We start from the raw sequence: 72,089 nt of genomic DNA on the forward strand, positions 1-72,089 counted from the left end.
TTAACAAAAAGTGACCTATAGCCAGATAAAAAATATATAAAAACCATTATTAAAAAAAATTGGTCGAGAAATAAATTTAAAACCTATTAAGATTTATTTTACAAATTAAACTCTGACTCAAAATAGTATATAAGCTAAATATAATATTATTTATTGAATTTCGGACGATTTAAAGTTTTGCTTATTATTAAAATTATTAAAATTTTATATTGATGTTATTTTATATTGATATTCAAATTATCAAATAAACTATGAGTATTTAGTTTTTTCCAACTTTTTGTAGTCAAAAAAAAAATAATAGAATAAAGTATATTTTTCGTACATCATAAATTATATCCAAAGTACATATACTGAATATATAATTATTGAAGTTATAAAAAAACAACTATATAAAAAAAGTTTTATTATGTATAATATCAATAAAAGAAGTGTAGAGTATAAATTATTTTATAATTATAAACAAGACAATGATTAATATTCAAATTGTCAGAGAAAAAATAGTTTATTTCTTTAGAAGATTTCATTTTATTAGTGTCAATGGAAAAAATTATTTTTTATCTCATAATAATTTTTATTTTAATAATTTTAATTTAATAATTTTTATTTTTTTAGTTATTTTTTTCATTTATTTTAGTACAATCTGTCAAGTATGAATGACAATAAGTATTATTTGTTACGATTTAAACAAAGAAAATCGCGTATGCAGTAGGCCCAGTGACATATATACTTAAAATAAAAATGTGTGACCTACATATACGTCTTAGGTCGTCTCTAAGACTTTTCTCTAATAATAATTATTTTTTCAATAATTTTTCAATAATATTTTTCTCCTTAATGTATCTTCGTTATCGCCTTAAAATCGCAAGTTTTACGCAAAATTTTTTAATTTTTATAAAATATATAAAATTAATTTTATAAAAAATTTCAATTTAAGTCTTTTAATTGTTGATGAGTAGAATTCAGTTGTTGAACATTATAGGATTAATTTGATAACGTCTTCATACTCATCAAACTTTTATTAAAGTATATTTCAAGTCCTTAATTTTGATGCTTTAGACCCAAAATAGTTTCATCATGATAATCAAATTATGTAGTTATTAACCATATTCCTTTCGTGTATTAAGGTTGATTTGTCAACACATGAAAATGTGTCTTTAATCTAAAATCATATCTGAAAGCTATACTTAATATAGTGTTGAGAAAGAAACCAATCATTATTGCTCCAAAATATTTTTGGATTACAGCTAAAGTTCTAGCTTTGATGTAATTATTCTCTTTCACTAAAATATATATTTTTGACCTTAAATTTATATAAATAACGTACATATTGATCTATAAATATAATCTCCGATAGTAAACAAGTTACCTTTTATTTAGATTTTAGGTTCCCAATCTAAAAGTGGTATTTCATTTAATGGTGTTTCATTACATTCCTAAAACGAAGGCATAAATATAAAGTTAGTTACACACACATATGAAAAATTAAGTTAATCCCTGGATCCATTAAATATGATTTTTCTTAATTTTTTATGAAACAATCAGTATTCAAAAACTTGTGTAATGTTTGATAAATTTAAAATTTAACAAACATATTTAGAAATTTTTAAATAGTTGATGGAACTATTAGGAAAAATTATTGTCCTATATGTCACTGATAGACATATTATGTTAATATTGCAATGTCGCGTATTTTATCAGTAGTAACAAGAGCCTGTCTCCCATGTTACGTGAGACTAAAACCCGGTAACGGATTATTATGGCCAAATAAGAGAAGAAGAACTTCACTAAACTTCTTCAAAGTTGCTTCCTTTTTGTTTGGGGCTTGCTTAACTAAGTAAAGTCACACAACTTCATAATATTTCTGTCTGTGAAATATTGAATAAACTTTTAATATTTTAAAAATATTGTGGTTTGAACAATTGTGAAATAAATAAATACAAAAAAAATTAACTCTTCGTAACGTCCTTGATTCAATATATGTCTCTGCTATAGTAATAACCATTATAAAACAGTCTGACGGAATTAAGATTGGACAATCAAAATTGATATTTTCTGAAACAATAAAGATATTGAAATGTAATTTATTTTATATAGTACATAACATTTTGCTATAAAACCCCACACATTGAACTCTCAAACATAGTCACAAACATGTCAAGGTTTTCGATTTTTTTGAATATCTCAAAAATTGAATCTTAATTCTGCCACAACATCTGCCGATTAGAATTCATTATTTTAGAAAGAATTTCTTCTTATATATTCAAATAATTATCTTAATAATTAAGATAGTAATGAGATAGTTAATCAGAGTTATTTATAATTAATGTTATTAATAATATTAATTTGTTGAAAAAACCACAATAATATTTGGTATACATTGTAACAATATTAACCCAAGTGGAAAATAATTTCATTTCAGAATTTTATTTTATTATTAACAATAAAATTGTATCATATACATCAAACATTTAAAAGCACATCACATTCAATATAAATGTTTTAAATATTTAAAAAATTAAATTAAAATTAAATAAATATTTTAAATATTTATTATCTATTAATTTTAAAGAATATTAAAAATATCTTTAACTGAGGTAAAAGTTATAATAAAATTCCTTAAAACTATTAATCAGTTTAAAATTGCACATATAAGTACGTATATATAGTATGTATAAATATGTGCACGTATCAGAATTTCTTTATAATTCTATACAGAGAGATTCATCCATATATTAATTTAGATTCGTAGTTGCAGTCATTTGCTTTTGACAGATCTATTTTTACTGCCTATATGCAATATGTACTACACTATCTCCTAGCTATTTTGTTCTATAGTTTCTTTCATAGTTCCTTTCGTAGTTTGATTTACAAAATCATTAATAGCACAGTCAGTGACTCTCCGAATAATATATAAAATTTATCTAACAGCTTTACGAAATGAATAATTGATTTTTTCTATGACATCTATTCAAATTCGAAGGTATAACAAATTCTCTGGAAACCATCTCTAAGTATACAGTTAATTTTTATTCAAATTTCCCTCCAGAATATTGGGAGTTGATAACAAGAATGAATTTTAAGTGTCTACATTATATACGTAATACTTATCTTAAAATATATTGTATTCTGTATTTTAGTAAGCTTTTATATCTTCAAAAATGTATGTACTGTAATAGTTCAATTGATTCATTTTTCTTTATTCAAACATCATCGGAACCTTAAGCTCTCTAAGGAGCATATAGTCCTCTCTAAAACTTCTATCCATTTTCTTTGTTGACCGATTCAACTCTTCAATCAAGTACATATATTTTGTTAACATCACTTTAAATGGCATCCATCCATCTCTTTCTTACTATATTTCTACCATAATCTTAAGCTGTCTAAGGAGCATATGGCCTTCTTTAAATTGTCCACCCATTTTTTTTTGATCGAGTCCATGGTAATTATTCAATCACATACATATATTTTGGTAATTATATTTTATATTTTACGATGTCCATTCATCTCTCCCTTACTCTATTTCTACCAGAAGTAATATCTCATATTTGCTATGTCATTAGTATGGTCTTCCAGGTCCAAAGTGGAATTTGGTTTATATTAAATATAAATTTAGAAATACATATAAGTTATTATATCTATATTATATCTATGTCTAAATATATAGTTATTGTATTATTATTATTTTTGTCAACATATTAAAAACGAATCAGATTTTATGTAAGCATAGAATTTTTCGTTGTAGTCTGAAGTCACAGGACCAATCTGATGACTTCAATTTATTATTATTAAAACAAATTAGTTGTAATAAAATGTATGAAAAGAGTTATATCTTTATGTATTCAGAGGAAATATAAAAATAGAAAATATTTAAATTTGCACCTTATTTTTGTAAATATTTTGCTTTTTGTGCAGTTCTCCATTTTAATTAACATCAAATGGCGAGTCAATTAGCACACCTTCGGGTATTTCTGTAATACTAAAAACTTTTCCCTAAAATCTAACTAATACTAAAATAATAAAATTTATTATATGTGTTATATAAAAATAAAATTATTATTAATTTTAAATATTTTAGCTTGACTTGTATCACTTCAATCATTAACAATAAACGTGTTAAAATGCCACTTTTTTAAAAATAAGAAAACATTTTTAAATAGAGTCAATAATAATGGTTCGGCATTATTATATATAATCAGTATATAATAATATATATATATATATCATATATACTTAAAATGTATAAAAAATGGAGCTTGTAAATTAGGTTACAAAACCAAAGTGTGAAATCAAGTCTAATCAACCAATATTTTTTCCACCAAAAAACAGCTTCAAAGTCGTTTTCACCAATAATAATTGTTTTTCTTTCTTTCCTCTTTCCTATATCTAGCATGCCCTTCCCTAGTGTTACGAGCATTTATCAGGTGTTAACACGTAAGAAGCCAATCGAAGATTCTAGCGAATCTAAATTAGCCAAAGTACTTTCCGCTTTTGATTTAACTGCCCTTGGCATTGGTTCAACACTCGGCGTTGGTGTTTATGTGTTGGCTGGAGAGGTTTCCAAGCAATATGCGGGCCCTGCTGTGGTCGTAAGTTTCCTGATAGCTGCTATAGCTTCTATATTTGCCGGTTTGTGTTATGCTGAGTTTGGTGCACGTGTCCCTAAAGCTGGTTCCGCTTATATCTACAGTTATGTGACAATTGGCGAGTTCATTGCATTTATCATCGGCTGGAATTTGATACTTGAATATGCGATAGGTAAGTACGCCCAAAGTTTGTCTTGTCTTGCCATTAAGTTCGAAGACAAATGTCTGGTGGAATTTATTAAATATAATTAATTATTTGTAAATACTGAATATTTTTGTTTTTACTTATTCAATACTAGATTTTTTTCCAAATTTATATCAATTAAATACCATACATTTCGGTTATTGAGAAGTTGAAAGATCTATAAAACGATTCAATTAATTTCTATTAATAATCGAAAATTTGCAGCTTGTCGGTGATATTTGATTCAATTTTGACAAAACATTTTTGGAATTCAATTAATTGCAACTTTTCATGTTTCTTATTAGAATTGATAAATTATTTTCGTATATTTTGGGGAACTAATGACTTAATAACACGAAATTTATTTATGTTTAATATAGTATTTGTTATAAATTTTTTATTTTATACATTTTAAATATTTTATATAAATAACTACATATGGGAACACTTTAGGTTCCAAGTGGTTTTAAACTCTGAATTTTTCCATTATACGATAGTACAATGGACCAATAGACCTAAATGGATCGCCTTGGGGTTGCTAATATAACCTAACCTAACCTAACTATATACGAAATAATGCATAAGATTGGATAAAAGTTCAAGTAAACAAAAATAGAAAATTATAGATTTTCTATAATCCCTTATACTTTAGTTCCAAATTTATAAGAGCTATTAGTTCTTTCCATCATATTCATATAATTAACAAGTTAATTTTTTTGAACTCATCACATATTATATGCTTTGTAATCGAAGTAACTTGAGTCGTGGTATACAATTAATTTTCATTAAAGGTATAAAAAGGTATTGTATCAAAGTTGTCCGTACTCCATTTATGCAACATAGTTAAAGGAAAAAATAAATTTAACATTTAGAAATCAAAATCATTTAAGTTATAGCACAAGAACGTCCGTGAATATAAGAGAAATCACAAGAAAGCTATTAGATATAAACTTTATGCCTGGAGTCAAGAAATTGTATTTGTTGAGGCGGGTTATAAAAAGGTCGATGTACACTTTATTGTAATAGAATAAAAAATATTAAAAAAAAAAAAAAAGAATATTAAAACAAGGCAACCTTACGCCTCTTAACTGAAAAGAAATCAGAGTGAATAGTTCTAGTGTATTTCTACTATTATTTAAACCCCCAATAGCACTCACTAAGGAGCGCAAATGTCAGGCGCGACGCTAAAATAAAGTCATTTCCCTTCAGTTCGGAATAAGACCTTGTGCACACACATTATCTCAAATTGCAGAAAAGTAGGGTTATGAGAATGATGGCGGTGTAAATAAGGATGGAAGAGGCTTGAGATGTTAAAACTTAGTTCGTTACTCTACAATCCTTCGACCTTGCCAGAATGAAAGACTCCGCCAAGTAAAACTTTGCAAGAACCGTCGGTTTAACTCTTAAAGTTATTGCAAACCAAGTCCCCGCGCCACATCAAGGTATATGCTTTGTGAGGAGATATCTTTTGGATATCGTTTTTTTATTATTTTATTTTATTTGTAGTTAACAAAAAGTAAAATCCAAATATGAATTTGATGGTAAATAGTTCACCTTTATTTACGTGCAATATCTTTATCTCAGTATCTTAGTTTGGAAATATTTTTATCCAAACTGTGCTCAAGCTTAAGAAAGATTTCTTCTACTAAATGTATATTTCTTGTTCAACATTAGCTACATCAACATTTTTTTTTACCCAACTACCGAACTGATTGGCAATAGTACAGTATTCCTTAAATGACTAAATATTAAAAAAGTGTGTGCAAAAAATGTATTTATCCTAAGAGGCCCACTCAATAAATAATATATAATTAATTTTAGGAATTTTAAAAAATGTATATACTATAGACCACATTTAATGATATTATTTTTTGGAAATATAAACAGGTCCCTTTAAAAACACACTGAATATTTGTTTGTTCCACACTACGGTTATGGTTGAGAAACACTTCAATAGCCTAAATTATATTATATTTAAATATATGTATACAATAATATTTAAAAATATATACAAACACTTTAAATAATTAATATATTTCTTTCTTGTAGGCTCCGCCAGTGTTGTAAAAGGCTTAAGCACATATTTGGACTCATTGTGCGGCTATGCCATGCGTGACTTTTTGGGTGCACACTTGCCAATCAATGTTGATGGACTTGGAGATTATCCTGATATATTTGCATTCGGCGTCACTTTACTATTTTCATGGGCCATTGCCTTTGGTGCCAAGGAATCAACACGTGTCAATAATGTATTCACAATGTTAAATTTGGGTGTTGTACTCTTTGTCATTGTGGCAGGTCTATTTAAAGGTAAACAGCTTTACTTTCATCCTAAAAATTTGACTTTTAAAATAATTTTTTTTATTTTTTATATTATAGTTTCTACTACAAATTGGTCACTACCAAAGGAAAAAGTTCCTGAAGGATATGGTGAAGGTGGTTTTATGCCTTATGGCGTCTCTGGTATTATTAAAGGTGCCGCCGTTTGTTTTTATGGCTTCATTGGTTTCGATTGTATTGCCACTGCCGGTGAAGAGGCTAAGAATCCAAAAAAATCCATTCCATTCGCTGTGATAACTTCGCTAGCCATGATTTTTCTTGCCTACTTCGGTGTCTCTACAGTATTAACCATGATGTTGCCATACTATGAACAAGATGAAAGTGCACCACTGCCACATGTGTTTCGCATTTATGGCTGGGTCGCTGCTGAGTATATTGTGTCCATTGGTGCTATGTTCGGTTTATGTGCTAGTTTAATGGGTGCCATGTTTCCTTTACCTCGAATTGTTTTTGCCATGGCAAATGATGGTTTGTTATTTAAGTTTATGGGTGAAATAAGTCCAAAGTATAAGACACCCTTCAATGGTACATTGTTAACTGGTTTCTTGACTGGCGTCTTGGCTGCTATTTTCAACTTGAGTCAGTTGGTGAATATGATGTCTATTGGTACTTTGTTGGCGTACTCTATGGTAGCGAGCTGTGTATTGATATTACGCTATGAATGTGATGAGCGTCGTGATTTGAAGCAACTAGGAAATGGGCGCACCTTGAATGACTACAACGAGACGAATTGTGCACTCTGGCGACAACTCTTCAATACAAGTAATTCGATGGTGCCCACTAAAGCTAGTTCTCGTATTGTTACTGTGATGACTACTTTGTATTGTAAGTTCATTATATTTTATATTATGCTATATGTTGAGATACATTTTTAAAACAATTTCTTTTTCAAATTTCAGCTGTGTGGTGCGTGCTATTTTCACAAGTCGTCACCATTTACGAAGAAGATTTTATACATAAACTTTTGATTGCTGTCTCAGCTGTGCCTCTTGTACTAATGCTTTACATAATAGCCAGGCAACCTGTCTCTGGCAGCCAGTTATCTTTTAAGGTACCATTCGTACCATGGTTACCTGGCATTTCTATTCTTATTAATATTTACTTGATGGTCAAGCTAGATCAGCTGACATGGATGCGTTTCGGTATTTGGATTGTGATAGGTAAAACACTTGAACTTTTTATAAAATTAATTAAATAACGATATACATTTTTTTTATTAGGCCTGGCAATATTCTTCAGCTACGGTATACGCAATAGTCGTTTGCGTCAACAGGACGCACGTAGTTCGGTAGTCACATTGCATGAAAGCAGTGAGCTGAGCTCGCTGAACGATGACAAATACTGCACTGAAACGCCTCTCATGTGTGTGCAAAACTCAAGTTAAATAAGCCCAGTCAATTAATAGGTTTCTTGGAAGAAAATTCAGTTCCCAGGAACCTTACAGGCAGATTTGATATATAGTTCAGAAGATTTTTTTGATACTTTTAATAGATGAAGTGCTAACGTCTTATGATATTAAAGGTCAAGGTTGATATGGAAACTATATTTTGTAGAATTATTGTTTCTAATGCATTAGTTATATTAATTATTAGACGTTTAAATTTTAAAAAAAAAATTTGCTTTCAAAACTAATAAGAGTAAGAATAAAACAGCTACTTACTGCTGTTCTTCTCTCCTAGTGGAGCATAAGACCTCAGCTTTTGGTTAAGGACAGTTTAATATATCCAAACCAGACTAGCACTATATCTATGACCCTTTTTTAGTTTCATTGCTGAAATATGTAATTTCTTTCATCTTCGAACTTTAGTATCATAAGAAACTGACGCAATGTCTATAACATCCAGTAACATATATCATAGAAAGTCATAACTAAAATGTATCAAAAATAAACCTTGACTGATTTTTTTTCCAAGACTTACAATTGATTGTACTTAATTTACTGGGCTTCATTTTTGAGGATATTTCCGGAATTAGTTTCTACAAGAAATCATAGATTGATAATTAGATATTTCAAGCAAGATTATAATGCTTGCGCACTGCTCTCTTTAAAGTATACAAATGATATCGAATGTATTATTTTAATTTTAGTAATAATTTTAATCAATTCAACTCATTGTTTTCATTTATAATTTTTTTTTAAAATTTCATTGTCATTTTGATAAAATATTTATTAATTTAGATATTATTTAATTGCATTGATCTGTTAAACAGTGATTTAAATTGCTTCGCATTTTAGAACCAAAAAATATCTTTATTTTTGTATTTAAGTATTTTATTACAAATAAAAATAAAAGACATTACTATAGTAAACAAGTATTTTTAATAAATTTATATATATTAAATTTCAATAAATTATTACGTTTTCAAAACAAACTTATTACGTCATAAGTGAAGTACAGACTTATTAGAGAATTGTGAGAGCTATCGTCTGCTGCATCGCCTTACCTGACTATAGAGTCAGATTTAAATAAAATCGTGAAAACAAATACGGAAGTAATATACATTATCTTTCACTTTTATAGGGTGCTTATCTTATGTAGTTTCTGCAAAAAAAACTCGAACATATGCATATCAGCTCTTTACCTTCTTCTTTATCAGATATATCATCTTGTTAAAAACTAAAACTAAAAGTTTGAACACTTTCTTTTTTGCTGAATGTTTTTTATTGATTGCAAGAAGTGGTGGGATGAATCCTCAGTTCTATTTTTCCAAAATATAGACTATAAATGTGATTAACACCACATAATAAATTTCTTCTAATAATACATTAGGTTTAAACTACCACTAGCAAAATATCATCATCATCATTGAAAAAAAAGTAGTGGAAAATTATACAAAAATGTTATACACAAATTATACATTTTATTATAATAGAATATAAAAAATTAAAATATTTTTAATGAAACACAATAAATACGAAAACAACGCCAACATTCATACAAATATCAATTTTGTAGTTCAGTTCAAATAATTGGAAAAAAAACGCACACAATTTAGACTGACTTTGCACCTTCATGGACGTCTGCTAAATCTGTATCTATCTCCACTTTCTGCAGCTAAGCTAATTAATGATGGAAGTCACTCATCACTTGTGAAACATCCAAATCTACCTAATCTACCAAAAGACAAGATCCTGCCAACTTATTAACAATGAACATTCCTCAAGACTGATTGCAGTTCTTTAAGGTATATAAGAATCCATCCATTATTGTAGCTACAGAAACTTGAACAATCACACAATTTCTATATAACTGCCCACTTTAAACTGGTAAAAGTATTTTTGAGGGAATTTTCTTGACAGGTTATAGTTTATCTACAGTGGGATCATGCGAGAAATTATGGATTTGCCATTAGAAACTATAATCGGTTAGTTGATTGCAGTCATAACCGTTAACTTAATTCACGCTAAAGAGCTCAAGTGAACTCAAATATAAATGGTATTTTTTAGAGATTCTATATATATCAGTTAGCAACACTCTTTTAGGTGGAAATACTAAAATGGTCCTCATTTTATAGATATAAGCATTTTCTTATATGTGTATTCATAAGTGCAATATATTAATTAATTGTGAGTAATTCGAAAACACCATTACAATTTGAGCATTTAAAGATACTAATATAAATATTTGATATCTTTGTTTAAAAATTATACAAATAAATTTGTTGTGATTTTCTATATTTAAACACTAAATTAATAAATTTGATTGCAACTGTTAGTTCATATAAATTTTAATCGCTATAATTTTAAATCTGATTTATTTTCATGTTAGGTCTATAAGCTTTCTAGATAGATATGAGATTTGTAATTAAACTTTCTATTATTAAATCTAACAATATTTACAGCAGTGGACAGGATATAGTTCATAAGTTTTAAACGATAATAAATCGCCAATATCCTTCTTATTGCGCTTTCTGGACTCAACATGTAATTATAATAAATAGGGAGTGTCAAGAAGTTTAAATGTTACATAAAAATAATAAATTAAATTTAATAAATAATAATATAAACTAATTATTTATATTAAAATAAAATATTATTGTTTATATTATGTAAGAGCATAATTGGTTTTCTTTAATTCTCGAGCATATCTTAAAAGAATTCAAATTGTCACAAATTTCGTTGTCACAAAAATTAGTTTCAAATATTTTACACAAAATTCATAGCATATTTTTAGGAATGCGAAATTAATTTTGTTAAAGAATGTAAAAAAAAAATATTAAAAATGTTTTTTGTTAAATTAAACAAGGCAATGATATATGATAGACAATAATATTAAAATACTCACCTTCTGTTTTTTGTTTTATGTAGTATAACAATATATAAATTAGTTAAAATTGCTACAGGCTGGAGTACCACAGGGGTCGCCGTTATCTCCACTGCTCTATAGCCTGTTCACTGCAGACATACCAAAACTCGAGCCTTCTATGCTATGGCTCTATGCTGACGACACTTGTATTGTGTACTCAGACAAAATAGCCTGCAATGTCTCCAACACCATACAGAGTCACATTGACGTGCTTGTTCAGTATTTTAAAAAGTGGAAAATAAAATTGAACGCAGAAAAGACTCGGGCAATTTTCATTACCAGGAAGCGCCGCCAAGCACCCAGAAAATTAAAAGTAGAAAAACAAGAAATAGAATGGGTCGATATTTTCAAATACTTAGGCATAACCTTTGATAACAAGCACTCCTGGAAAGCACATTTCAAGTCCAAACGAGCTCAAGCTGCCCGAATATTACACTCCCTTCACCCGCTTATCAGCAGCAAAAAGCTCAACATAAAGAATAGAGTTAGCATATTTAAGCAGATTATTAAACCAGGACTACTCTATGGCAGTATTGCGTTTTGCCAAGCGCCAAACTCAACTTTAAAAATTCTTCAAAGAGGGCAAAATATTGCCTTTAGAAAACTGGTTAACGCCCCATGATACGTAAGAGGAGCGCATATCCACAGAGATCTGAGAGTCGATTCAGTCGAAAAATACATTAAAGATCGTGCTCTGAAACTGTTCAATATAATTGACAGTCACAATAATCCAACACTCAGCATCCTAAAAATACAGCGAAATTTGATAAACACAGGCAGATACAAAGACATCAGATCCATCATGTTATAAAGCCCTGTATTCAGTTATTCTTAGTGTGACTTAAAACTGTCCACAGTTAAAATAGAGTAAAGGTGCTGATTCACCAACTCAGACATCTGAATATCAATCAATTTTATATATTGGTTGCACTGTCATTTACGTGATTGTTATATATAACGTACTACGATGCTTAATTTGTGTTTCTTAAGCGCATCAGCAACATTTCTATTAATATATTTAGGGATTATTTATTTGGGTCAGTTGGTTAAGGTGCGTTGACTGTGAGCTTCCAATTTGGCAGGGTACGAGTTCAATTCCTGGTACCTGCAGTTTCAAAAAAAAATTATTTACGAATAATTTAGTACAAGAATTATTTCCAAGACTACTGATGATGGGTATTTGGCAATACTCAAACAGCTGCATGGTTAGCCAAAAATACAATTATTTAAAATAATATAATAATGAATTTTTGTTGGCTAAATAATAGGTCAGAAAAAATCTCTGTAATTTGTGACAAAACCCAAATATTATAGGAATTCAAAATCAACAAATTTAAATGTTACAAAAGCGCTGGGGAAGATTTTACAAATGATGTGAGGCTTGAATGTTTTGAAAGAATACATTAGATTGTGGTCCCAAATAAAAAAATTACCACTAGAAAGGCTGATGAAGAAATAGGAATATCATATAGCTATTGCTAAGCGACTTTTGTGGTTAATATGGACAAAAATTTGATGAAAGCAAAATTTGTTCCATAAAAACGGAATATCGTATTGCTTATGCAACAATTCCTAATGAAACACAATATTACATTAATGCCACAATCACCTATTTAAATAATATTATTTAAAAATATATATAACATGGTGATTATTTGTCTTATTGGTATATTGCTATATCTGCTATATCAAGATAAACGACATCCAATTTTTTTCTAATTCGTAAACATAAAACAGTCTGTGTCCAAGGAGTTTTCTTCGCGTTTACATTCTGGTATCGCATGTCGTATCTTAATCCAGGTTTTCGCTGCATTACAACGTTTGCCTCAGTGTATGGTTCTTCAAACTCTACAGCAAAAACGAATTTCTTTCAACTATTTGTGATTGATGCAAATTTCTTAATACCTCGAATCATGTTGTTTGGTATATTGTCCAATCTAATCACTCCACTGATTCACTGCAGCATGCATATATCTTCCATATAAAGTTCGTTTAATTATTGTAATATTTCGTATTTGTACAGAACTTCAAGGACTCATATTTGTTTTTACTATCCACGTTTTATTCATTGTGTAATATATCGTTCCTTTTATCATCTTGAGTGATGAGGGAATTTAAGTATTTAATGCTTTCTATCACTTAAAGAAGTTCATTCTCTGTTTTTAAATGATTATAACAATAATAATTAAATATTATAAGTGTATTTAATATTATAATATTATTAAATACATAATAGAAAAAATAATAATATTAAAGTAAATTTGCTTTCATCATAATTTAGATTACTTCTGATGGTAAAAATATAAAAATCGTTTTATTCATGACAATTAAACATATTAAAATTATTTGTGCAAAAAACAGACTTTCTATTTAAATATAAAAAAATGTTGTAAACATAAATTGAGTTCGGAGTAAAATCGTCATTTCCTATCAGTTCTAGAAGAATCGGTTGAAGTAGAAAAAATCCAATTGCAGTAAAATGTAAAAACTTCTAATCAGTCAAGCATAGTTGCTTTGCAACTTTTACATATTATCTTATTATGAATCGACGAGATTAGATTCTTTAGATCTTATCAAAAAAATCACCGCTGAAGGCAGTTTTTGTTATAATTTGCTAACAAAACCTGTAGTATTGCAATTAAATTGGATGATACGAATTAAATCAACATTTTAAATTTTCTAAGGTTAATAAATATTTTTAACGCTTAAGTTAAAACTACAATCATAATTTTAAATAATCATTTATAACGTACTTTAGTAATAAACCGGAAGAATTTCTGTACGAATAAAAACCTTGTTGAAGAATATTTAACTTAAACCTTGTGGACTCCCCCACATTATTGGTATTTGGAACACATCATATGGCTTTTATATCAATGATATCATTTGACATTAGCTAAATTAGTTTTGATGTTCTATTTGGGCTTAATTATTATTACGTAGGAAATACAAAGCTGCGCTACTCAGGTGATCTATTATGTCTATACTAGTTAGTTTAACCGATCCCCAAACTATTACCCCACCTAAACGTAGGGTTCTTTTTGTTTTATATGTAATGTGACGTAACAAATATACTCCCAATGTAAAAAAGTCAGTTTCTATTAAGATATTGGAATAGACTTTGCCTTCTAAACAAGAGGATAGTACCCGAACCAACAGTCTACTTTCAGACCTTCAACAAGACTTGTAATACCCTCTACCTTCCGTGCTTTGAGTCTGTTTGACACTATCTTATATGCGATGATGAAATTCGAAGCATATCTTTGGGTTTTATAGTACAATGTGTTATGAGTTGGGTTCAATCAAAAATCGTTAGGCTCCTCTTTAAGCAACGACGTCAGACCTTTCGTTGTTTATCTGAACTTCCTGCCCCGAAACCCTTGACAAAATAACGCGTGCGGTTTGACCCAATTCTTTGAGAAGCGATGAAAAGTTGCGCAGTATACCCGGAGAAATTTTAACAAAATTAAAAGTTAGTAAAATCACTTGACCTTCAAAATATTATAGTCTTTGTTTTCAGACATTCGCGAGCATTGGTTTCAATGGCAAATAACTCAGCTTAGAATACAATTGTATAATTACTCATTGAGTAATTGAAGATCTTAGTACGCCTTCCTTAGCATTCTTAAGTTTTGATACATCTGTGTACTAAACTTACAAGGTTATCGATTTACAGCCCAATTATTTTTTATTCGGGATCTTACTAAAAATTAATTTTTGTAGGATATGATTAGAATCTTAATGAATGGCCATTTAAGCTTAAATATTAGCCCGATTTAGTACAATAGGATTGGAGCTTGTTAATTCATAGACTAGACATTAACATACGAGCAACGCCGAAAGGTACCGAGTACTTCATTAGGTAAAGCGGAACCAACCTGACAATTATATAAACTTGGCTAAGTCCCTAATATTGCATGATGACAGCTCGATCTGTCGGTGAAAAAAGGGGCTCTGAAGATTTTCCATTTTCTCGTAGCTAAAGATGGGCACTGACACATGAGATAAAGCACAGTTTCCTTCTGATTCTCAGAACCACAACCACGACAAAAGTCATAAAAGATAGACCCAGTTTCATAATATGTCTTAATATGCAGCGACCCGACAGCGGCGATGCCGTAGTGAAGAGCAAATTACGCCTTATTCGAAGTAGCTGACTGGCACATTTTTTCCAGTTTAGACCAAGTCAACCTAGAGATCTGACAGCAGGACTCTTGTAACCAATTTTGCTTGGCTATGCTCAGATATTTTTGTTTAATCGCCAATTTATATGTTGCATATAGGACACCAATATCTGAGAAGTAAATTTCGGGAAGCAGAGTATCTGCATTGGCAATCTCGACCGCTCTACAATTACAGGAGATATCCCTAGCTCCAGGAACATATGTAAGTTGAGCACTGACACGACTAGCTAACTCACTGAGAGAAGTCCGGCATTCTCGAATTATTATTTTTCCCTATTTGATTATTGGTCTTATTAATATTGGTACAGACTGTGCTTGGGGATGCTAATAATTATTTGTAACAATATTCACTTACATATAAAATTAATTTATTTAGGAAATTTAAAAGGAAACCCAGTTTACACAATATTAAGTATTGCAAAGTGATTACCTTGTTTAGTAAATACAATCAGTGTATATCTATATATCCCGATTTTGAAAAGATATTTTCAAATATTGAACTAAATACCTTAAACTATCAAGAAAATTATAAAATTTGATTATAAAGTTTTCATAAATTTATGTAACACTCATTAGCTCATCAAAAACTGAGCGATGCACTACGGCATACGGCATTGATAAGAGCAGTAAAACAGAAAAGATATGGGATATCTTATCGCATCTTTGGTTGCAACTTAAGCAGGCAATTTTGAATAATTGTGATTTCCAAAAGATTACGTACATGAAACAATTCAGAGAGTGAGAGAGGATTGAGAACACACGGCTAATCATTCTAACAAAAATAAAATAATTGTATAATTAAGTTAGCTGAAATATAAAAGTATTATTTGTATACAAGCAAATACTCGTACAAAGCAAATAATACCTTATATTATTTAAGCGAAACAAAGTATCTCAGGCAATAAGCAAATCGAGTTGAAAAAATACAGACAAAAAAAAATGAAGTGGAGAAACTTTTTGTTTATTTTACTTGGTAATTGAAGCAATTTTGTTTCAATTTAATTCACAGGTAGTCGTGCTCTGTAACTCGTACCGCATAGATCGGGAAGTTGAGAGTAATATATGGTATATCTACCTGTAGCACAGCTGAGGCGTCGCTGCTGTTACGTTATAACAATTCAAAACCTATTCAAGCAAAAATAGTAAACAAACAGCAAATATACAATTGTATCTATAAGTACACAGATAAGCCGCGAATACAAATGAAATTATAATTGAAAAATTCCTAGAACACAAACAACAAACGGCTAAGATTGCGTTCTTATCACATCTAAACGCTGGATTTATTTGTTAAAAAAAAAAATTGGAAAATAGGCAAATCAATATAGAAATTGCCAATTCAATCTAACTTTTAATTTCGTAATAAAAATAAAAATAATATATAATTAAATGTGTGATTCATTCCGCTTTTGACAAGTTCGCGTTCTAGTGAAAGTGAAAAAGTTTATTTGAAAACACAAAAAAAAAATTCAAATCAATAAAATAAATTGCAATTTTCACATGAATTAAATTGTAACTAAAATTTATTGATTTTTTGTTTTTTTTTTACATTTGAAATAAAATAAAAAATTACATATGCATAAAATTAATAACAAATAATCGCAGTTCGAATATTAAAATATTTCATGCAAATCGCATGCTTCATTTCTACTGCAAATATTGTATTTCAAAAATACCGGCTTCAACTTATACGAATGAATAAAATAATTATTCTAAAACACGAATACTAAAAATAAAATATAATTATTAAATACATATTAACAATGTTTATTGAAGAGTGAGAAATAATAAAGCATTCTTACTGGTTTTAACGTAGCGTTCTGCTTTTTAGGAAATTTACATTAAAAGATAAAAAGCGTTAAGCTCCCCGAAAAAAACATTCGTGTAAGTATTTATTTAATTAAGACAGTTGTTAATTTTTATTTAATATTTAAGTACACTGACTACACACGATAATACCACTTCGTATCAAATTTTTAACGCCTGTTTTTCACTTGCTTACGACAAAAGATAAAATCAAATCTATCTTATCTCATTTAAAGAAGTACAAGTACAATCACTTAAAAGAATCGAAACAAATGCAATGACTACAAAATATTTTTAACTAACTTTAATATTAAAAATTAATTGTTTTATTTTTATTCTAAGTAATACAAATTTTATTTAGTTTATTAGATAACACAATAATAACAGTCTATCCTAATTCCCTCTCTAACATGACTTGTAAGATAAAACAGTAACTGCAAGAGCAGAAAATTACTGACGGATAAAACAAGCCTGCCACATACCATAGTACTCTGACCAAAAAATGTTGTAGAATAGACACTCTCTTAAGCTTAATAAGGAAACCTGAGAAACCTTGCTGAAAATCCTAAAACTGACACTTCCAAATCAGCAAATTAGAAAAATGACTACAAACTTGTAATGCCCCTTTCCGACTCTCTCTCTTTCTCTCTCTCTTTCTCTATTAAAAAAGTTAAGTCGTTAAAATATTTTAGTGATCGACACTAGAAGTCATCACATGCACGCAGAGGCACTTAGTGATTAACATCCCAAGTCATCAGAAGTACACAGGAAAACTTTCAGCAGTCATCATAAACAGATCAAGGCAGCTAAGTATAAAGGAAACTGCATCAACAATTTTTTTTTCTTATACCTATCTATACACTGCTATATTAGTTTATATAAATACTTATATCAAACTATATACATATATATAAATTTCCCAACCAAACCTCACATAAACGTGAATACGTTTATGTACTGCCAACTAAATCTCAGAGGCGTGAATACGTTTATGTCCCTTTTTTCATAGGCGTGAATACGTTTATATTTCTTCTCTCATAGGCGTAAATACGTTTATATTCCTTCCCTCATAGGCGTGAATACGTTTATTTTCCTTTTTTTTTTAAATCGTGAATAAATATATTTTACCCCGCTAAGTAGTAGTAGTGAAAAATCATATTATACAACATTGTTAGACTTAAGAAATACAACTGATAAATAAACATTTAAAAATTAATATTTAAACACTAAAATTTATTGTCACGACCCAGGACAAACCAGTGAATTCACCCCAGGAAAAGAACGAGCAAAACTGGTCGTTACAATTGGATTACAGACCTAGGCCACTATCAATACAAAAAGACTGTTATAGTTTCCATTGGAACCATTCTGTTTGGATAGAGAGCATTGAGAAGACGAAATAAATCCTCCAATTACTAAAGACCCTTTCCGACTCTTCCATTGAAAAAGTTAAGTCGTTAAAATATTTCAACTTTATAAGGTTGTAGGTTGTAGAGGTCACTGTCAACCTAATAAGACTGTTATAGTTTCTATTGGAAACATTCGGGTTTGTTAAAAAGCATTGAAAAGGTGAGATAAATCCTCCAATGCTATCAGTTTAGCAACGCTTCAGTGCTGAACTCACCGTGAGTTTATTTCAGACCTAGTAACTTTTACGTTAGATTATAATAGTACTAACATGTGTGTAAAAAATATATATAAAAAATTAAGAATGTGTTCAATTTTAACAATCGTTAAATATAAAAAGAAGTAAATAATAAAAACTTATTATTTATGGCAACTAGTTTCTTGAGTTAAATTTTTAGCAATTTTATTATATTATATACAAATATATGTGTATATAATAATAATATATATATCTAATATATGTATAAACATTTATTATATTATTAAATACAGTCCTATGAAGCAAGTGATTTATTCTATCAAAAGTTTTCGATCGCTTCAACTTTTTAAGCGAGTGTCTGGGTCTGGGTGTCTGGGTTTAACAGGTGTGGAAGCTTCGTCATTGGTGTCGGTTCCATATGTGATTCAGAGAACCTTTTTTTCTTCTTTGACTCGGAATTTTGAGATTCCTATATATGTCAGTTAATTTCAAATTGTTGTATTATATTTCTGCTAGTCTTACTATTGCATGTCCAGATCGGAACACCGTAGCACTAAGTAGGTTTGAGAAGTTGTTTAAAGACGAATAGCTTGTTATATTGGAATAAAGATAATTAACTGCATATAAGCCAGCATATATTTTGATACTTCATATCTAACTATTATATAAAGATAATTGTCTTTATTATTTTTAATTATTTGAATTTTTGGCTGACCACACCGCTGTTTCGAGTATTACCAAATACCCAACATTAGTGCATTTAGAATTATTTCTTATATTTAATTATTTGTAAATAATTTTTTGAGACTGCAAGTTCCAAGAGTTAAACTTGTGCCCTACCAAATTTGAAGCTCAGAGTCAGTGTTCATTAGCCAACTAACCCAAAGCCGTACTTGACTTTGATGTTCGCACTTCGAATTTTTGTTTATTTGCTGTGGAAGTTCATTAACAAATTCACTTGCCGTTTTATATAAGAATGAAATCACACACCAGTTGTAAAATAATTGCATTAATTAATTATATTTTTATTTTTAATTGTTAAATTTCAATACTATGAATTTATTACTTTTTCTTGAGTATAGAACCTAATCTAGAAATGTAATAAGGAGAAAAACATGCTAATGTTACTCTACGATTTGCTCAAATGAAATTAGAAAGGTGTATGAATATTTCTATTTATATTTTATTCCATATTATTTTTATATTAAATTGATTTCAAATGTTCGTTTTGACAAAAGAAACTAAATTCTTAATATAAACTATTGATTTCAATAGAGAAGTTTTTATCAAACAGTAATGAAATTGCAACAAAAATTCATTTTTATGTAAGTAAATAAGTATTTAAATTTAATTTTTGTTGATTTAATTAATTTCTTCAAAAATAATAGTTATTAGGTAAGTTACGTATTTTCAAGAAATATAAAGAAATGTATTTATTTATGAAGTGAATTCCTTGGTCTAAGAAATGAATTAAGCCCCATGAGGCGAAAAAGTGAATTTTTAATAGTACCAACATACAGCAACCCTAAAACAACTTTACTTTCTAGTTCATTAAATGTTTATTCATTTAATGTGTAATATATTTTTTAATATAGTGGATTGACCTTAATAGTCTGTCATTGCTTTATATATATAATATTTCCTGAACATTTTGCAATTCTTTCCATTATTTGCCGATTAACATTATTATCAATGAATCGTCAATATGGCTAAGTCATCAGCTTAATACTATATATGGTGACAAATTCCTGAAGGTTTTCAAAATTTTTTCCTTTATTTGCTGATTAACATTATTATCAGAGATCGTATGGCTAAACCAACAAATTAATACTATATATACTAATAAAATGTCTATAATGCTGTTTTAGTATTAGTTTTATCAACATTTTCATAAAGTGTTTTTATTGTAAAATACCGTCAGTTAACATAATATGTTTTTCAGTTATATTATTATTCAACAAAATTTTATTATTTTTATTATTTAATTGAATTTTTGGCTGACCATACAGCTATTTCGAGTATTGGCATCAGTGGTGTTAGAATTATTTCTTATATTTAATAAATCGTAAATATTTTCTTGAAAGTGAGAGTACCAAGAATTAAACTCATGCCCTGTTAAACTTAAAGCTCAGAGTCAGTGCTCATTATCCAACTAACCAAAGTAAGTACTTGACTTGTATGTATATAGTTATATATATATATATATATACTCTATTCAGTCTTTCATGCGAAATTTTAGTATTTTGACTAATATTTTGGACTAAGAGCTTTCTATCATTTGAGGCATTTAAGGGTCTTTAGATATTTATATTATTTAATTAATGGAAAATTTTAGTATTGACTAATATTCATAATGAACAACTTGTAAGTCGTTTTTCGTTTTTTTTTTTGGACCACCAAAGGCTTGATTTTAGCAGGGATATCATGTAGTAACAAAACACTCCATACACTCTTACACATATTTCCTCTTTTAAGTGAAATTTTAGTATTTTAATTAATAATCACAATACTTATAATACATATAGATATTATAGGTATTCAAAAGTTTTTTTGTCGTTTTGGTCTAAGGACTTATCTTCACCATTTATATCTTTAAATTAGAACGTATACTGTACACTTTAACATAAACTAGTATGTGAAGTAGTATGTAGTATGTGAAGTTTTAATATATTAATTAATATTCATAATGGACCACCTTACGTTTTTTTTTCGTTGTTTTGGACTAAGGACTCAACTTCACCATTTATAATATTGAGTTTGTTTCGTAACTCTGTATAACTCTCTGTATAACGCTCTGTATAACTTATAGAATTAAATTCAAAAATAGTATTAATAATCCAATGAGATCAATATTATTTATTCGTTTGTGGTTAAACCACTCTGAATACCGGAAAGAGCTTTTGTTGTATTTTTCACCAAAACAAATTGATTCATCATACGCTTGGTTGAGCACTTTTCGCCATGATATGGAAACGATTTCCAACGAGAAGAGAGAAATATTTTATTGATGTTACTTGAGTAAATAATACTCTCTATTAAAATTGATATCATTATTAGATTTATTCAATACTATGCACCCCTACACTATTGCACTCCACATATCAATATAGAAAACGTTTATGGTAGTGCTCCCCCATGTGTGCGATATAGAAAAGTCGGTTACGTTACGTTTTTCCTATCTCTGCTCAATTTGTTTTGAACTGGATTGTTGTTGTTGTTGTTGTTGGCGGTGGTGTTTTCTTGTTTTCGCTTATTTTTACTGCCGCGGGTGTTGCTACTAACAGCTGCATTTGCCGCTGTTATCTGTATCTCAGAGATACTCTATTGTCTTGCAAGATGTATAATGTATAACACGCTCTTTAATTGTTTTTGTTGTCTTACTTTTTATTTGTTATTATTATTTTTTTTTTTTGTTTTGTTTTTGTATTATTCTTAATTGCAAATAAGTTAAATTTAAAAATTTTTATCAATTTCTTTATTTCATTTCATTTTGTTAACGTTTGCTCTTCTTTTGGAATTTGATACCGCCAAACGAGTCGAGAACGTTGTACGCTGCGGTTCGGCATAAATCTTCCAAGTTTATTGAATTGAATCAAGTAGCAAAGATTGAAAGTGCTAAGCAGAGTTAATTTATTTATGCATAAATGCAAAATACTTCAAATAGCTAATAAAAGTGCTCTTAACTCTCTTAACTGAATATGTGAATGAACGAGTTCCAAGCAAAATTTTAATTAATAAATAAAAAAAACTGTTTGAGAAAACAGCAAAATTATTATTGAAAATTATTTGAAATTATTACATCAGTAGAGTTTATTGCAATACTTGGTAAGTCCTTACCTCTAAAAAATAATTTTCGCAAATATTTATATTTTATTTGTAGGATTCGCATTATATTGAAATAATTTTATATAAAGTAATTCTGTCTTTTTACTACGTAAGTCCGAAATGTGCACGCAAGTTTATTAAATTTCGTATGTACACATTTTGGCAAAAATATTTGGTAACTTGATTTTAATAATTTTTTTATCAAGGCAAACAAACAGCTGTGGTATCTGCTAAATATAAACAACAAAAAAATCTGGTATCAGCAAATAAAACTCACATTTTCGTGATAAAACGAATTTGTAACTCTTCAGAAAGCAAATGTTTGGCAACTAACTTAATTACCACTTCTGATAAACGAATAGAGCAATAATATATAATAATTATAAATTCATAATTTAATACTTTAATTAAGATACTTTAAAATTTTTCTAATCAGAATTCGCAAAGCAATTTCCATACTTATTCCGTTTTTTTTATTATTTACTACTTTTATCACTAACATCTGCATTTGAAATGAATCAACAACACAATTCGTTATCAAAATTTAAATAAAAGTAACTAAAAATAAAAATAAGGAAAATTGCAATTGAAATTAACAAATTAAGAAAGGAAATACTTGATGAGCATAAAAGAAGCGAATTCTTATCTTTCATTAAAAAATGAAAATGAAAATTGAAAACATTTTCTGTGTTAATTATCAAAAACGGAATTTTATTCTTATAGAAAAGAAGTATTAAGGAAAGCAATAATAAAAATAATAATACATATTATATATAATATAAATAAAAATAAAGAAGTTAATGTATTTGCTTTGATTACGTAGCAGTGGTCTGGCAATTTTAGTGATTCTAACTTATTCTAAAGTTCTACTAAATTCTTCTAAAGTTCTACCAACTTCTTCTAAAGTTCAACTGACTTCTTCTAAAGTTCTACTGACTTCTTCTAAAGTTCTACTAACTTCACCTAAAGTCCTCCTAACCTCTTCTTAGAAGTTTTGCTAACTTCTCCTAAAACCACCTTTTAGTCTATGCTATACCTTCTGCTCAAAAAGTACTCGGATTTTGTAAATAAAATACACAAATTTACAGGAAAAAGTCGCACGGATCCAGATCTGTCAAATATGGTGCCTCAGCGATGACAGTGGTGCCGTATTTCGTCAAAAAATCGCGTACTACAAGAATTTTCCATTGTAAAAATCGCTAAATGCACTTGCGGTAGTCTAACATTAAGAGCTGCTGTAAACAAACTTATTGACAGATGGCGCAAATTTGTACTATATGTCAAGAAAGGGTGTACCAACATAACAAAAAAAGAAATTTGAAAAAGGTCTATTTCTTAAAGAGTAGTTAACAAACAACAAAATCTGGATACTTTTTGAGCAAAAGGTACATTAAAGCCATCTGAATTCTAGTTCCAGTCCATACATTTTATTTTTATAAACAACTGACAACTACGCAGGAACTAACAAACGTTCGCTTGGTTAGTTATAAAAAAACTGACAAAAATAATTTTATATAAAATTGAACGTTATAAAGTCACTAACTAACTTTAGTTAGTCCCTCTTAATATACGAAAATCACATTATTTTGTGTATATAGTTATAAACAGAATAATAAACGTACCTACGATATTTCTGATCCGTATTCATATTTTACTGTTAGTTATAATTTGGCTTTTTTATAAATATAAATCAGTGAAAACAATTATCCTACTCTGTTCATTAAAACTTTGCAATATCAAATAATTTTCAAATTCTCATAGCTTCAATCTTATTTGGTTACATTTAAAAATGTAAATATTTTAGGCAGCAAAAAGTTTTTGATTTAAATAAATATATTTTGAAATATGTTTTATTTCCAAAAATATTTATTTTGCTCCAAATGCAATAAATTTTTATCTCATACAGTTATAAATATGAAAAGAGGCAGAGAATTTCAATATTTTAAATGTTTTTGAATGAAAGAGATATAACCCTTCACCTAGCTCCTGACTTTAAAAAAACATTAAGAGCCTAACCAAATAAACTTTTGATAGTCGTTTCTATAAAGCACAATTTGAGGCGGGGCTGGGCATTAGAGGGTTAAAATATCACTTAGTAAGCATATTTAAAAAAGTAACGACTGGACGTACGCCATTTATCAGAACAACTCATACGTAGTGATAACAACTCGCTTCGCTTCAGTACGACTTATGGAGATTCAATTCCATGATGGGATAAACCAGATTATTTGGGATGACAACGTTATGGGCTCAGTGCAATCGGCTCAAGTGCATAACCTTAAAAGTCCTTATCTTTATCAGATGTGAGTGTTTTCATTGATTCTAAACATGTTTCATACCCGCGACGTTATCAATTTGATAAAATCACAAGTATTTCGTGATTTGTTTTTTGTTAAGTGATAGGATCCCAAATGATTACATTCAACAGCCAAATGCAACAGCTAAATTCTCTAAATTCATTTTTGTTTTGAGCAGGTGTTCCTCGTAGACGTCGCTTCCATAATATATATATATATGTCTGGAATTAACATTCCCATAACGGGACCGATTCTGGTTATGTTATACGTGACATTTATTAAGTTATATGACCCCAAATATTTAGATTTAAGTTGACAGTAACAACTAAATTGTATACTTTTTACCATCCCGACATTACTGACATTATATTAAAGAACTGGTCTTTGACTCCCGTCTTGTATTTTAAGAGTTAAGTGCTTAGCTGACAAAGTTTTTTTGCATTCCACTTTTGACTGCTTCATAATTTTATCTCCAAAATGTATTTTACATCATATATTATCTTTTTTCTTACTTTAATCCCTACTACTAGTTCCTGTGGTGTAGTCGATTCTAGAAAATAAACTACTTATATGCTTATGCTATTTAACTGGATCATTTAATTTTTAAAAAGCTCCTCGGATAATGCACTTCTGTCATTATATTTAATACATAGAATGGAATGCCGACAACCTGATGCTTTACAAAAGCACTAAATCAAGGTAATATTAGAAGTACATAAATTCAATAATTTTTTAAAGAAGGAGTTTAATTACATTTAGCTATTAATATATTAAGTAGCTTATATTCTCATATTCCATTATAAAAAAAAATCTATCGAAGAAGAATATTCAATTGAAAATGCTTTTAATATATAGAAATTATTGACACACTCATTTACTTATATACTAGTAGTTATCGCATTAAATTTTTTTCTAATTTAATATATATCCCCAATACAATTCGTACTTAAATCTATTCGGAAGTTACACTTGTACGAAATTAATTTGTTTGAAAAATATGGTAATTTTTGGAAATAATATTTTTTCTTTCTAGATTTTTGTTTTCCTTTTATATTTTTTTTATTATCCAGTATCATTTTATCTTCAGAATTTATTATGCATTAGTTTTCTATAATCAAACTATCGACGACTTTTTTCCAGGAAAAGGCACTAATTAAATGTATGAGTAATATTGAATGCGACTACTAGTGTAAACTTATTCATAATGCTTCTATTTCATAAAAAAAATCCCAATTTATTAATTTATTCTATTTATTAAGTTTACTTTAAAATATGTAAATCATCACTTACACCTTTGTAATTAATTCTGGATTGAAATTGTATTACAAAATAACACGATAAAAAATTTTCCCATAACTTTTAGGATAATCCATTATATTTGACTTTTGAAATGGTTTAATATCAAATTAAATTTAATTAAATTCATATATAAGAAATAAAACAATTTTTTTAAGTAGAAAACTACGAACAGTCATAAATTGCAACAACAAAAATTTTATTTTTAATTAATTAAATTTTTGGACTGACCACATGACTGATTGAAGTATTGCCGAAACCCCACTATCTACATCGAAATAGTTCATTTTGATTTATTAGTCAATATATAATTTAATGAATTGCAAGTGCCAGGCTTATGGTTGTCAATATAGTTTAATATAATATTTATTAATATTTGTATTTTATATATATATATTATTTAATATTAATACACATATTTGATTAAATAATAAACAAAAATATTTTCAAAACGAAAAAAGTGAGAACAGCTAAAGTAAGTCATCATATATAACACATAACATGCATATATTATATGGATCACGTATCTATTTTAAATATGCCTGACGACTAAAATAATTCTATAATCGTAATCGATCGTTCCCCAAAATTTATTTATAAGTGTTAACCTAAATATACGAATTGAATTAAAAATTATTCTATTAAAAATGCTTGCTAGTACAAATTTTTGTGATAAAATCAGTTTTCTTCATTCTTATATCTATATTTAATCAAATAATTCTTACAAATTAATGAAAAAAATTTTTTGACTTCTTCATCAAGGCGGGATATTATAATAATTATGTTCCAATCATTAAATTATAAAATCCGTAATTCTTTAAATCTGTTTCTATCTGATGATAAACTATCATTATCACTCTAGTTAATTTTATTCTTCTCAGTTTCTTTTTCCAACGAATTTTTCCTTACGTGCACTGAATGTCCTTTTTTACGAGATCCCTTAGGGTTTCACTTAAAAGCTTACTGATGTCATGCATGGTTTTATTAGCGTACAACTGATCCAATTCTATTTTGTATTTATAAGTGCTCAGAGTCCATCATTAAATGTATATAGTTTACGACTATCTTATTTTTAGTACATGTCTTAAGCATTAACTTATAAATACTTGCATGAGTTGTAGAAGGCATAGGGCAGTATTTCATTTTTCGCATCCGGATACAATGTTAAAGTAAAATTTTCTCATTTTGGGAAGGCTTGATAAAATTGAGGAGTTCATTATTATTGTCCAGATGTTTGCTAAAATTTTTTAATTATATTTTTGTTGCCTTCGGTATACCCACAAATGGTCGAAATGATCCATACTATGTAATTGAAATTTTGGACACACTTTATAGTTGTTGAGTTTACAAGGAATGGACAGCCCAACAAATTATATACGATTTATAAACTAATTAAATAAAAATTCGAATATTTTCTAAGATTACTGATGATAAGTACTTGACAATACTCGAAACAACGTTGTATGGTCAAATACATTTATTAAAATTTTTGTTGTTGTTTCTTCATTACAGTTCGAACCCTTCTAACTTACAAATAATTTCTTTTCGTTATAAGACGCATCGTATTCGATATTAAAAGTTAAATTTTCATTATATTTATACTATGTAAGAGATATCTAACTCATTTTTATGAAATTAGTAACTTTAGAGAACGTAGACAATATTTTTTCAAATTTATATTACTTTTAAGCATATTAAATACAAGGATGAGAAAATTTTAGGATCTCATCAATTTTTAATCTTCATCACCTCAACAGTATATAACGACTATGATTCAATGATTTTATTATAAGTATAATTAGAAGTAAATTAAAATTTTATTAAACAAATATTTGAATCTATTTAAATTTATTATATTTACAATATACTTTATTTGAACATTTGGATTTCAATTGCAATTTTTGGAAATTAGAAATTCTATTATTCAAACTCACATGTTTTAGTCACATGTACTGAGTTCTTATCTGGCGCCACCGATGCCCTAATAAACTATGTTTGTATTTCGAAGCGTGAAGCAACTTAACTGTATAATTATGTCCAATCACCATTTTGCATATAAATGTATTGCATCTATTTTTAGTTGAAATTATATGGACTTTGACATAAATAATACTTAATGATGCTAGAAAGATTGCAGTATAAAAATCCATGAAAAAGCCAAGCAATGCAAAAGACAATGACCGCTTAACACTTAAAGAATAGTCCACGAGCAAATAAATATGTTGCAACAACAATCAACCAACAACATTGTCGCATTTTATGGCAACATTCAAAAAAACATTAAAGTATTTTTAATATATATTTAATGTTTTTTAATTGAATAAGAATTTATACAATTGATTCAAGTAAATGAGTGCAATAATAAAAAAATGCGTCTTGAACTGTATCGGATCGATTGATAAGAATATTTTAAGACGACACAATAACGCTCTTGGCATGATTCTTGTAAATAGTTTTAAATCTATATTTATATTATATAGAATGTATATATGACAATCAGTCTAACTTAGTTGAAACCAGTTTTATATATTAATTAAGTCAATTTATTTTCCTTAAACTTATGTATACTCGTACTATTTGAAAGTTATAGCACTTCATGCCGGAACCTACTTTATACTTTAAAAATAGATGAATAAATTCCGCTTTATCAGATAATAATAAAATAATAAAATATTTTTGCATTATAATTATTCTATTTTTATAAATTCATTTAATATATTATTTTATTTCATAATGCATCGTAATTTATTTATTATATTCATAAAATTATGAAACATTAAATTTATATGATTTTTCAACTTTGATCAACCATTGAAGAAAAAAAATTCGAATATTCTATTTAAAATCCCAAAGAAATTATTTTAATAATTCTGAATTCCTTATTCAATAATGGAAGCTTAAAAAGAAAGATTTAATGATCATAGTACCCATAATTATTTAACAAGACCGAACATTGCAAGGTCTTTAAAAGTTTATTTTTCTATTTATTTTTCTGTTCCCTATATGCGGTAAAATTTTTTTTCTATACATATACAGAAACACTATGATAGAAATTTATATAGAAAAGTAAATGAAGTAAATGAATTGTACCTAACCTTGCTCTACGAATCCATTAAAGTGTTCCTATTATACCTATTTTTCTATAATATTTTGTTTATTAAACTGTTCGTATTAAAACAATCATTAGTAAATAAGGAAGTCCATTACGTTAAAGATAATAAAGATGAATTTTAACAATGTATATATATATGTATCTATGTATAAATATATATCTAAATGCATAAAAATGTATCTATATATAAATATATCTATTTAAACCAACTGCACATTTATTTATTCATTTTTATCTTTTTCAACGTTTTACTTTATTAGCGATGCAACGAAATAATTGAAGTTCATATAAGTAGTTAAATATTTCGATTTCCAAAAAAAATTATTTAGATGTACAGACAATTTTACAACAAAAAAAACATAATATTTTTAGAACAGTAGTGAACTACAACAACAAAAATTCATTTTATATTATTTTAGTTGAATTTTTGGCTGACCATACAGATGTTTCGAGTATTGCCAAATGCCCATAACATCAGTGGTCCTGAAAATAATTCTTATATTTAATTATTCGTAAATAATTTTTTGACATTGCAAGTACCAGCAATCGAACTCGCGTCCTACCAAATTTTTAAACTCTCAATTTCTTTGATTCAACAAAAACGGACTCTACTATTAAGGAATGGGGAATATTATGTATATATATAATATATATATTATATATATATATATATATATATATTATATATATTATATATATATATTATATATTATATTATTATATATTATATATATATATATATTATGTAAACGTATTTTTTTCTTATGTATACACATCTATCTATTGACATTATCATAGTTTTATATGAGTACAGTATACCCCATTAATATATAGGTTAGGCTAGGTTAGTTTATAACGCCGATCCAAAACGATTACTAAATAAATCAAAAATAAAATATGTTATATTTATTTTTATTAACATTAACTAGTTTTATAAGCTATCTAATAAGTGAACTGATAAATAGATATAGAATAAATAAATAGCACAACATAAGAAAAATAATAAACAGTAAAGAACGTATACATAATTAAACATAAGTATGTATATAATCTATGTATGTATATAATATATTAATATATACATATTAATAAAACCTGCTATCATATAATCAGGGTATATTCAGGATATTTTGTTAATAGATAGAGACTATTAACGATAACTGTCTCATTTCTTAATTTGTATGGACGAGGGTTAACATTTGAATGGGTTTAATAATATTTTTTTTTGATGGACTTTCAACTCTCGATGCGGGTCAATGTAGTTATGTACTATTTAGCTTTATAGTTTTTTCAAATAATTTTTAATATCAATATTTGTTACAGTTTCGTTTTGTTAACAGTTCCCCAAGTCTTTGTTCTTTACTTCCATTCCGTATTCTCCATCCTACAATCTTTATTTACAGAATATTACTTCATATTCATATTACTTTCGTATAATAAAGACCATAGACTCTGAATCTAGCAAAGAACATAATAGGTATATTGACCAATAATTAGAGTACAAGTAAATTTTTGAGGTTTTATTAAAAAAAAAATAAGATAATTAATAATTCGGTCAGAAAGACAATTACTAGAAAGCAGTGCGTGATGGAAAACAAGAAAAAAAATATTGCAATGTCTTAAATTATATACGATAAATAAGTCAAAAAAAAGAAATTTACTAATATTTTGAATAAAATTAATTTATCCAAAAAATTATTGATAATTTTTATGAAGAAATCAGCTTTAAGACCTTATTAATTCCAAACTAATTTATTAGCAAGAACATGGGAGTCACTAATTGAACTGGAGCTCCAAGACTAGAGCATTACATTTTATTAATCTTAATTTTTTCTCCAGACCTCCAGTCATTAATTGAACTCAACAAACTGGAGCTCTGTCACCATTATAAGCCTATAGATTAATGGTGTTTCTAGGAGTTAATTACCACTGAGTCGGGGTATTATCGATGGTGCTTGGGTTTTAATTAAATATAGGTTCGTTGTGCTTGCTTGGAACATTGATTTTCAAATATAAGTTGCAACAGTGAACAATATACCAGCAATACCCTGAATGCATGGTTTTATAGCCATATAAAATTCTATGAGCCCATGAGTTAAGTTCAATTACTTACAAGAGATCTAAATACAAAATTAAACTTAATAAAATATGTGTATAAAGTAGACAAAAAGCTTACGTGATATTTATAGTAGGTCGATTATCTACAGAGTTATAATTCCTTATATAGTTGAACGATTCGTATGAAATGGTTATGTGTGTAATGATAAAAAACTAATCTCAAAAAAATATACAGGTTAAATTTTTCGTTTTCATGAGTTATTGATTAATAATGAATTGAACGTTGTTCTCAGGAATTTGAACTTTTTCATGATGCCATATGGAATTTTCTCTATAAAAATTTGCAATTTAGTTAGCATAACATAAACCATTACTAGCTGGATATAAAAATACTTTCAAACCATAATAATTGTTAGTTATCCGTGGTCTAGTGGTGTTCTTTGTAGAATAAAATACTCGTAGGATTCTAGTTAGCGTCAGTGGAGTGTACAAAATTGCAAAACACATCCTGAGAGTTTAACTGGCACTAAAGCATAAATGAAAGAAATAACTACCCAGACTTCTTTTATGAAGAATATGAGATCACGAAATACATCTTATAAGTTTCACTATCATTAAAACATTTGAAAGCAATACATAGGCAGGCATCTTATATCGATTAAGAATATAATAATCGGTAAAGTATATTCAATACTACAATTTGTTGATTAGAGAATCGGACTGAGTGAAATATATAGTGAATCGACGAGTATGACATAATAGATCTTTAGATCTGAAGTTCTTAAATGTTAATTCTCAAAACATTTCCAACATCAATAAAAAATAAATTAAATTTTATTGTCTTCATTTTAGAAAAAAGTTTGCATTCTAATTATCTCCAGACAAACTACTTCTGGTAAGCAAAGTTCAGTATGCCTCAAATCTAGTTGTCATGCATTCTCGAGCTGTACATACTCGACATAATCTCAGGTATGCCTGTGCCGAAATTTAATATACTGACTAATCGAAGCGTTGTTCGCAAACTTTGACAAGGCCGAGCCGATAAGAGCGATCGCTAATTATTTTCAGCACTTTTACGAGTTTATTGCACTTTTATCTATGCAGGCACAAAATTTGTTGTCTTTTTCAACTTCGCATTTCTGTGATTTTTTTCATAATTCTTACTCTAAATAATTAAGGTTGCATTAGGTTAATCACTTGGAATATTTGGTGCAATTATTAGATTAGCACGAAACATAAACATTGTAATTTATGACATAAAAGTGAGATTTGAGCAACGCCAAAACTTGAGATTTGCCTTTGTCTTTTAGTGAAATTTGATGGAATTAGAAATTATTGCGAAATAATTTCATTAGTGTTCGCAGTCACAAGTAGACAACACGTTAATTCTAAGTGACAAAATATCAACCAAAATACAAATTAGAAAATAAATTCGGGATTTTATGGTACATGCAAATACAAGTTGAATGATCTTTTGCAGAATTTTAATAAAATAATTTATTATAAATCAAAACTTATAAAAAAGTGAGAATTTGATATAATAAATATTCATTTTAAAATTATTTATAGAAATTTTTAGTATTTATAATAATAAGAATGTAAAATTTTTTTTTTCTTTATAGATATTTTTCAAGCATATGCAATAAAAAGCATAAACTAAGTACAAATTTTTATTATAAATAAAAGCAAAAAGTGAAGAAAATGCCACAACAGCCTTCATACTGGAAAGTCCTTACCCGCCGGAAAGTATTATCTAATGAGGGAGTGGAGAGCGATACTAAACTGAATAGAGTTTTGGGTTTATATGATCTGACAGCACTTGGAGTTGGCTCCACATTGGGAGCGGGTGTTTATGTTTTGGCTGGACAAATAGCAAAAGAACAAGCTGGACCATCGGTAATGATTTCATTTGCAATAGCCGCATTAGCCTCACTTTTGGCAGGTTCGTTTCAAACACATATAACTACAATTATTTAATATTTTGATTTATATTATTTCAAGAATTATAATTATAATTTATTTAATAATTTTTGAATCTCTTCAAAGGTGTTTGCTATGCGGAATTTGGTGCCCGCGTCCCAAAAGCAGGTTCCGCTTATATTTATAGTTATGTTTGCATTGGAGAATTTGCTGCTTTCGTTATTGGTTGGAATCTTATGCTGGAATATATTATTGGTACGGCAGCAGTTTGTCGAGGCATAAGTTTATATCTAGACACACTGATAAGTGATACACTAAAAACTACATTTGCTGAAATAGCGCCAATGCATGTGAGCTTCTTCGGCAGCTATTTTGACTTCTTCGCATTTGGATTGGTTGTAGTTTTTGGCGGTAAGATTATAAAAACTTGATTAAAACGTTATTAGAGACTGTATCAGTAATTTTTTTTAAATGTGAAAGACATTTTGAATTGTATATGGATAATATAGTATATAATCCATATTTGCAAAATGCAAAAAATAAGTACATATAAAAGCGATTGAATTGATGAAAAAATTATATTGCAGAACATAAGTAAAGGGACGAAAGAAAGTCATTTTAAACTTTTTTAATATTAGTATAAATAGTTAAAAAAAAATTAGTGAAAACTTCTCTAAATTCTGTTAACTATGCGGCGTTTCGCCCAAAGAAAGTATTCATTTGTATGAATATTTTATCCAAAATAAGCACCAAAATTGAATTAGTAGGAGTTTAAATTAATTTAAAATGACTTACTTAACATTGAATATTTTTATTTATATAAAACGGATCGAGATTTAATAATAAGGTTATAAAGCATTAAGAGCAATAGCACTTATTCGAATTTTTATTTTTTATAATGTCTTCCATTCAGTAATTCTTGCTATTACTGAATTCTGACATCCGATAATCGAAGGACGAAAAAGGACCCAAGTAGTTTCGTGGTCTACTTCGACGAATCCTTTAATTCAATGGGGCCACTTATTGGACAGTGCGCTGTCCCAACGTCCCACCATGTATATATGTATATATATAATTCTAGCTATTTAAGACAATTGCATAGCCGTAGTCCCATATTTACACTGACAACCCTGTAGCTATCAAGAATCTAAACCTAATCACTAAAAAATAAAGTCTTTAATAGTTACAAATCCCTAAATTTTATGATTCAGAAAATTATATATGGCACAGAACGATATAGAAAAGAACAGCTGTATTTGCTTCTCAAATTCTTCCAGAAAAATATATTGCCTGTCTTTTAGCAATCTGTAATCTATTTCTTAACATATATATAAAATGAGAATAGTTGCATAGAGGAGTAATATGTTTATAAACAACGCTAATTGTCCAAAATAAATCATAAAGAAAAACACTAACATTTCTTTCAATCAAAAAATATATATATATATATATAATTGTTCCGAAAGTTATCACCTGACACGCTTTTGAAGCTTAAGGATGTATGTTTTATTCAATAAATATCTCAGACCGCCGCTTCTGAGAATGAAGAAGAAAACATCACATATTAAAAAGTCGATTTTGTTTTTCTAAGAATTTTAACTTTTATTTCGAGCATTATTTTTAATATATTTCTATAAATATTTCGGCAAATATACTTTTGCCTTCATCAGGAGAGTTCCGAATATTCACATAATCACACATTGTATTTTTATCATTTTTTAAGATATCACAGGCCTATTTATTTTTTGTTTATCAAGATTACTACTATTAACATCCATTCAACAAGAAATGAAATTTTTTAGGGACCTCCCCATGGATCATGTGGTATAACAACGGACCAATTGACTTAAGAGTTTTGGTTTCCAATTAACGAGACTTGACAGTCTCTAGTTACCTATCGACTAGTTGCTAGTTGCTTATGCTGTGTGTTTTATCAGGGAAATAGAAAACCAGGTCCATTGAAGGAAAATTCTTACAACGAAAATACTTTAGAAGTTATAACTGTCATTATACTTCTAACTGCTATTAAAAATAGTAATAATTTATTTACTAAAAAAAATTAATTAAATTAATTTAATTCAATAAAACTTCTATTTTTCAGTGGCACTTGCGTTTGGTGTGGAGACCTCGGCGATAGCAAATAATTTTTGCACCTGCTTAAATATTTCAATTTTACTTTTCGTGATTATAGCAGGTTCCATCAAAGGTAATGATACATATTTAAGTCCCAGTCTTACGTAGCATAAAAATTTATCAAATAATATCAAACTAGATGAACATACAATTTAAAGTATACATTACACAAAACAAAGTGTTCATACTTTTTAAAAAAACTCACACATTATATTATTATATATATCACTTATAATATAACATGTTTTTGTATTTTTATAGCTGACTTTTCCAATTGGAGTATCGACATTGCCAATGTAAATGTCACAGACACTAATCTTGGCACTGGCGGTTACTTTCCGTTTGGAATTTCTGGTACCTTAAAAGGCGCTGCTACTTGTTTCTTCGGTTTTGTGGGTTTTGATTGTATTGCAACTACAGGCGAAGAAGTACGAAATCCTCGTAAAAATATACCTCGATCCATTCTACTATCATTACTCATCATTTTTCTCTGTTATTTCGGTGTTTCGACGGTCTTAACATTAATGGTACCATACTACTTACAAGATGCCAATGCACCACTACCATATGCTTTCAAAAATGTCGGTTGGACTTTTGCTATGTGGATAGTTTCAATTGGTGGTCTGATAGGACTTTTAGCAAGTCTTTTTGGGGCCTTATTTCCTTTACCTCGTGTTATGTATTCAATGGCCGAAGATGGTTTGCTATTTAGATTTTTGGGTAAAGTAAGTCCACGTTATCGAGTGCCGGTAGTTGGCTCTATTTTCGCAGCCATGATAACAGGTAAAAATAAAGGAATTATTGATTTTAACGTTACTATTATTTATTCAATATTTAATATATTTTTAGCACTAATTGCTGGATTATTTGATTTGGCACAATTGGTAAATTTGCTCTCAATTGGCACTCTGTTAGCTTACAGTGTAGTGGCGATATCAATAACTATTTTAAGGTGATTTTTTTTATTTTAAAAAGAAATTTAAATAATTGTGATAAAATGAAATTGCACATAACATTGCATCATATAATAATGCTATTATCATAATCATATGATAATGCTTCTAAGAACAAAAGTTCTCATAAGAAAGTAGAAACAAAATATGTGAAAAAGTCAGCTATGGGTGTACAAAGTTTGAAACCGTACAGACTTTAAAATTTATTCAACAAAAGATTTCAAAATGTTCAAGGCTTCCAGTAGGAAAGGGCATTGCCACCATAGTAGATACTTAGTACCAACAGCTAACCCTAACCGTACAACGTTTTGTATATTGATCAGACTATCTCTCTTTTAGAAGTTCAGATGAGAATAGGTGACCCTGATGTGGTATTATCGTCGTCTCACAAATCAAAGTAGGTCATTTAAAAAAAATATAATGAGTAATGTAATCATTTAATAATGTAATTATTTTCTTGAAAGTAGAAACAGCAATCTATTAAACAATCTATTATCTTAACTCCATTGTTAGCCAGTTAATACAGCTTGAGATTACCCATCAGGTAATATGTCATAGTCATAGCTCTGTTTTATTTAAGAAGATATATGAATACATAGTTTAATTTTGTTGTAACAGGAAAAAATTTATTTTATATGAATATGAATGTAGTCAACTAAATTGTTTCTATAGTTTTTCCTGTTTCTTGAATATTATCTCGGTTTATAGCAATACTGTAATATTATATATATATAATGTAAGAATATATAAATAGTTGAAGAAACACAAAAGTTATCCACAGAAGTACTTGAATTCAATCTCGGCGCATATAGCCCATAAATCAAATATTTTTACGATTTTATATATCGTCTCTGTTTGAACTATTACTATGAACATATCTTAATATCTTGTATCTTAATTTCAGTAGCATCACAACAAATAAGTATCTGCTTTGAAAAAATATTTTTAATTTTTTTTTAACAGGTACATGGACAACTCTGACGAATCTGATAGAGAAAATGGAAACCAACCATCTTCGGAAAGTACTCTATTAACATCCACCGGAAATAGGATAACTTTTAAGGCCGTAATGATACAATCATTCAATTTCAAGCGAGTACAAATACCGAATGAAATTTCTACACGTATCGTGGGCACTTTGATGACACTTTTCTGTAAGTTCAACCTCAAAGTCAGTAATATTATAAAAGTTCTTAAAAAAATTATTTAATGATAATAATAAATAATAAACAGATCCTTTGTAGTCCATTGACAAACATGAATCCAAGTACTAAATTCATTGTACATAATCAAAACTCTCATTGACATTGTCAAATTTTTTTGTTGAAGCTGGTGTCCGATCAAAAAACGTAGAGCTATTCTAAATAATAACAGAATGAAATTTGATTTTATCTAGCAATGATAAAAATTGATTTCAGAAAGAAGATACCACTTTTCTTTATTCAAAAGTTAACACTAAGAGTAATCAATCAATCAATCAATCCAGTACGTTCCCAGGGGAACATTGGGCCATAACGCACTTTTTCCAACTGTCACGATTTTTTGCCACGGTTTTAATTTCTCCAAAGGTTTTTCCGCTTGCTTGGATTTCTTTCTCCAGTGTTCGCTTCCACGTTTGCTTGGGCCTACCAACTAAGAGTAATGGTTAATTGAAAACAAATACATAGAAACAACATCTGCTGATTTTATTACGAAATCTCTCATTTCCACTTATCTGCTATTCAGATAATATATATACTTACCATTAAGTTGGAAAAACTGATTTCTTTAACTTATGAACCCATAAAATATTAAATCTTTCGATGACATTACTGTCTAAAAGGCCTCAGTTTATAGTTACTTATTTTAGTAACATTAGTACGGATTAGTAACGGATTCAACTTAGACCTGTTTACTCATTGGTTTTATATATTTTGATTAATTTTATATATTTTTAGGTCTGCTTTCTCTTGGCATTGGACTGATTCTTATGCAAGCGTATGATGCACTGGAAAGCAGTGAGCTATGGGCCGTCATGCTCCTATCTATACTTGTTATTTTAACAACTATGGTCTTAATTGCGATTTGCTCTCAACCTAGAGAGGCTTATACACGTTTCTTCAGAGTGCCATTTGTGCCGATAGTGCCGGCTATTAGTATTTTCATTAATATTTATCTTATGCTGCAGTTGGATACAATGACTTGGATACGCTTTGGTATCTGGATGATTATAGGTAAGCTAGCACATTTTTTACTAATAATAATATTAGTAATTGCATGCACATTAGTTAATTGGTTGTAAAATTTGTTCAAGTATCTGTTCCAATAAAAAGAAGTTTCATCTGCATCCGAACTAACTTCACACGTAATTACTAATAAAAAATTTTAACATTAGGTATACCAATGTTTATTGCATGTTGGTGCATGTATGATATAAAGAATCCAATGAAACGTAATCCAAAGCGTATAGAATTTCTAAAAGACCTCAAAGCAACTGCAGATGATAAAAATCCTAGAAATCATAAAACAAATGGCAAACATATAGTTGAAGCCAACAAAGGAATGGCAAAAACTGCAAACAATGGTAAAGAGACACCAAGTGATGCCCCAAACGGTACGACAATGAACATCCAAAATGAGCATTCTGTCAAAAGTTTAGATGAGATTATGAATTTGAGTGAAGTTGGTGATGATTTGATTGAAAAAAGACATCCCAATGGGAAAGTATTTTATATTGAAGACACAAAGAGTAACACTTCTACTGCTACACTGGAAAACGATGACGAACGAAAAAAAAATGGTAGCACTGATACCACAGACGATGAAAAGTCAGTTATTGCTATGTTAGATGATGTATTAAAGGCGGAAGATGAAAGCCCACAGGTGGACGCAGTACCATATTTTAGTCGCAAATTGAGTGTGGACTCAGAAATGATGCCAAGTGTTATTGAAACTACCACCGTTGCAACGGTGCATAGTAGTAGCGATTCTTCAGAAAAAGACATCGATGAAATGCCAGAAGTGGACAATGAAATAGAGAACCGAAATCGCCTTAATTCAAATTTTGAGTTATATGCTGAAAGCCAAATAGTGGCACAAAAATTAGTAGACGAAATATTAAATAGCGATGAACTCTGGCAAACATTGTTGGAACGTAGAAAGTTACAAGTACAACAGGAAATAGAAAAATCACCCGAAATAAATGAAACCGTTAATAATGTATTAAGTGTTATAGAAAATGACAATAAATTAAAAGACGCTGAACCTGTTGAAGCAGTCAGTATGAGACGCACAAACTCAGTTGATTCACTACTATCAACAAATTCAGTGGAAGATCCATTGCGTTCGGAAAAGTTTAAAAATAAATTAAGTAGATTAATTATGAAACCACCACCCATTGCCACAAACAAATCAAACAAAGAAGAAGAAACAGGGAGCACAAATCTTAAAGATGTTGCGACTCAGGAACCCAAGCTGAAACAGTCCAAAAGCGAAGCTGATATTAAGAAACTAATATTAAAAGCAATTGAAGGAACTGGAATGAGTTTAGATGATGACACAAATAATACTATGAACCAAAAAAATAATGACATACCAAAACCACCAAAGTTTGATCCAGTACTTTATAAAACTATAAATAGTCTGAGTATGAATAAAGAACGACCGAGTCTTGATAAATTATTAAAAACCGATGAAGAACCAAAACTGAAACGTTTCACATCCCAGCAACCACAATCAGTTGAACCGCAAGTGCCATTTAAGCAAAAATTAGAAGCTATACTAAGACGTGGTCCTTCTAATCGCTTACAAAAACCTCCAGAAGTAATTTTAAGAAGACCCAAATCTATTGGTCCTACAGAGGACCTACCAACTAATACTTTTAACGTTCCTGAAACTCAAACAAAAAGCATTGCAACAAAATCTGAAACTAGTCTCAACACAGATAACCTAACTCCTTTGGAGACAATTAATCACATAAAAAATACACTCAAGCCTATCAAAAATGGTAGTGTCCAGTTATAGTATTTACTGATACTGTAGTTTTTAATTGGTAACTAATATTTATTATGTATTATAAAAATTATATGTTTTAAGTATTATAGTATATGCAGATCGTAGTAGTTGTACAAAAAAATTAATTATTAATAAATAAACTTTTAGAAGTGCTTCCAAATTTAAAGTAATTCACATTCATCTGGATAACCTTTCATTATTTTTGATTAATTTGAACGCTTAAAAAAAATTGTAGAATTGAAATATATATAGAGTGTTTCTGTTTAAAGTATATTTGGTGTAGTAGGTGTTTCGTTGAGTAAAAAATTTAAAAAAATTTGAAAAATAATAAGAAATTCAAGGCATCAAAAAAACCTTACCCGAAGTTACCATTCATTCCTAATTTTTTAATATCTCTCAAACGGTTAATGCTTATAGTTTCCTACAAGAGCTAAGTTTGAGTTCAAACATATTTTTGTTTTTAAATAGACTTTAATGCATATAATTTAGTGGTTCGAACTGTATTTTTTCTTGTTTTTAAATTACAATTGATTAAGTGAATAAACGATTTTAAAAATTATCGAATGTTTTTTGTCGGAATATTAAGTTCGACTAAGCTTAAATGTTTTGCAATTCGACAAATATTAATAATAGACCCTTCTTCTTCAAATATTTTTGGTCTTTTGAGCAAGACACACCATCCGAAATTTTTTGAGTAAATTTTTTTTCTAAGTAAAGTTTTAAGAATTATTCAATTTCCAAATATGATTTTTTTATTGCTTTATCTCAAGAACTTTATCATGACTAATAAACTTTAAAACGAAACACCCTATATATATCTACTGCGAAGAGAATAATGCATGCTTAATATGAATTTTATTAGTCATTAAGAATAAATTCACAATATGTATTAATGCAAAATTCGGTACGAGCATTAATGATTAAAGAATATAGAAAAGTAGATTAAGTTTGATATCAAATAAGACATAAAATTAATAATTTGCATGAATTTTTATGAATTTTATAATTATATGGAAACGACATTCAAATTTTGTACTTAGAATACAGTTTAATCATATATATATCATATTTATATATATTAAAAACTTTAAATAATACATTCTGAAAAAAGATTAGAAGAATTATGGATTTAGTCAACGAAACCCCAGAAAGAATTTTTGGATTTTGCTTCAGTATCTTAAACGAATTTAAGGCTTTAACCCATAATGAAGTCAAAATGAGTACCACTGAATAAAAATGAAAACTATAATGTTTGGTTAATTGTGTTTATTATATATATAGACTTAAGTCCGTTCCCACTGTGGAAACCGACTTAGGTTAAGTTAAGATTATAGGATAACCGGCTTAGGATAGACTTGCTTATATGAAACAATATGATCTTAACTTTTTTCTGATATTTTTATCAGTTAAAGAGGTTTCGAAATGGAACTATTTATGTTTTCGATAATCTCTAGGCTTACACACATAGTAGGACTTGTAAATTAATATTTAAAAAAAAATTAAACAAAATTAATTCATCCAAAGATTATTATTATAAATTGATTGGGTTGACATATGAAATACCTATCGTAAAACGAAACTTAAGATGAACTTAATGTTCAACAAATTTTTTGTTATATCATGATATATAACAGGAATGCAATGATTTATTCAGCTTCTTTATACAGACTTAATGCTAAATTGTACTCATTTTGGACCAAATTAGTTAGAGGATCACCAACTTTTGTAATAGGGATTTTGAAAAAATCACTAACGAGATTCTTAACAGCTAAAAATTACAGGTACTTCTTTTTACAGAATGTATTTATATCCACAAAATATATTATCCCAGTGTAGTTTTGAATATATAAAATATATTTAAAAATTAATTATTAAATATTATTTTTAAATATTTTAAAAATTCACAAATGCGTTAAAAACATAACAGCATGAAGCTTATGGAATTTTAAAAATGAATATAATTTATTTTAAAATATTTTCTTAAACTTCAGGACTTTCAATATACTTTTTCTATGGACTACCGAATAGCTTGCGAGAATTAAGAAGACAGCGCGTGGGCTGGCAAAAATTAAAATATAGTGATTATTTTTAATTATACATTTTATCATTAATTATAATAATCATTGATCAAGAAATATTTTTTTGATCATTTCATATAGAAATAAATTAAGATATTTTTATGAAACTGAAATTTATAAATAATAATGTAAATAAATCACAAATAATAAAAATTATAAAAAAAACTTAATGAATTTCATTTCAAAATCAATAACAAAAAATTGTACATATTAAATAATACATATATGCCATCTTTAACTTTTGATTACCTAAGCCTGAACAGTTTATAATACTATCATTCAAACGGTTTTATTTCGAGCAGAAGTAAGATACATATATAACCTACCATTGCACCAACGAAATTAAAATTAATATATTAAGCGTATTCAGATTTTATCGCCGTAATACTATACATATATAGTATTTAAAGTAAAACGAGGGACACAAACTTCCATAATATCTACGAAGTTCAAATTTATATATCAAGCATATTCAGACTTTATCGCCGTAGTACCAATATAAGATTTGCTCTAATAAGAAGGACATAGACTACCATTACAGTCATTAGACTAAAATTGAGGAATTCATTTTATTCAAAATTCATCACTGTAGTAGTATATATACATATATATCTTATGAACACAAGTATTATTTATAAACTGATTTAAAGTGACTTTTATTAAAATACATATTTTCTTTCTATTTAAAATAGAAAGATGATAATAAGATAAAATAATCAGAATAAAGGACAATAAGATGGTAAGACTATGTTTATAAGAATCATTAGGCCGCGTATAATAAAACATCGAGACTTTAGAATTTTTTTATTCTACAAAAAAGCTCCAATCAGGTTTTTTAGAATATAATGAACAAGTTGGATTATGTACTATTATACAATTAAATTCTGTTTGTAACTTTTTAAAAGTCCTTTATTAAAAAAGAAAACAGAACTTTCATAGTAATAAACAAACTAATATGATATACAAATATTTTTTTATTAAAATAGCATGAAGAGGAAAGGAGGATGAGGGATAGATCCTTCTTTGATTATATAATCTAAAGATAATAAACTACAAAAATACAGCTTAAGCATATATTATTATCTGAAATATACACATATTTTCAAATATATCTCCCCGTGATACAATCCTGGTAATGCCACTGTGTTTGAAGAAGTGCTCTGTAGCCATACTACTGATAAGGTATTCCAAATATTTCCCAATAGTACAACAATTTGTAATATATTTTACAACGATTTTTTTATTTTTTTCTAAACATAGTATATCTTTAAATATCTGTGAATATATGTTGTGAGAAAAAGTAAAGAACCCTAGCCATTAATCTGAGAGTCTTTGACTAAATCAATGCAGTTGAATTGTTATAAGTATTCCGTACTTGTACTACATTGAAATTGTACAGGATTTAATAACAGACTTATATATTGAAATTTGTCTTGACAAATTTTATAACTCTTTTATATTATTAAAAAAAATTTGATTTATTTTATATAATTAAAAATATTATTAATAAAAATTCTGAAAATGCTAAATTCCTATTTCATAAATATATAAAATTTTGATTTGTTGAACTTATCTCTGTTAATTGATTTTATCTTTAAGTTATTTCATTATATCTGTTTTATATTATCTAGAGTGAAACAGAATATCTTTTAAATTGCAACTATGTTTAAGACAGATATTAACAGGAGTACACCTAATATTAAATATATACACTTCAATGTTGCTTTTCTAAAGAATCATACAATATTTTTTGGTTGCAATGAATTTCGCTAAAATATTTATATTGATTCATATTCTATTGAATCCTATATCTTATTGATTCATATATAAATATATGTGTTATATATATATAAACATATACATTTATTTTCAAATCTATCTTCATGTAGTCAAGTAATTGATACAAAAGTATAATTATGAGAAAGCTGAATTTTGGGACAAATCTTCATCATTTATTAACTTAATCCTTCATTATCCTTAATTCTAATGTAAGTTCATTTATCCTTATTTACTTATTACTATTAACCTAAAGTAAAATTTATCACTAAAAAGTACTTAATTCAAAAATAATTTAATTAATTGTCGTAATGTAGTTAATAAAAAATATTGATTATCATATCTAATTTCTATGATTGTTGCTAGATTTATACATACAGTGGCTCACAGCTTATTTGATGCAAGCAAAAATTTTTTGAAAAATGTTGTTTATTTCAAAATATTTTGCAAAATTAAAAAAACAAAGTATGCAGAGTTATTGTTTATAGTGTGTTTATTCATTTTAAAAAAAAAATCCCAAAAATCTTCTTCCATTCCTTAGTAATGCATCAAAAACCAAAAGTAAATGAAAAATTCATGTCACAGCTTAAATGATGCAACATCAAAGAAACTAATATTTTTACAAACTTCCGGACTAATTCTAAGTACTTAGTACTTTGTTGGATATCCCTTATTAGTAATAACAGCATGAAGCCTTTTTGGCATGGAATCAACCAGTTTTTTGGTATAATCTGGACTAATTTTACTCCACTCTTGCTGTAAAGCGTTTCTTAAGTCAAATTTGTTGCGGATGTCATGTTTTCTGATATTTGTCTTCAAAACGGACCACAAATTTTCAATAACGTTCACGTCTGGTGATTGTGCAGGAGTTTGGACAATGTGTGGACATTGCCATATCAACCACGTTTGTACTAATGCTGACTTGTGCTTAGGGTCGTTGTCTTGGTAAAAGCGAAAATCATCTGCAATCTGCAATTTCGTTGCACTTTGAATCAAATTTTCTTGAAGAAGCTTTAAGTAAATATTTTTATTCATAGATTCTTCGATGAAGACCAAATTTCCTACTCCATTTGATGACATACATGCCCAAACCATAACATTACCACCTCCGTGTTTTACGGTAGCACGTAAATTTTGTGGTTTGAGCTCAGAATTGACTTCGTGCCATACATAAGATCTTCCATCTGATCCAAATAAGTTTATTTTGACTTCGTCTGCAAAAAGTACATTTCGCCAAAATGCTGGACTCTTATTTAAATGCTCTCGTGCAAACTGCAACCTTTTAATTCTATTTTTTGCACTTACGAAAGGTTTCTTTACAGCTATTCTTCCATTGAAATTTGATTCTCTCAATATTCTGCGGACGGTTTCAGGATGACAAATTTTTCCAAAATCTATTTTGGCCATGTCTGTCAACTTTGGAGCACTAATTGTTGGATTTTTTCGAATTTGGTTTACCAAATACCTCGATTCTTTTTCTGTAAAAATTTTATTGGGAGCCTTTCGTCCCTTATTTTCTATGCGATTTTCATGTACGAAGCGTTCAATTATGTGTTGAACTGTTGAAGAGCTTATATTTACCATTTCACCAATTTTACGCTGGGGAATTCCCTTTTTAAAGTACTCCAACACTAACTCACGCTTTTCAATTGATGTGCGCCGACCCATGGTTAACAAAATGCACTCACTTTAATTTTTATAATACTTTCGCTCAAAAACTAGATTACAAATGATCGCAGAATAAAAATATTTTAATTTCTGTGTAATCTGGCGACAAAAATAACGGTATTCTCAACTGCATCATTTAAGCTGTGACATGAATTTTTCATTTGCTTTTGGTTTTTGATGCATTACTAAGGAATGGAAGAAGATTTTTGGGGTTTTTTTTTTAAAATGAATAAACACACTATAAACAATAACTCTGTATACTTTGTTTTTTTAATTTTGCAAAATATTTTGAAATAAACAACATTTTTCAAAAAATTTTTGCTTGCATCAAATAAGCTGTGAGCCACTGTATGTTAACCATATATTATGTATGTATCATAATTAAAATAGTATGCTATCCAACAGAATATATATTGTGTATGTATGTCAAGCATAAAATAATAAGTTTTCATTACTTCAAAGTTTCTGGCATCTGACACACTACAATCCGATTTTATAGTCGTAACTTAAGTCTTTAAACTGTTTTAAGTGTGATTTAAGACAGCAAAGTTGACAACTTAAGCATGACTTAAGTAAATGTTGCAGAGTTAGGTTGCGACTTAAAAACAAACATTTTGATATTTCATGTAAATATTTTAAAAAGAAAAATATTTAAAACTTACCTTAACAGTTGTGAAATTAACATATTTTAATATCACTATTAAAAGATTTTAAAAAAATGTTATAAAAATTGATTGAATTTACCACAGAACGTATAGAGAAGCTTGGTACTTAAAACCCGTTACGCATTGAAAACAATAACAAAACACAAAAAAATTGATTTAAAACCAACCAAAATGAAAAACTCATATTACAGATTTTAAAGCACTTTTTTATTTAACTTTTCAAAACTTGATTTAATATTTAAAACAATATATAATTAAATTAGAATAACACTAAAATATTTACAAATTTTTTACTTAAAAACTTACTTTACATCGCGACCAAGCATTTCTCAATAATTTTCTCTTAAGAGGCGCAAATTACGACTAAACTACGAAATATCCAAAGAGCTTTGCACTGCCAAGCAAAGTTGAACCGGTAAAAACGGTTTTAAGAGAAAACGCAATGCAACAATAAAACTTGTTTACACGTGCGTTGCTGGGTTGACTTCACGTTGTTGTTGCATTTTTGCTAAAATCAAAATATTTACATTTTATACAATAAATAATAAAAAAAAAAAAACAATAAATTTGATAATTAAATAAATGACAGCAATATTTTTTTAAGTCCATTTATGTAAGTCTGCTTTTTTTGAATATACCTACACACTTAGGTGCAATTATACTAAATGTATGCGGAATATGCACATCTCAAAAGTGGGGAATGTAATAAAACATGTCTTCAATATACCATACATATGAACAATGTGCAAATTTTAGAAATTCTACAGTGACCACAGGTGGTCCGCGAGATGGTTAAAAACGGTCCACGAATCAATTTTAACAGATTTGGATACATAGATTGTAGTTTGTCCACTGAAATCTCACTTATAAGAAAACAAGAATAACAATTTCCAAGTAATTGTATATATACCTATTTTAAAGCCCATATACCAATCCACTTATACAATTCATTATACATTATACCAGAGCAATGCTTAAAGCATATTAAAATAATCATACAGTTTATTATTCTTAAACTTTGTGTTCTTTGATCAAGGATATCATAGTGATCCTTGAACAAAAAAAGGTCGAGACTTACCAATCGAAAATGAAAACTGCACTAAAAGCGAATCTCGATTGCAAAAGTCGCCCCAAATTTATCATTTAAAAACGACATTGGAGTAAAATTACACATTTGCACACTGTCGAGCCCTTTACAAAATTGTATATGTATGTATACTATTGATTTATTTTATATTACTCTAAGTCTAAATTATTGATTACAAAATCATGTAATTATATTTACTATCACAACTTAATTTCGTGATAACGTCTGAGCAATGTCTTGTTTCCAAATTAAGAGGACCCATTCAAACTGCTGTTAAACTCCAAATATATTTTTTCATCTTTCTCTTTAACATACGAGTATGTGGTCAGTTGTGATCAAACACTACATCCACATTGATGTTAGCTTTTTCATATTCCATTAATAAATAAAACTCAAATTACTAGGATGTATAATTAGTTATATTATCGCATCTAAAATATCAATAAAACAAAATCAAATATTTGTTCAATAGTTATATAAACTCCACAGAAACCTGTCTAATGTATACATTACACACAATCCCTATGATATCTTCTGTGCTATCGGTCAACAACAATACATAGACCTGTTTCTATGTTTTAAGTGTAGTGACAGCAATTTAGATTACAATATAGTAATACTACGTTATTCCGAATTTTTTTTAAAAACTTTCGAAGCTACGATTGATATGGTATTTGGTCGAGTGGTATTTCAGTATAGTAATACCTACTACCTGAGCCCGGCATTTTTTTAAAAATTTCAAGTTAGTATTAAAATAGTATTTGAAGAATTTCAATTTTAGTACAGTAATACTACCTGATCCTAAATTTTTCTTTAACCTACGAAGTTAGGATTAGTATACTCTTACATCTTACTTTACTCATTGCATTTAGCTGAAACGAAATATATAAGTTTTAGTAATCAAAAATCCCATGAAATTGATAAAGAATGCATTCTTTAATGAATGAAAATCTCCAATCTTCTTATATACCTACATTCACATGATCTCTTAACAAGTGCAATAAACCACTATTTATAAATATATCTGATATATATATTTTCACTTTAAATCGAAATAATTTAGCACTATAAATCAGTTTATTCCTATCTTTTATTTGCAAGGTATTCCAAAGTAGGTTTTATAAAGTAATTTACAAACTATGATTTTAAGATTTTTAATTACCAAGCAAAACAATCAAATATATATAATAATAAAATTGCATCTAAAGGCTATAAAAGTTTTCAATGTACATTTTAAAAATAAAATAATATAACATTTATTGCAAAGCACTTTGTGGTGGGGTTAATGGTGTCCAACTTCCCCCAGATGTAGCACCAGTGCCAACAGTAACTACTGAAGTTGGTACTGCCGTGATACCTGAGGAAGTAGCACGTTCATGCGCCGCTGCTGCACCTTCAAGATTTTCCAATTTTACAGATGCAGTAGTGGTTGAGTTTGTGTTATTTGTTTTCATGCTGGAACATTCCAGAGTGAGAACCGAAGTGCCCTCCTCTTGTGCTTTGTAAATTGCAGTTTGAGTGTCATCAAGCGTTTTTGAAACTTCAACCGGCTCAAGTGCATGTGACGCGTAACTGCAAAGGTGTTTAGTTAGTTATTTAAATTGGATTGACTAATAACTAAATGCGCAACTTGCACAATTCTTAGTTATGTTCCAACCTACCCAATATCGGTGACAAGAGGTATATATTCGGGCTGATAGTAAGCTGCATTCTGATAGAAACCGTATTCAGCGCCAGCGCTATTGTGCCAAGTACTAGCGGGATAGCTAAGTGCTGTTGGCGCATTTATTACATTTGTATATAGTTGATGTGAGGGTGAAGTGGGTGTTGGATGATAGACTGTTGGAGTACCATAGCTTTGTGGTGGTGAGGCTGTTGTCGAGCTTTGGTACATTTCAGAATTCACATGCGCTGATTGAGTCATGTTGTACTGGTGCGCATGAGGTGTTAGATGATGTATAGTATAACTCGGCGATGATGTGTTGTAATTTGGAGAACCATTTGTTGGTGATGGAGAATTATGTGTTGCTTTAAAAAAAATGAAGTGATTTTAAAATTATTTACTATTCTTAAGGTTTCTGTACAAAATACATACATAATGTTCTGCCTGTATTAGAGCACACATTCACTGGCACCGGTCCAGGTACTGCTGTTGAGCTCCAATAATTACTATTACTTTGCCAACTGCCTGGGTAGGAGAACATTGAAGCACTAGAACTTGGTTCAAGCGGCATGAAACTTGATTGTGAATAGGAACTTGTAAAGGCAGCGGAACTAGTCGGAACGCCTGTTATACTACTAGTGCTTGTTTGTAAACCGGTTGGTGTATGTGGTGCGGACGGTGGTTGTGGTGGAGATGCATTACCGGTGCTTCCATTGGAACCAGTGCTGGATACTATACGTGGTCGAGTATATGGTGTTGAACGATTATTATTTGAAGAGCTTCGGGATATTGAACGCCCATAACGATCGCATGTAACAGCGCTCAACGAGGGTGCTGAAACTGGTGGCAATGAACTTGTTGGTGGTGGTGGTGGTGGTGCAGCTGCAGGATTAGTATAATGCGTAGGAATTAGCCAACCATAGTGTGCATCATGAGAGTACAATGTATCAGGACGCTCCTTTGTGAAATGGGTTGTGTTTTTATTAGCAACTAGAAATTCCATTCATTTGTAATCAATATTTACCTTTGCATCCAAAAAAGCTTTTGCGAATGGATTGTATTTTATTTTTAATGAAGTTACTTCTTCATTTTGGTAAGCTGTGACTGCAATAAATTGTGTCTCTGGAAACGGATAAGTAACCATATGACGTTGTTCAGAGCCAACGCGTACCAGGTGCACTCGAGGTTCGTATTTATGAAGCGAATTTAACATAATCTGTAAATATAAATATGGATATAAATATAAATTTAAAATAAAATATTAATTAAATATAATGTCATGTTAAATAATAGGGAAAATTATATTAGAATAAAATATATCAAACATAATATTAAATATATTAAAATAATATGTTTACCTGTCCATTGCCATTTGTTTTATTTGTAAGCTTGACTTTTGCAAATGAAATTGGTTCCTTCATCCAATGTGCTCCAAAATTTGGTGATTCTGGGTGTACATAAATTGGATTTGATGGTGGTACTTCTGCTTTACCTCCTGGTACCTATATTTTTATCAAAATATTATATTTAAAATATTTATAAAATATTATGAAAAATTGAATATTACCCATTCTCCATTAACATATTTCCAACGATGAGAGTCTACTTGTACAAACTCTAATAAAACGGTGTACATGGCTGCTGGATCCAACCCAGAAGCGCTTATCTTAACAACAGGAAACATTCGCCTTTAAAATAAAAAATATATATTGTTAATATAAAATGAAATTAATGCTAAAATTAAATATGACTTTTAATATAATTTATATAAAATCGATTGCCACAAAGGCAAGCGCAATCGATTTTTTCTTCCCCAAAAAAGACTCAGGTACAAAACACCAGAAATATATCCAAGATTATAAACTAATAGAGTGTAATTATGTACTTCATAAACATTTAGTATTTGCATATTTATTAAAAATATAAAAGTAATGTTCATGTACATATACATATACATATATAAAATAATAAACCAAGTAATGAAATACTCATTGATGAGTTGAAGACATACATATATTACATATGTATATACCTACATCTATATAATAAAAAAAAACACTTCATATATATAAATATAGAAGAAATATTTGCAAAAACAATATTAAATAAAGTTAGAAACTTATCATCCTAAGTTTTTTTTGTAAGCTTATATATTAGTAAGCTTCTTTAAATATTTTACTAGCTTTACCAGTGAAAGATCAATACAAAATTATGATATTTATGATATCAACCCAAAATATTAAATCAATCCTTTTTTTTAAATCTTAAAGCATAGTTAGATTAATTGACATATATATAAATGTATGATGTTATTATAAATCCTATATTTTAATAACAATGTAATCTGCTCATAATATCAGTGAACTTTTCTATCGCCTTATCTTTTTAGTCTAAATTAAAAATATATGTTTTTTATCTGAAATAATTCATAAGTAAGCTTAGGTTGGTTGGAGTAGTGCTCTGATGCACCAAGCCCCTGTGATCGCAAATAAGTACTGTATAAAAAATGTTTTAAGTTATGAATGAAGTTGAGTATTTTTTTGTATCTTTTAAAATAATTTCATTCTGAGCGATATATTCATGCCATATTTTTAAATACTTATCTTTTGATTAAATATAGTTTTTGACAGTATTTATGTAGTATGATTATTTACTTTCAGTTCAATATCTTCGATTACAGATTTTAATTAAATATTTTAAGTAGGTATTAAACCTTCAAATTAATAATACATATATATTACTTTTGATTAAAAAACCAAAAATTTCTTTTTAGTTTAAACTGCTTTTATTACCATAGCAGCATAAAATGAGTTTCACGAAGTTTCATCCATTAGTTTCGGTTCCGCGATACTTTTCCTATCTTACCCTTAGAGTACAACTCTTCTATTTATTGTCTCTAACACTCTTTCCTCAAATTTGAGTATTATATATTATTCCAAAAGATATTTTTACTTCTGGCTTAGATTCTAGAATGCATTTGGAAATTCTAATTTGGTTGCTTTCAGGTGATATGTTTATAAATTTTTATAATACTGAACTGAATTCAGTATAAAATTACGGATTTCTTTACTAATCATTTTATACAAAAAGGAAACAACCAAGTCGTTATAATCTTTATTATATAATCTTAATCTTAATCTTTATAATTTAATCAGCTTTTTTAGATGAATTCAGAACAGTCTGGTACTCGTAGAACAAAGAAGTTAATGTTTTTGTTTTCTTTCTATATTTGTGAATAATAATTTAAAACGCAAAAGTATATTTTTTTACCGTTATTTTAGTAAACAAATTATATATTAATTATTATAAATTATTTATCTCAATACAGTTTAAACATTTATATTATTATTTTCCGCAGTATTATTTTTTGTTATACTCATTTATTTACAGGGTGATAGAATCAGTAGCTTTGCATGTATATCTTCCACCTTATTTATTTTTTGCAAAAGCTATTTGACCGTTGTGAAATTTAAATATACCAGTGTTATATCTCTTCGTTTGAAAAGAAAATCATAATTAGCTACAGTTTATTCTAACAATAACCACCTTATGAATAAATTTTTCGTGTTCCCAAATATAGAACTGCTCTCACAAATATACTACGTTTTTACTGGTAGTGCTGCAAAATGATATTATGGAGAAAGAGACATTTACGACAGAAGTGGTTTAATAAACATTGCATCAAATGAAACTCACCCCGCATTGGAAGACACCCAATATTATTTTAACACGAGGTCAATGTGAAGCTTCATAAGTTCCAAAAGACAAGGATTTACGATTGTTAAAAGAAAACTAGAAAACTATGGAAAGTAAAAGCTTATGCATTGACGTTTTCTTATGACTAGTAGAATTCTCCAACTGAACGAATTGAAAGTGAACGAAATATTTAAGAAATTAAAAAAATTTAGTTCTTTAAACTGCAAGTGGCACAGTTGGTTTAGGTGAACAAGATAGTTGGTGACTGATCGCTGTTGGTGTATTTAAACTATGACATTTAAAGTTATTTCTAATATGTACCCGAATGTTCTAAATAGAACTTTGAAGTCGTGGGCAACTACTTATTTCAATAGGAGACGGTAGACATTACCAGAAGATTTCTATTATACATGTAAATAAGAGAGAATGGATATTACCAGAAGAATCTGTACCGTTTTGCCCATGAGGTAAAAATGGCTGTGAGACAATATTTCAGAATATATTTTGAACTCACATCAGCTCCTCGTTTGACTTTTGTGACTTTTGTTAATGGCATTCCATGCTAACCAAGGTCGATACTAAAAATTGGTGGATTAAGTTAACAGGGTCAAGTTAGTACACATTCATGCATGTTTTACAATTAACTCATTATTTTCTAATAACATTTTATTGACTTTTAACGTTCATTTTGACGAAAGACTCTTAATTCTTAATATGAATTACAATTTTCAATGAAGAAGTTTTCATCGAACAGTAGCGAAATTGCAACAACAAAAAATGTTGAGTTCTTGGCAATACACAAAACAGCGTTGAATGTTCAACCAAATTTCAATAAATGAACTAAAAATTTTTGTTGTTGTCTTTTCATTTCTGTTCAAACCCTTTTAACTTTTAAATAGCTTCTTTTCGTCTTAAGTCACATCACTTTCAGCAAGAAAAAATAAAAAAAAAAATCATTTTGTTTATTTAATTTCAATCAATTAAATTTTCGGCTGACCATGTAGCTATTTCGAGTATTCTTTAATACCCATTATCAAAGGTCTTGATATTATTACTATTATCTCAAAATTGTATTATTTTATATTAACTCAGAGAAATGCACTTTTGACTTGTAAACTACAGTGTTCTATAAAAATGAACTGCCCTGTGTAAATCTATTTTCTAAAGTAAGTGAACTTTTTTAGTATAATTTCCTGCTATTTAATCATTATACAAAGTTAAACAAATTATTTACCAAATTCATAACAATCGGGATTTTGTTTCACAACATTTACAAATGAAACCCTGCATAAATTAGCACCTTTAAAAAATATTCTAAATTTATTTTTGTACTGATTTACTTTGATTTTAAATTTTTATTTTGTTATTAGTGAAGTGAATATTATTTTCTTCGACAAGACAAGTAAACATATTTTTTTATTGTATTTTACTTATTTTTCAAAGGCGTGAAAATTTATAAATACTAAAACGTTAACAATTCATTATTACTTGCAAAAATGTACGAAATAAATATAACCGAGAAGCTAAACTAGATTTCGTCGAAAACAAACTCCATTGCCATTTAGCAAAAACAACAATAACAACAATTACAACAATAACAGCAACGGAACCATAAAAAAACATTAAAACCCATCAGCCATTTAACACTTTTGTTTACCAACTCACCTGCCATTTTTCGTGACGATCATCTCGTTGGTTAGGTTCTGGAAACGTAGCCACAATTCGCGATCATCGAGTGAGACATGCAAGTTACGCTCCATGCTAGGACTACATTTAGCCAGCGGAGTATGATTACTGCCATTTGTAGTTGCGTGGCCATTTAGCGTATGTGGATGCGGCGAATGGGGGCCGCTACTGTTGATATTTGGATTAGGTGTTGATCCAATGCCGACGGGATCTACAGCTGATAAAATATGAGATGTTGTCATATCTTCTGAAACAAATTCAAAATTTTAGGATTATGTTAAAGGAGCTGATAAATATTTTTAGTTAATAATCTATAATATATAACTAATATCTTTTAAAAAATTTTTGAATGATACTAACTGATTAAATATAGACTGATTAAATATATTAAATATAGATTTTAAAGCGAAAAAAATATTTAATAAAATTATGAAGTCATAATTTAACTGAGATTCTTTGTACCTTGATCTCTACATGCTCTCATCGTGCATATAAGTGTTATAAAAAAGTTCTTAAAATTTCATTAAAAAATTATGAAATTTTTGATTTTATTTTAAATTTACTTACATGACACTTACATATACATGCATACATACATACATATATACACATGTTTTCTTTGTTTTTCAACGGTTTAAACTTTTGTCGGCTTTTTAACTTATATTACACACTTTAGCTACACTGAGGCAAGACTAAAAACTCAACCTCAAATGCCGGCCATAAAATTGTGAGGGAACCCTGCTCTTTTATGATGCTGACAAAACATTTGTATTGTGTAAAAATACCGAAAATAAAGAAACAAACTATCAGATACAACATTAAAACCATAAAATTGATGTCTAAATTCTTTCGTGCAGGAGAAAAGTGAAGTAAAACTTTTAAAAAACATTTGAAATCATAAATTAACAAAATTTATTAATTGTTTCGTTTTTCTTTATGGACATTTTAATTTGACTTTGCCGACAAAATTTTATTCTCCTCTTATTTACACTTTTTTCAACAATTTTTGAATTGATTTTGATTGAACATCAGAAGAAATTGAGATTTTGATTTATGCTCTCTTCACAGTGTTTTTAATTTATTAATATCGTAACTAAAGGCTTCCATATAAAACAATTATTTTATTAGATATTTAAACTAGTTTCTACAAGTGTCAGTTAAATTTTACTGACTAAAACCAATACAAATCTGTACTTGAATTGCTCTTTCATATCTTTTTTTAAAATTTTTCTTTTTATCTTCACCCCAAGACAAAAGACTTAAAACACAAACTTAAATCTTAGAGGCGCTTGCATCTTGATGAATTTTTTATTTAACGCTCCGACATTTATTGCACTAATAAAATTAAATTTAATATCGTAAAACTTCTTTTGGATAAATTTGGTTTTAATAACAATAACTAATTTTATAGTGTAAATTATAGAAATATCTAAAATATTTTTATTGTATTAATAATTTTACACAGAAAAGAATTATGCCATTTAACATTGTTTTTTCATTTCATTCTTTAAATATTTATAAAATTGTTCATAAATATTTTGTTTATATTATTAGTATATATATTAATATATACTATTAATAATTTATTATGCAATATGTGTATATAACTACATAAACACATAAAAACTTTAAAATAAATAATGCAAGTCCGCACAATTGCTTTTAATGTAACTATGATTAACTATTGTGTGATATATTGAACTCAGCTTATATGTATATCACTTATCCAGTGCTATATTAAATAACACCGGATTGATATGTCTTCATACATACATGCAACTTAAAAATCATTAATTACACTGTTATGGTTATGGAAAGAACAGCTGATTACAGTTCTCCAGAAAGTAAGTTTCTAGCGTGTTTTGTCTATCTTGACCAAAAACTATAGAATGATAGAGCCAAAGGAAAAAGCTTTCGTTGTCCTTTTCACATCTGTGACAAATGTATTTGAAATGAATAATGAATGTCATTATTGGGATCCAGACTTATATGCATGACCTTATCGTGTTATCATAACGTAGAGGGTATAAAATCCATTTCTACCTTTAGTAAAGTGTTGGCAGCTGATTAAGATTCTCTTGAAAGAAAATCTCTAAACTTACAAAAAATGTGAATACGGATGAGAAAGTAAAATTTCGATGTGTTTTAATTCTCTTGAACAAAAGGGATTGCAACTGATTAATGTTCTTTAAAAAATAAAATGTTGTTCTTTAGAAAATAACACGCAAAAACAGTCCTTAAAATAATTTTACTTTTATTATCTACATAAGTTATTAATAAGTTATTATTTAATAACAAGAAAACATTATTCTCATATCATTTATTTATTTATTAAAATATTTATTCAATTATCTTTAATTATTTATTTATAATAATTAATATTTTAATTATTAAATTATAATTAAAAAATTTTTTGCTTTCACAATACAGTCAAATTTATAAGATGTTTCAATTGAGAAACGTCTAAAAACTGAATTAACTCAAAGAAACTCAAATTGTTACTGCAACGCTTTCTAATCAAATGGATAAAAAATTTTTATGAAATGACCCGGTTTATGGTACATTCTTGGTACATGTCGTTTAATAAATCATTATTTAATGGCTGGGTTAATATATTCTGTTTTATCTAAGACTACAATGTTTAACTTGATTCCAATAATATGAAACAGTATAGCAAAATAATTAAATATTAATGATTTCCATAATAATATAAAAATGGAAGTGTTTTGGAAACATGCAAAGTGTCAGCTAACAGCACTAAAAAGGAAAAAAATAACTTGCTGTGATATATAGTCAGAAACATGTTTTTATGTATTTAAGTGTTCAATGTTCAATTAATATAAAGAAAATTATAATAAATAAAAATTTTTCTAAAAGAAAAACCACAATCGAAGTTATAGTAGAATAAATTTCGGCTATAATTTTAATTTTACTATTACTTTATGAATAAATTGTCAAGTTTTGATTATTTAAGATTGTAAAACCTTTTTCTTTTATAAAATTAAATATTTCTTTGAATATTAAAAAAAATGAGTTATTAGAAGGCAATCCATGTATTTACTTAAATCAACACCCATCTTTGTTACTAACCAAAAGTTAGTCATAACAGTTTGTTTATTTTTATTTATTTTTTTTTATACCATAGAAGCCTAAATAAAGTTTGTTTTATTATTTTATTAAGTTAAGCAATTGATTTGAAAAATATTTACTTAAAAAAGTCGAAAAACTTAAAATTCCACAAAATCAAAGCCGATCGGGCACAAAATTGGAAAATGTTGAAATGCGCAGCATTGAAAGCGTTTTTTTTTCCAGCGATTTTTTTCTTCACGAACAAAAAATTTCAAGTTTTACATTCATTTTCTTATTGAATTTGTATAAAAATTTTGTATCTATAACTTCTTAAATCGTGACTTAAATATTTACTCATCAATGTTGGCTTTCATCACAAAATGCACGAGTATTTGAACAAAGTTTTTTTTCTGTAAATTTATTTTTAAAACTGAAAAAAACACAACAATAAAGTTTTTATTTGCTAAAGGGTGGCAATCGATAAATTATTTTTAATTAAATATTATATTAAAATTATTTATTTGTTATATTATATATTAAATTATTTGAAATAAATAGTTTCCTGATGACTATTACTTCTTAATCACGACAAATTCTTTTTTTTTTCTTTCTCAAAACAGGATATTTTAATAATAACTATTTATTGTAATACTCCGTCAACAAAACAAATTAAATAAAATTTATTAAAATTATAACAGTTTTATTTATTTATATGTTATTTATTATTCGCATAAGCCTTAAGCAATAAATTTAAGCAAAAAAGGTATTCAATTTCAAAATATTTACGTTTACATTACAGATCTGGACAAGTAAACATTATCTGTTATATTAAAATAATTTTGTATCTTCACATTATTAAAAGTAATGGCATATAAGCCATAAATAAAATTTTAGACTGAATATTTTAAATTATTCCAAGGCTGAACTTGATTATTGAAAGTATTGCAAATTGAAAGATATGGGTTGTTGATTCAAATATTTTTAGTTGTCAATTATCAATTATTGTTTTTATTATATTCAATTAACTAAAACAAATTTCAAACTTACTTCTGCATACTTAAGCAGCTTACATAGTTGAAATTCAGAATGAAAATGTATATATATAATATATTATATATAATGTATCTATATTGCATATGTACCAAATTATTGTAAAAAATTATGTTAATTAAAAAAAAATACTAAACGTGGGATAGGTACCACTTAACAATAAATAAATCATTAATTACTAGAAATTATAAGCATACTATGCAATACAATATATTATCACAACAGTTTAAAACAACAGTTTTCTAAAAATGCTCTATACCATTTCAATTAATTGATATTTAAACCTAGTAATAATGTTGCACTTAATTGGAAAATCATACTAAGTTATAAGTTATTACTCTCAATCCGAAGAAATTCATTTGAAATACCTTAAAACATAAATAGCTTAAAGGAATAAATCTCAATACAATTTCAAAGACAGATGCTATTATTTAGTTATCACTAATTCAATGTTAAAAAAGATTAATCATTTAACAAATAATAAAATGATCAAAGCAATTCTATAAGACAACACTGCAAAAAATATATTACACCCTCAGACTCAAAAGAAAATAACAGATTACGAAAATATCAGAATCCATATCAGTAAATTTCTACCCGAAGCTTAGAAAAACAGGTCAGAAGGTTATAGATATGATATTTTAATTAAATTGTAGAACTAACAGAAAAATATTATAAGCGAAGACCTCAATATTATATATTAAAGATTTTTGACATAGAATGATATCTAGCCAGCATATACAGAAATAACAAATATATCATCAACATCAAGTACATCAACAGGATATACTTAACGATTTTTGACTGTACAAAACTGGACAGATCTTTAAAATTAATAAAAATAACTCAACCTGAAAAAGAACTCAAATAAATCAAAACTTAAGAGAGATGAAATAATAAGTATAACAATTAATAGAACAATTAACTAAAGCCATTGGATCGATTCAAAACCAAGCATACTCAGACCGGATGTAATTGAACCAAACTACAAAACGAACCGTTGCAGTTTTGAAACTTCTCAGCCAAAAAAGAACCAAACCACATTTTTTAACTGGTTCCAGTTGTAACTTGCAAAAAGTTATATTTCAATATCTTTTTTATATTTTCTGAACTAACACCTATAAACCGATTTTTGGATTAAACCAATAGTTCAAATTAAAAATAGGTTTATTCACCCACTGAACTAAAACACGAGATACTGAATAGAAATTCTAAATAGAATTCTAAATATGGTAAATAGAAATGTTTGCTATTTTGCACATCTTTATAGTTTTCTTAGCTTTACTTATATGAAAAATATTGTATAATAATAAATACACAACGCGGTAGCGACATGCTAGTGCTAACATGAACATTAAACCTTTGGGAGAACTTGAAATAATATTTAATTGGTGGTCACGGAGTTGGTCAAGATTTTCAAAAAAGTAGGCCAATAGAATTGAAAAATATTGTCGCGCAAAACTGGGTAAGAATAATACATATGTGAGACAAATATAGGTATCGTCTTCTCCACAACCGGAATTATTAAAAAGAAGATTTCATCTTCTAGCATGGTTCCCTAATCTGCTATGAGCTGTGAGCAAACCTACTACAAGACTGACACCTCTACGGAGCATCTCGAGAAGAGTATTGGATTTCTTTTTAATATAACGTAGCCAACTTGCATACAGGTGCCTACATATTATTAAGTCTTTCCAGCTTTTATTGAAATGTTCAGCACAGAAAAAACTTAGCAAGAGTTTGCATGCACCCAGATAAAAAAAAAATTATTGAAAATGCGTCGACATCTTATTCAGAGATGTGTAGCAGACAAAAAACCATTCTGTATATAAAAAACACTGAACTCAGGGAGTTTAAAGTAGCTTGACTGTCTGATAGTATGCATATATTTCTATAAAATATATCATCCACTTGTAGACAAACTATAGTTTTCCTAATGGCGATTACTTCCGCCTGAAAAATACTGCAAATATCTGAAAACTTGTAGAAAGAAGATTTATTAAGCCTTTCCGAGGAAACTTCACCACCCATACCCTTGCTTGTTATAGAGCCGTCGGAAATATGGTGAAGCCTTCGCCAAAAGACGGACCTTCCAATAGCAATATAAATCTAGATAGATACTCCACATAGATTTTTCTGTCGAAATGGAGAATGGGAAGGATGAAGTCGATGTTGTTTCAAGTAGGACAGAAAAGTCCCATAGTTCCATAGGCACTAGCCTTCCATTGTAAGATAAGAGCAGATAACGCTGCCCGTTGTTTACTAATAATGTAAAGTGGGACTAAATGAAGCATTAAGCAGGTATTACACATCATACTTGGTGCTATAACTTTGTCCATTAAAAGGAAATTTATGCCAACTGTCATGTGTAATTGTAAAGTTTGCAGGTATGACGAGAAGACGGATGGAAATCAAAATATTTTAATTTTTCGTCCAACTTGCTCGTGTTTTTTCATATACAGTCAGATTTTTACAAGCAAAATTTCATTCTATTTTAAGGGATAGAAGCGTAGACACCGTTTAAATGTATACATGATTTTAATTTGTAGTATATTTTTTTTTTGCTGAGGAGTGTTTAAAATAATGTCAGAAGTGCATGATGTGTAATGGTAAGCAACTTCGCACCAACTTTAAGGACCAAGTATGATGTGTAATACCCGCTTTACGGCTAACGCAATGAATAGTGCGGTACATAGAGCACCACTAACGCATAGTTTAATCCTACGCTAAATCCAGTTGAGTACCGTACAGTACGCCTATATATAAAGCGCCATCCACCATACGGTAATGCTTTGCAACAGTCTAGGTCTAATGACTGGCGTATATAGTCATTGAATTATGCGTGGTTGTAATTTTTACTTTTTACCAATAGCTTTTTGACATAGAGGCAGTACCACAAATTTATTCTAATTTTAAACAATGCATATAATATTTGATTAGATAAATTATAAAATGAAATCTACTAAATAGAAAAGGGCTACTATATTAAATTCCGAATAATAATGTGCTTATTTTTATTCTAGACTTTAAATAAAATATTAATTTAGAAAAAAGTTGTAAAATAAAATCTACTAAATAAAAAAAAAAATCCACTTACGCATTTTTTTATCAAAATTATTTGTTGCTCGTAAAGTTCTAAAAAACTCCTTTTCTTCAAATTTTCTTAAATTTTTGACTGTTTGTTATAAACAAATATTTTTATGAGGTATGAGTGCGTTATCAACACTTTAAACACTTCAAAAATGTTAATACAAATAAATAAGTTTTCTTTAATTAACTTCTTATCACAAGAACTAAAATTGGAATATTTTCACACTTGTTCCGTAAACAGTTTTCGTACGCTCGTTACACTTTTATTCTCGACTACTGTTTTCCTTTATATTTAGTATTATTTAATTTTATAGCGATTAGTGTTTTATTCGATAAAAGGAGTTTAACACTTGTGTGCCAAAAATGTCACCGATGCCAGCAGTCGCATATCGTAAAAGTCATTCATAAATATTCGGATCCGTACAACAAAAACAAAAACAACAACCAACAACCAAACACACCGAAATTTTCACATGAGTTGCCGGGGAGGCGTGTAATTATCGCAGGCACCAATTGACAATGTCGACCGCGTAATTATGATTAAGTTTATAATTTCTTATGGTAACTGTGATGATGTTAACGTGATATGATGCGAATTTTGCTGTTAATAAACGCACTTTATGAGCTTCATACTAAAAATTTGTACAAACTGTAATTAATTAGTATACGTTTGTCAAGTACGCCTCTGTGTTTTTTTTTTCTTTTTGTACTTTTTTTTATTAATAATAATATTTTTTTTCACTCTCCTTAGTTGGGGTCTGATGATGGATTTATTTATAAATAATTTTCGTATCTTTTATTTAATAGGATAATTTTCACATCAGTCGTAATTAAATGCTGCACCGTTTCCGTAACTCACTTTGACGGCTTTGACGGCTTCGCCGGGACCGCGTTTATTGGTTAGTAGGTATATCTGACACCTTATTAAAATATTTTATTCGATTTAATTTTTATTGTTTGTGGTGTTGGCGAATTCTTATACTCTTACTAATTTGCGTGTGAATTTCATCTAAAATGACAGCGTAATTTGGACTTGAGTATTTTTGTCACTTGGAGGTGTTAAATATAACAAATTTTAGATACTCGTTTGCAGACCTTTTTTGGACAGCTCTGAAGTGCATTAATAAGTTTTGTACATATGCCAATTGCTTGTCATTGTTACAATTCTCATTAGCGTTTAATGTTGAGCTATAAAAAGATAATGATTTATTTATTATTTTAATTAAAAAAGTTAATTGGTTTTTATAATTTAAAAATTATGATCTTTTCAGTTAAAATAAAATATAGTTCAATAAATGGATACTACTAAAATTTTATTTCAGTAGAAATATTTTCTAAGTATTAATGATATATTAGATTAGATTATGCTGGCAGACCAAAAAGATCCCCCGTAGACCATACCAGATCAGAGTCTTATTTTAGCAATTGTGTGCACCACTTAGGATGCGCGTTTAATTAGCGGATTTTATTAGGATTTCAACAAAAACCTGAGGTATGTGGTACAGTCCGGTAAAACTGCCAGCCCCAAGTATTTTTTGTCGAGTTTTCGAGTATAAATGATAGATTATAACAGAAATAAACAGAGTATCGTCTCCTAACGGAGCGGAGCACCGCGAGCATAGTTAATCTTTTGTGCTGAAGTATTAATGATATTGTTTGCTAGTTTTTATAAATGAATTATTTGTAGAAAATTATTTATACTGAACCAACATGATCTAAATAACTAAAATATATAAAAAAACAATCTAATTACCATATTTTTTATTATATTAATATACTATTATATTATATTAATATTTTATTTCATTGAAACTTTAAAATTATTTGACTTTCTCCTATAACCGAGCTATTTGAAAACCTTAAAGAATATATCCTGATATTAAATATATTTAAAATGTTCATATAAGAATTAGTTTCAATAAAAATTACATATTTTGTACAAAAAATAAAGTTATAAATGCCTAATTCCATAAAAATGAATATCAAAATCAATATATTTAATATATAATCAGCATTATAGACATATTTACGTTTAATAAATTAAATTGAGATATTCTAAAATACTTCATATATGGTATCTCAATCATATTTATAGGAGAGTGTAGACATTCGTTTCTCAAATAAAATTAATTTAAAAACAAAATTTGAAAAGATTCTTAATCTTCTGAAAACTGTCACTTTAAAACTGGAATGAATTAAACTAGAGGATTCAATTAATAAATATTTAATTAAGAAGTTTTAAATCAAAAAAATCTTACATGGAAAGACTTAACATTGATATTGAATATCAATGAATTACAAAGGAAATTCATTCACTTCACTCATGCAATCAGATATTGGTCAACTGAAATTATATATATACATCTATATACATCTAAATCAAGACTGTCGAAACCAGACAAGACTGCACGCCAATACAAATTACTGAGGGCCAGAGAAATAAATACATACAGCGGAAAATTTTTTTTTATTAATTTTTCATTAATTTTTAACATGATGTTAAAATGAGCAAAATGTAAGAAATTATTTAAACCATTTTAATTCATTTATTTGAGATATCATAAAAATAAATTAATGTGATATTACTAAAATATAACAAATACAAATTTTGTGGTTCACATCGTGGTACATATTCAGGCCGCTCAAATATTAACCGCCGGTCGCTTGAAGGCTGTGGACCGTGTTCTAGACAGCTCTGATTTAAATAATCCAAGGGCAAACATTAAAAATACGAAGCACTTGCTAGTCGTTAATTAACCTAACACAACTTTTGCACACACTCTCAATTGTTATATATGGCAGATATAAATATTTTTGAAGACTTCTGTATCAATTGACAATTTTTAATTTTCAAGGCTGGAAATTGTTACAAGATTATTTATTACATGACTACATTCTATACTTAAATATACCCTTATATACGAATACCTAAACACTAATAAGTACGTTCACTTTAGTTAATCACTTTATTAAAAAACTTTTTTATATAAATTCAAAAGTGACTTCACAAACACTAAAAATCCATCGACTTCTAACTGACTAAAATAAAATCAAGACGTTCCGAAAACCAACTATGTGGGTTGTACAGCTGTTATGAAGTTCAAAATATGAATTGTTTAGAGAACTTCCTTCAAATCTCTCAAACCATTTGCAATAAAAATAATTACTCTCCAAAAAAAAATAATTGCAAATATATATATTCTAATAAATAAATAAGCCGACGCGTCCGTACGTTAAATTGATTTAATATTGATTCAGCAAGCCAACAGTAATTTGATTTCAAATTAATTTTCATTAATCCAAATATTGTCCACACAAAGTAGTCGAAAATCCTTTCCATTTTTGGACTAGGACGGTTATTACTTTGTTGTAAAATAGTGGCGTTATATCTTTAAAACTCGTACGCCGGTATTTTTCATACTTCTCCCCAAAGTAGGTTTCACGCCACGGAGTATTTCAGAAACCTTGGTAACTAGTAATATGAAGGTAATATAAATATATGTAGAAAAGTATGTGTTTTACAACATTATTATAGTGAAGTACAAAACTTTTCCTTTTGATCAATCACATTTTAAAGATATTACTTCAAACATATTTATTACTATCAGTAGTGCATAAAATCAATTATGTGGTGAAGCGATAGTAGTTCAGAATTGATTATACCGGCGGCGTTATTCCACAAAACATCACCTTTTTTATTTTTTGTAGAACTCTATAATTGTACTAAGAAAACACTTTTGTCTCAATATTATCGTTCATGATTCAGTTTTCGCGACATATTTCTACACGCTTTGAAAATAGCTTTGAAATAGTTCTTTTACTTTAAATAGTGATTGTTATACAGAAATTCGATCTTTTTGAATAATATTCACAATTTCCTTAAGCACAGAAAAAATCATCTTTCATATACCAACTTCCAGAATTGAAACTAACGAATTTTTTCCCTACAATTATTGCATATAGAACAAACCATCTCACTCACTCCTTATGCCAGTAAAAGTATTAAATATTCAAAATTTATTAAACGGAAATATGCCGCCATAAGCGAATCGAAAACACCGAATACTTTTTGCCCAGTATTTTAGAAACCTCTTTTTCATATATCTTTTTCAAATATCTATAATTTAAAAATTTCATAATTTCTTTTAAATACAATTCAGCTTTAAAGAGAGAAATTTTATAGTTTGTTTCACAATTATTTGAAGTACTAGTCAAGCCGTCGGAACAATATATTGTGAATAAGGAATGGTGTAGCATTCGATTACTTTCATTCTCATTATTTAAAGATAAATATTCAGACCACCGTAGTTATAAAAATGTAGATAATATATCTCATATACAGCTATTGAAATGTAATTGCTGCAAGATATCATCCAAGAGTCAAAAAATCATTTTATGAAACTACTTTCTATATCTTATGAACACTAAAACCAATAATAAATACATACATTCAATAATTTTTATCATCCTTTTAAGGTACATATAATATTAACAATAAAAATAATTTAGTACAGAAATTTTATTGACATTTTGACTATATCTTTAAATCATACTAACGCTTAATGTACATAATTAATCAAGATATGTGTAAGGATTTTTAGCATCAATTTTAAACTATATAAATTTGCTGTTTTTAGTTCAATTTTAGTTAATAATATAGTTATTATATTATTAATAATAAGATAAATTATATTATAATAATATATTATTATATATATACTTATATAATTTATTAGAATATCAATAACTAATACAGTTTTAGTTATTTAAATAGATTAAATACAAATCATTAAAAAAATTTACTGGGACTTAAAAGTTCCGGTTAAAATTTGGGAAAATTACTAAACTTTATATTTCACATAAAATATATAAAATAAAATATATAACATATTACCTGAAGATGCGAGAAGATATTGTATAACAAACTTGCACTTAAGAACTCAAATCAACTTTTTTGCACATTATATATTATAGTTAATATGTTTATTATAATAGTTAATTATTGGTAGAATAGCATTCGAAGTATGGTATAATATATATAAATTTATTATTTAGCTCTCTGGATATGTTTTGTTTAAAGATAAAAAAATTCCAATGAATTTAAAACAATATCACTTAGTTATCAAATTGTCTCAATAACTTGGAGACTTAAAAATTCCAGAGTAAAAATTAGAAAAATTACTAAACTTTATTCCATACAAAGTTATATATAAAATATACACTGTATTATCTGAAGATGCGAGAAGATTTTATGTAGTAAACTTGCACTTTAAGAACTCAAATCAATTTTGTTTTTGCAAAATATATATTATAGTTAATATATATTATAATAGTTAACTATTGGTGGAGTAGTTTTTTGAAGTATGAGATAATATACAGTTTGTCAACATTGTGTTTGCAAAACGAAAAAATGTTACAAATGTTTGTTAAATGCCCAATAAAAACGATTTAATTTTGAAATAAAAAAAAAATTAAAAAGTTTACAATTAATTTAAACATTTTTCTTTATATTAAACTAAAAATTAATCAAAAATATCGTTAGAACAATAAAATAATTCACAAAAACAAAAATAACACCAAATTTGTTGTGTCAACATTGTGTTTGCAATTTTGCAATTTCTTATTTTTAACGGGACAGAATACCGTTCGATGTGTCTGGGTTTTTCTGTTTGTTTTAATATTCTGCAAAAACTGTTCAATTTCTTTGTTATTTAATAAAGTAGAGTGTTTTAAGTGAAGGAATAACTAGAATACACGTGATTAAATATGGCCTGTAAAAGAACAAATTCAAATAATATTGAGTTATTATGTTATAATTACTACCTCGGTAAATCTGCTAAGGAATAAAGTCTAACGTTTAATATTAGGTTAAGAACAATTAATAATATCATAAACTAAACAGAAAATGAGAATTGTATTAGTTTAAAACCAGCAGGCCACCGTATTAAACCATTGTCTGATCGCCATATAAGAAGAGTATTGCGAATAATTGATAAAAATCCTTGAATTTCCTTACGATCATTGGCATTAGGTCTGGAGAAGCTATTTAATATTGTTGTTAGTCACAAGGCAATAAGAAAAGTGCTATTACAAAACATTTATTCTTCATAAGTTGCACGTAATACACCGTTGTTATCTATTAAAAAAATTGAAAAACGATTTCAGTTTGCTAGCACACATTTAAAATATGTTTCAGAGTACTAAGATGATGTGATTTTCTGGGACATTATGCTTTATTATCATGTTTGTGTGGGTCATGCATTATAATAAAGCTTGATTTCCACTTCGTCCCAAGAAATCACATCATCTTAGTATTCTGAAACATATTTTAAATGTGTGCTAGCAAACTGAAATCGTTTTTCAATTTTTTGAATACATAACAACGGTGTATTACGTGCAACTTACGAAGAATAAATGTTTTGTAATAGCACTTTTCTTATTGCCTTGTGACTAACAACAATATTAAATAGCTTCTCCAGACCTAATGCCAATGATCGTAAGGAAATTCAAGGATTTTTATCAATTATTCGCAATACTCTTCTTATATGGCGATCAGACAATGGTTTAATACGGTGGCCTGCTGGTTTTAAACTAATGCAATCCTCATTTTCTGTTTTGTTTATGATATTATTAATTGTTCTTAACCTAATATTAAACGTTAGACTTTATTCCTTAGCAGATTTACCGAGGTAGTAATTATAACATAATAACTCAATATTATTTGAATTTGTTCTTTTACAGGCCATATTTAATCACGTGTATTCTAGTTATTCCTTCACTTAAAACACTCTACTTTATTAAATAACAAAGAAATTGAACAGTTTTTGCAGAATATTATAACAAACAGAAAAACCCAGACACATCTAACGGTATTCTGTCCCGTTAAAAATAAGAAATTGCAAAATTGCAAACACAATGTTGACACAACAAATTTGGTGTTATTTTTGTTTTTGTGAATTATTTTATTGTTCTAACGATATTTTTGATTAATTTTTAGTTTAATAAAAAGAAAAATGTTTAAATTAATTGTAAACTTTTTAATTTTTTTTTATTTCAAAATTAAATCGTTTTTATTGGGCATTTAACAAACATTTGTAACATTTTTTCGTTTTGCAAACACAATGTTGACAAACTGTACATATATTAATTTATTATTTATCTCTAGAAAAAAATACAAATGAATTTAAAACAATATCACTTAGTTATCAAATTGTCCCTTTCCGTAAATTTTATGTTAATTTCAAAAAAAAAAAATTTGCAAATGAATTTGAAACAATATCACTTAATTCTCAAATTATCCCTTACCGTAAATATTATATTAACAATTTTTTTTTTTGTTTTTTGGTTTTTGTAAGTTCTGGAACTTTTGCGCGTTTAGTTTGCTGCCACCATTAATTGTTGGGAAATTAATTAAAAATTCAAATTTGATCTATTAATTTTTATATTAATTTCAGAAAAGTTTCAAAATATTTATCATTTATATAATGTGAATTTAATTAATGTATTTATTATCTTAAAAATCGTATCACTTTAAATCATATTTTATTATTACAATGTATGTATTTTTTAATTATAGGAATTATAGCAATCACAACGCCTTTTGCATTTTAATTCGCGTATTAACACTTTTATTGTAAATCCGTTCACGTTTTTTTTTGCACCAAAATGAACACGCAACCGCTTGCGTACTTCGGAGCTAATGATCAGTGTTAATTTGTTCAGCCATCACAAAAGTCGTCACCTTTTCTGTTTTGCCCATTTTCCAACTATGAAGGCTTATTTTTCTTTGTTTTTCTTCTCTTCTCTTAACTCTAAAATATTGAGCCCACCTTTTTGCTTAACTCTTTTGCACCTTTACCAAAATCAATTGCGCTATATATTTCTCTCTGTCTGTTGAATTGTTTCTTATCGACGATAACGTTTTCTCAACCACACCCTTTGAACGGATATACGTAAGTCCAGCTTATCGTATCGAACAGTGTGATCGATGAATATTTCTTGCTGTGTGTTTTGTGTTTGTCATAAGTGCGGTTAGTATACGCTTTGGCCAGTACCAATTACGTTAACGACATAGCAACAGGTACACAGGCGTAGCACAGATTCTTGTGACTATTTCAACCTCAAGAGATACACTGTGAAATGTAGAAGAATTACAATATATTTTAAAAAATATCATTATTAAATTAAGACGGAAAAATTTTTAATTATTTAATTTATATATATAATGCTATAAACAAGCAAAAAGTTAGTTAATTACAAAAGTTTTTTTTTTAGAGAAGTGGTTTATATTACAGAAAAATAAATAAAATAATTTTTTATGAACAGCTTTTCTATTCAAAAATAGATAACTTGTCATTTTGACATTAATATTTCATTGAAATTTTTTTTTTATTAATTATCGACATCCGCGATATCACGCAATTTTTGCAAATCAATTTACAAAAATTTTTATAAAAATAAAAAATTTATTTTCTTTAGTTATTGAATATGTATCTGTAACCATATAAATATAATCAATATAAAATAAAAAATAAAAAATTTATTTGTTTAACATATTGAATATGTATCTGTAACCATATAAATACTGTACCTATAATAATTATAATTTATTTCATTTTTGTAGACTTAATCACTTTCTAAAGGTTTCTGAAAAAATATAAAAATCCTTTAATATGTTCTAAATTTAATATATATTTAGCTTAAATCAGGTTTAATAATTTTTATGTATTAGAATTATTATTTTGAATTAATGAAATTTTACTGAATGACAGATTCACTCTTCCGGTTAACAAACCAAACCTACCAACCTTCAACTTCAATTGTTAACTATTAAATTATTTCTCTAAGTGCATCTATTGTTTATAGTTAAGAAATATCTTCCACAGCATATCCAACGGCCGGCCATACTGTGGCTAACGTTTTTTCCTATGTGTTCTTTGTTATTGACGTATGTATCTGAACATACCATCGATAGATACTTCATTGTGTTTGAACTTCAAACTTGTTTCGACGTTGATGATTTCCATTGAAATTTTGTTTTGTTTATATTTACCGCTCAGTTATATTATATCCATGGCTTTCTTTTACTTCTTTTTCTCAGTTTTATTATATTTTTTACCATTTTATTTTATTTTTTTATCTTTTTCTGTTGTTAGTTTAGTTTAGTTTTGACTGGTCTAGAGTCCAATGACTGGACAGACATGGTAACTTTTATTTATTGAGCTTTGATTTGTTTAGACGCTCATTGCCGTTTGTGTGTTTTACCAATTAAAAATGTTTATTTTATTTCTGTTTGCCTTTGAGGCTTTTTAAGGTTTTATTTCTTTTTTAAATTTAAAAAAAAAATTATATACGTCAATAAACGGATTGGTTAAGATATTTAATAACCATGTCACATGCAAAAATTACTTTATTTTTTATACTTTAATATATACTCATATACTCACTTACAGGAATATCTAACATCGGTTTTCATTAATAGAAAAACTAAGAATAAAATAAAAAACCAAACTATATTCAGTTATAAAATATCTATATATATAAAACTAAGATAAATCAAAAATATTTCTAATTCTTTGCTGACATTATATTCTAAAGTAAACCAAACTTAAATTATACCTTTAATGAATCCCTACGAATTGTGCTCTTCATCTTTTTGCAATGAATCATAAATAGTAACTGCAAGACTTTGAGACTTTGATAAGTTTTCAACAACTCATTATAAAAATAGTTTAAACTAAAATGGATTTCCTCATACCTAGAAAATAGACTAATAATAATTGTAAAATATTTGAATTAATTAATTAACGTTATAACTGAATGTAGTAAGATAAAAATACATTAATCAATAAAGACAAAACATGAGAAAAACGATATGTCACGCATTCATATAAAGATAGGATGCATTATATACATCCATACATACTATCTATACTAGAAAAGTATAGAAAGTATTCCTAATTTT

At 28.0% G+C, this 72,089-nt stretch overlaps 3 protein-coding genes across 5 annotated transcripts in view; 2 read left to right on the forward strand and 1 right to left on the reverse strand.

The window, feature by feature from the left end:
• The window catches only part of LOC119668693 (cationic amino acid transporter 2), a 19,845-nt gene extending 10,623 nt beyond the window's left edge, over window positions 1-9,222 (forward strand). For both annotated transcript variants that reach the window (XM_038078286.1, XM_038078287.1), the window contains exons 2-6: window positions 4,388-4,755; window positions 6,817-7,077; window positions 7,147-7,932; window positions 8,007-8,267; window positions 8,328-9,222. In XM_038078286.1, coding sequence (XP_037934214.1) covers window positions 4,388-4,755; window positions 6,817-7,077; window positions 7,147-7,932; window positions 8,007-8,267; window positions 8,328-8,491 — 1,840 coding nt within the window. In that variant the 3' untranslated portion in view covers window positions 8,492-9,222. The remainder of the gene's footprint in view (window positions 1-4,387; window positions 4,756-6,816; window positions 7,078-7,146; window positions 7,933-8,006; window positions 8,268-8,327) is intronic.
• A 13,331-nt stretch (window positions 9,223-22,553) lies between these two features.
• LOC119668759 (cationic amino acid transporter 2) lies at window positions 22,554-42,723 on the forward strand. 2 transcript variants are annotated; one of them, XM_038078369.1, is made up of 10 exons: window positions 22,554-22,835; window positions 33,221-33,540; window positions 33,645-33,929; window positions 35,620-35,724; window positions 35,913-36,434; window positions 36,501-36,603; window positions 37,568-37,758; window positions 38,542-38,817; window positions 38,979-40,634; window positions 42,589-42,676. In XM_038078369.1, the coding sequence occupies exons 2-9, from the start codon at window positions 33,300-33,302 to the stop codon at window positions 40,604-40,606; spliced, it is 3,351 nt and encodes a 1,116-aa protein (XP_037934297.1). In that variant the 5' UTR covers window positions 22,554-22,835; window positions 33,221-33,299; the 3' UTR covers window positions 40,607-40,634; window positions 42,589-42,676. The 2 variants fall into 2 exon arrangements, with proteins under 2 accessions (XP_037934297.1, XP_037934298.1); XM_038078370.1 differs by lacking the exons at window positions 22,554-22,835; window positions 38,979-40,634 and having other exon boundaries at window positions 33,300-33,540; window positions 42,589-42,723.
• A 6,404-nt stretch (window positions 42,724-49,127) lies between these two features.
• Window positions 49,128-55,158, reverse strand: LOC119683741 (T-related protein). Its single transcript, XM_038097558.1, has 7 exons — window positions 54,896-55,158; window positions 51,102-51,222; window positions 50,893-51,036; window positions 50,559-50,750; window positions 49,967-50,492; window positions 49,533-49,899; window positions 49,128-49,443 (listed from the first exon to the last, which is right to left on the reverse strand). Exons 1-7 carry the CDS (start codon window positions 55,156-55,158, stop codon window positions 49,128-49,130), a joined length of 1,929 nt encoding a protein of 642 aa, XP_037953486.1.
• Between the last annotated feature and the right edge of the window lie 16,931 nt (window positions 55,159-72,089).

The sequence above is a fragment of the Teleopsis dalmanni genome, chromosome 1 (assembly GCF_002237135.1).
Source record: "Teleopsis dalmanni isolate 2A chromosome 1, ASM223713v2, whole genome shotgun sequence".
NCBI classification, from domain to species: domain Eukaryota; kingdom Metazoa; phylum Arthropoda; class Insecta; order Diptera; family Diopsidae; genus Teleopsis; species Teleopsis dalmanni.

Coding starts and splice junctions, on each gene's coding strand:
- LOC119668759 (XM_038078369.1), top strand. CDS start 33,300: ATGCCACAACAGCCTTCATACTGGAAAGTCCTTACCCGCCGGAAAGTA. Junction 37,759..38,541: donor CACTTTGATGACACTTTTCT/GTAAGTTCAACC, acceptor ATATATTTTTAG/GTCTGCTTTCTCTTGGCATT. Junction 38,818..38,978: donor TGGTATCTGGATGATTATAG/GTAAGCTAGCAC, acceptor TTTTAACATTAG/GTATACCAATGTTTATTGCA.
- LOC119683741 (XM_038097558.1), bottom strand. CDS start 55,158: ATGACAACATCTCATATTTTATCAGCTGTAGATCCCGTCGGCATTGGA. Junction 51,223..54,895: donor ATCGTCACGAAAAATGGCAG/GTGAGTTGGTAA, acceptor TTTATTTTAAAG/GCGAATGTTTCCTGTTGTTA. Junction 50,493..50,558: donor AAGCTTTTTTGGATGCAAAG/GTAAATATTGAT, acceptor CATTTCACAAAG/GAGCGTCCTGATACATTGTA.